This window comes from Lactuca virosa, chromosome 4, assembly GCF_052849685.1.
Source record: "Lactuca virosa cultivar CGN04683 chromosome 4, Lactuca_virosa_CGN04683_v6, whole genome shotgun sequence".
In the NCBI taxonomy this organism is placed as follows: domain Eukaryota; kingdom Viridiplantae; phylum Streptophyta; class Magnoliopsida; order Asterales; family Asteraceae; genus Lactuca; species Lactuca virosa.
Window position 1 is genome coordinate 137,698,902 of NC_136429.1, and position 72,089 is coordinate 137,770,990.

General features: G+C 37.5%; 5 protein-coding genes and 10 non-coding genes across 15 annotated transcripts; 13 read left to right on the forward strand and 2 right to left on the reverse strand.

Annotated features, from left to right (window-relative positions):
• Positions 1-12,671: 12,671 nt before the first annotated feature.
• LOC145110547 (small nucleolar RNA R11/Z151) lies at positions 12,672-12,767 on the forward strand. Its single transcript, XR_013709924.1, has one exon. It is a non-coding gene; the product is annotated as a small nucleolar RNA R11/Z151 (small nucleolar RNA).
• Positions 12,768-12,921: 154 nt separating this feature from the next.
• LOC145110552 (small nucleolar RNA snoR80) lies at positions 12,922-13,045 on the forward strand. The gene has a single exon (XR_013709929.1). It is a non-coding gene; the product is annotated as a small nucleolar RNA snoR80 (small nucleolar RNA).
• A 165-nt stretch (positions 13,046-13,210) lies between these two features.
• LOC145110541 (small nucleolar RNA Z157/R69/R10) lies at positions 13,211-13,311 on the forward strand. Its single transcript, XR_013709918.1, has one exon. It is a non-coding gene; the product is annotated as a small nucleolar RNA Z157/R69/R10 (small nucleolar RNA).
• Positions 13,312-13,405: 94 nt separating this feature from the next.
• On the forward strand, positions 13,406-13,503 carry LOC145110548 (small nucleolar RNA R11/Z151). Its single transcript, XR_013709925.1, has one exon. It is a non-coding gene; the product is annotated as a small nucleolar RNA R11/Z151 (small nucleolar RNA).
• Positions 13,504-13,555: 52 nt separating this feature from the next.
• On the forward strand, positions 13,556-13,671 carry LOC145110549 (small nucleolar RNA Z152/R70/R12). Its single transcript, XR_013709926.1, has one exon. It is a non-coding gene; the product is annotated as a small nucleolar RNA Z152/R70/R12 (small nucleolar RNA).
• A 6,694-nt stretch (positions 13,672-20,365) lies between these two features.
• On the reverse strand, positions 20,366-22,330 carry LOC145168517 (cytochrome P450 736A117-like). The gene is made up of 2 exons (XM_079087310.1): positions 21,364-22,330; positions 20,366-21,263 (listed from the first exon to the last, which is right to left on the reverse strand). Exons 1-2 carry the CDS (start codon positions 22,288-22,290, stop codon positions 20,652-20,654), a joined length of 1,539 nt encoding a protein of 512 aa, XP_078943436.1. The 5' UTR covers positions 22,291-22,330; the 3' UTR covers positions 20,366-20,651.
• Positions 22,331-23,127: 797 nt separating this feature from the next.
• LOC145105106 (uncharacterized) lies at positions 23,128-24,075 on the forward strand. The gene has a single exon (XM_079042240.1). The coding sequence runs from the start codon at positions 23,128-23,130 to the stop codon at positions 24,073-24,075; it is 948 nt and encodes a 315-aa protein (XP_078898366.1).
• Positions 24,076-34,099: 10,024 nt separating this feature from the next.
• LOC145110545 (small nucleolar RNA R11/Z151) lies at positions 34,100-34,195 on the forward strand. The gene has a single exon (XR_013709922.1). It is a non-coding gene; the product is annotated as a small nucleolar RNA R11/Z151 (small nucleolar RNA).
• A 154-nt stretch (positions 34,196-34,349) lies between these two features.
• Positions 34,350-34,473, forward strand: LOC145110553 (small nucleolar RNA snoR80). Its single transcript, XR_013709930.1, has one exon. It is a non-coding gene; the product is annotated as a small nucleolar RNA snoR80 (small nucleolar RNA).
• A 165-nt stretch (positions 34,474-34,638) lies between these two features.
• On the forward strand, positions 34,639-34,739 carry LOC145110542 (small nucleolar RNA Z157/R69/R10). The gene has a single exon (XR_013709919.1). It is a non-coding gene; the product is annotated as a small nucleolar RNA Z157/R69/R10 (small nucleolar RNA).
• A 95-nt stretch (positions 34,740-34,834) lies between these two features.
• On the forward strand, positions 34,835-34,930 carry LOC145110546 (small nucleolar RNA R11/Z151). Its single transcript, XR_013709923.1, has one exon. It is a non-coding gene; the product is annotated as a small nucleolar RNA R11/Z151 (small nucleolar RNA).
• A 52-nt stretch (positions 34,931-34,982) lies between these two features.
• LOC145110550 (small nucleolar RNA Z152/R70/R12) lies at positions 34,983-35,098 on the forward strand. The gene has a single exon (XR_013709927.1). It is a non-coding gene; the product is annotated as a small nucleolar RNA Z152/R70/R12 (small nucleolar RNA).
• Positions 35,099-41,740: 6,642 nt separating this feature from the next.
• On the reverse strand, positions 41,741-43,705 carry LOC145168518 (cytochrome P450 736A117-like). The gene is made up of 2 exons (XM_079087312.1): positions 42,739-43,705; positions 41,741-42,638 (listed from the first exon to the last, which is right to left on the reverse strand). Exons 1-2 carry the CDS (start codon positions 43,663-43,665, stop codon positions 42,027-42,029), a joined length of 1,539 nt encoding a protein of 512 aa, XP_078943438.1. The 5' UTR covers positions 43,666-43,705; the 3' UTR covers positions 41,741-42,026.
• Positions 43,706-44,503: 798 nt separating this feature from the next.
• On the forward strand, positions 44,504-45,451 carry LOC145105107 (uncharacterized). The gene has a single exon (XM_079042241.1). It carries the CDS (start codon positions 44,504-44,506, stop codon positions 45,449-45,451), a length of 948 nt encoding a protein of 315 aa, XP_078898367.1.
• An 18,277-nt stretch (positions 45,452-63,728) lies between these two features.
• Positions 63,729-64,947, forward strand: LOC145105108 (cytochrome P450 71A8-like). The gene is made up of 2 exons (XM_079042243.1): positions 63,729-63,734; positions 64,336-64,947. Exons 1-2 carry the CDS (start codon positions 63,729-63,731, stop codon positions 64,945-64,947), a joined length of 618 nt encoding a protein of 205 aa, XP_078898369.1.
• The last annotated feature ends 7,142 nt before the right edge of the window (positions 64,948-72,089 follow it).

Genomic DNA, 72,089 nt, shown 5'->3' on the forward strand with positions numbered 1-72,089 from the left:
CCTCTTTTTGCCTTGTTTAATCAACCTCCATACCGTAGAAAACTCTAATTCGTTCCTTAGCCTTTATGTGGTGCTTTTGAGCTCTTGTGAAACTTTTGGTGGGTGTTGTGCATCTTGAAGTGGTAGAAGAAGAAAATTGAAGACTCATTCTTTGGTGGAGAGCCTTGAGACTCAACTTTTGCACCTTCTTTTGATGGCTTTTGAGGTATAAAGTTCAAAGCTTGTCATTTCGTTTCATAGATCTACTCTTTAGCTTGTTTATGGTCATTTGGTCCCTTTTTGGTTGGTTTAGTGAGCTAAGGACGTTTTTGGAGTTTATCCTTGTAGATCTGGTCACATTAAGGGTTTGTTGAGCATATAGGTGCCAACTTTATGGTGATTTTGGTCTCATGCATGTGTTAATTCATTTATTAAGCTCTGTTGAGATCTAAAGTCCCATTAAGCCATGCATGCATATAAAGTTGGCTTCTTTACGGGATAATTCGTCCATAGGAATCATATCTGAGAGTTTAGAGAAAGGGCTTAATTGATTAAGTGCTTAATGGGGTAGGATGGTGATCTGGGGAGTACGTTAGGCGTACCCATCTAAATATGCTACGTGTACAGGCTCCGAAGGGAGTACGCTAAGCATACGAGCTAAGTACGCCCCACGTACTCAGCAGTAGGCTTCTCGGTATTGAGCTATGTTGGGCTTTTGATGTCTTGGGCCTTGTTTGGCTATCATGATTCCCTTGTTGGGCTGTTGATATTGATGGGTTTTCAGCATTCTAACACTCCTATGGTGTACATGCAACCCTAGAAACCTTGGATCTATGTTTGACTAAGATACATGCAAATAATTATTTTTCCAAGGTTCTTATCCTAACTAGCATGGCATGGGGTACTTGAATCAAATAAAACTAGTAGAATTACTTACCTTGTAGTAGTAGTTGATTGCTTGGAGTTTGAGAGCCTAGCACCAATAATGTGGATGCCTCAAATGGAAGTCACAAATCACCACAAACTTGGAAACTTGAGAGAATAGTCACAAACTTCTTGAAATCGGCCCTCTTAGTTTACACACATCAACTAGTGCAATTTCAAGAACCAAAGCCTCCTTTATATAGTGTGGTGGATTAGGGTTACATCCATGTAAACCCTAATACCCATGTCTTTTCATTTCCATGAGATCCATGGGTTAAAGCTCCATGGAGTATCCATGGACTTTCCATGCAAGCCTAGCCCATTCCAAATAAGCATTAGCCCACACTATATAAATACAAGAGCCCATATTTAATTAGTCATACTTTTGATCTCTAAATTAATTCTAAATTAATTATAGATCAATACTAATTAAATAATATGATTTTATATTAATATATTAGGACTTATAATATATTAATAAATCATAACTTATACTATTCTCAAACGATTATCCATAAATTGTTCGGGTGAAGTGCAACCCAAATGGACCATGCCGGGTCGGGTCAAGTACATACCAAATATAGTTATGGACTTAGACACTATATCCAACAGTCTCCCACTTGGATAAGTCTAATAACTATAGGTGCAAGTATGACTTCAGGAACCGATCAGCAATCGTAGCTCTTTAAACTCTGTTGAACTATGAAGTGCCATTTTAGATAAGTGATCATATAATCCTCTGTTCTAGATATCAGCCGGACAAATACATGGAACATGGTCTTGCTTATTGTCCAGCATTTGTTTCCCGATTTCCGATTTGTTTGACATAGAACTTAACCGAACACATCAATTTAGTTCTGACCGGGCCCGGTACATAGGTCAAAACAAAATCATCGAGGGGCCCAGATATCGCTTCTAATCCTAGAAGGAACAGATAAACTTCGACTCATATGTTTGCTCTACTACTTGTTGAATTACACACAAAAGCACGGTTTATAACATCGAGTTACCAATGCGTTTTCGTGCAATCAATGCATAACCAACTCATAGGCAACAAATCATATCTCTAGGTTTGAAGACTTATATGATATTACCGTCTCACGATCACTCGAGATAAATTCCATGAAGTGATACAAGTGAGCGTGTGTTGAATCCAATACTCAGAACTTATGAGCACTCATGAGTGCTGTAGCCCCGCTTTGTCTAACATCTTAGACCTCTACAAGCCAACCCATGACAGTCTTGATTCATATCTACTTCCAACATATGACCGACTGTAGAGAGTTTGAATAATATGATATAAACCATAACATAATTATTCTGGAAGTCAAAACATGCAAAAAAAATAATAGTAAACGATTGACAAGAGATAACAACACTTTACTCATAAATAACAGCTTTTATTTATCATCAAATGTCAATTACATTTTACAAATTTCAAGATTATCTAACTACTAAAACTAATATCATCCTTCAGCCCTATGGTCCGAGCATGCTGGAGATGCTTAGCCCGAGTCAGTCCCTTCGTGAGGGGATCTGCTGGGTTCTCATCTGATGATACCCTCTTTGCCACGAGGATTCCTTCTTCTATTCGATGTCTAATGAAGTGATATTTTCTGTCAATGTGTCTGGATCTCCCATGATCTCTTGGTTCCTTGGCTAAGGCAACCGCACTATTGCTGTCACAGAAAATCTCCATTGGCTCCTTTATAGCTGGTACAACTCCAAGGTCTCCGATGAAGTTCTTTAGCCATATAGCCTCCTTTGCTGCCTCGCTTGCTGCTATATACTCTGATTCACAAGTGGAATCAGCCACTGTCTCCTGCTTGGAACTTTTCCAAGTAATTGCCCCTCCGTTTAGAGTAAAGACCCAGCCCGACTGAGAGCGGAAATTATCCCTGTCAGTCTGAAAGCTAGCATCACTGTACCCTGCAACTCTCAAGTCCTCACTGCCACCGAGGGTAAGGACCCAGTCCTTAGTCCTCCGTAGGTACTTGAGGATATTCTTTACCGCAGTCCAGTGTGCCTTGCTAGGGTTCCCCTGATACCTGCTAACCATGCTCAAAGCAAAGGCTACATCAGGTCGAGTACACGTCATAGCATACATGATCGATCATACAGCTGAAGCATAAGGTATTCGACTCATTTCTGCTATCTCAGCCTCAGTACTAGGGCTTTGTGTCTTACTCAATCTAGCGTTACTCTGGATGGGTAACTCTCCTTTCTTGGAGTTATGCATGTTGAACCTTTTCAACACTTTGTCCACATAGGTGCTTTGACTAAGTCCAATTAGTCTTTTACTCCTGTTTCTCAAAATCCTTATCCCTAGGATATAGGCAGCTTCTCCAAGGTCCTTCATAGCGAAACACTTCCCAAGCCAGGACTTTACTTCCTGCAGGGTTGGGATGTCATTTCCTATGAGTAGTATGTCATCCACATACAGTACCAAAAAGCTCACTATACTCCCACTAGCCTTGATATAGACACAAGATTCATCTTCACTCCTTGAAAAGCCAAATTCTTTGATTTTCTCATCAAAGCAAAGATTCCATCTGCGAGGTGCCTGTTTTAATCCATAAATGGATTTCTCGAGCTTACACACTCTACTGGGGTACTCTGTACTGACAAAACCCTCTGGCTGAACCATGTAAACATCTTCAGCCAACTTTCCATTAAGGAAAGCGGTTTTGACATCCATTTGCCATATTTCATAATCATGAAATGCAGCAATGGCTAACAGAACCCTAATAGACTTAATCTTGGCCACTGGTGAAAAGGTCTCATCATAATCAACTCCCGGAGTTTGAGAATAACCCTTTGCAACCAGTCGTGCCTTATAAGTGTGTACATTACCATCCATGTCGGTCTTCTTCTTGAAGATCCATTTGCACCCAACTATCTTACGATCAGGTACATTGTCAACCAAGTTCCAAACTTGATTGTCATACATGGATTGTATCTCGCTATCCATAGCCTCTTTCCATTTAGCAGCCTCAGGGCCTGCCATGGCTTTCGTGTAGCTGTTAGGCTCATCCAGATTTACCAGTGTGTTATCACTGATAAGTGTCTCACCTTCTGCAGTAATATGAAAACCATAATAATGCTCAGGTGCATTCCTAACTCTGGTGGAACGCCTCAGAGGTATAGATTCTTCAGTCGGCTCAACAGGAGTTTCCTCCTCAGGTTGAGGGCTAGGGTTTGAGGTTCCTTCACCACTTGACTCTTGAATTTCCTCAAGGTCAATTTGCCTCCCACTGTCTCCTTGGCTCATGAATTCTCTCTCTCTCGAAAGAATCCTCTTCTTGCTACAAAGACCACATTATCACTGGGTCTGTAGAAGATGTAACCAAAGGATTTATGTGGGTAGCCGATGAAAATACACCTTTCGCTTCAGGGTTCGAGCTTATCGTGAGTCTCGCGTCTCACGAAAGCCTCACAACCCCAAATCTTGATGTGGTCTAGATTGGGAACTTTTCCAGTCCACACATCGTGAGGTGTTTTGGCAACCTTCTTTGTAGGGACTAGATTAAGGATATGGGCGGCAGTCTCTAAGGCATACCCCCAAAATGAGATTGGTAGCGAAGCTCGACTCATCATGGAACGAACCATGTCCAACAAGGTATGATTGCGCCTCTCAGCTACACCATTCAACTGTGGTGTCCTAGGAGGTGTCAATTGTGAGACAATCCCACATTCCTTAAGATAGTCAAGGAACTCAGTACTAAGATACTCACCACCACGATCGGATCGAAGCATCTTAATGTTCCTGCCCAACTGATTCTCCACTTCTTGCTTAAACTCTTTGAATTTCTCAAAGGTTTCTGACTTATGCTTGATTAGGTAGACATATCCATATCTACTAAAATCATCAGTAAAAGTCACATAGAACCGATTAGCATCTCTTGTGGCGGTTGTGAAGGGTCCACACACATCCGTGTGTATGAGGTCCAACAAACATTCACCCCTAGCACAAGTGCCAGTAAAAGGTGACTTTGTTATTTTACCAAGCAAACAAGATTCACAACTATCATCTGACTTTAGGTCAAGACTCCATCCTTTTGGAGTTGGCCTATGCGTTTCTTGCTTACATGTCCAAGACGACAATGCCATAAGGATGCTTTATCTAAGCTAGTGGAAGAGTTAATACACAATACATTATTTCCTAGATTATCTACAACAGATACAGTTTCATACACGCCATCACAAGGTAATGCTTTAAAATAAAGAACATTATTAAAGAAAGCATCAATACTACCATTATTATCATCAAAATAAAAGGTAAAACCTTGTTTATACAATGCATGAAAGGAAATAACATTTCTTGCCATTTCTGGCGAATAATAACATTTATTCAAATCTAATGTAAACCTAATATTTAGCACTAAGGAATAAACTCCTATCTTGGTGACAGGTGAAGCTTTCCTGTTTCCCATGATCAAGTTTATCTTTCCCTGCTCCACATTCTCACTTCTTTTTAGTCCCTGCAAATCACAACATATGTGAATACCACAACCTGTATCAAGGACCCAAGACTTAGAATGAGGTGAGTTATTAGACAATATAGTGTATATACCTGCATGGTTGGGTTTTACTTTCCCATCCTTCAAATCTTGCTGGTACTTTGGGCAGTTTCGCTTCCAGTGCGACTTTTCATGGCAATAGAAGCATTCAGCCTCATTAGGGTTAGCAGAAGGAGTGACAAAACCTTTCTTGGTTTTGCTTGAAGAGGAGCCTTCAAGGATCTTACCCTTGGTACCCTTAGAAGGGTTCTTTCTCTTCTTCCCTTTGCCATGCCCGATTGCCAAGACATTGGCCGCAGTTGGAGTAGGAGTAGGAGTAGTAACAACCGACTTACCCTTTAGACCACTTTCGGCGGTCTTTAAGAGTCCTTGAAGTTTGCTGAGGGTGACTTCTTCCTTGTTCATGTGATATGTCATGCGGAATTGATCATAACACGATGGCAAGGAGTGCAAAATGATGTCTATTGCTAACTCCTCAGGGAAGTTCACATTCAGCTTCAGTAAACGGTCCACATACCTTTGCATTTTCTGCATGTGGCCCGTGATGGGTTCACCATCCTTCATTCGGGTTGTTATCATGGAGGAGATTATTTCATATCGCTCTTGACGAGCACTTTGATGGTAGCGCTCCATCAAGTCCTGGTTCATCTCAAAAGGATAATAGTCCTCATAGGACTTTTGGAGCTCGGCTGTCATGGTGGCCATCATGATGCATGCCACTTTTGTAGCATCTCTTTCATGTACCTCATATTCAGCAAGCTCTTCAGGAGTAGCAGTTGGCTCGGGTACCTTCAGCTCCTTGTCGAGAACGTATTCTTTGTTCTCATACCGAGTGACCATCCTGATGTTTCTGATCCAATCTGTAAAGTTGGACCCATCAAAGATGACTCTCCCACAAAGATTCATGAGAGAGAAGGAGCTAGTAAGGTTTGAGCCAGAAGCATTGTTATTGGAAGACATCTGAAAAGAAGAGGGAATAGATTAGATTAGATATAGAGATAGTCCTTAACAAAACACCCAAATGTAATATTAAGGTTAGGACCCAACACAATATTTTATAACTTAGAAGAGGGATGTCGTAATCTAAGCTATAAGATATTTGAAGGTAGGTGAATGACGATTCACCAATTTCCACCATGAAAAACGAAATATTTAATTAGGTTTTAATTGGTTTAGAAACTCCTAGATTCTTTGAGATTCATTGAACTTTCTTCAATGGCATATTTCAATATCGAGTGTGCCCTTCAAGTTTTGTGACTGGGATGCCGAGGATCACAAAACAAGGTGTGAAGTAACCATGCAAATTACTTGGTACCCTTAATGTATTACCCCTCAATCGATGTGTCGGTTAACCACACACGCTCCATCGATACTATGATAAACATTAAGTCACCCTTTACCTACCTTGTTAAGTTCAAGTTAGTGTGCCAGTTAACCACACACGCTCCACTAACGACTTAAACAAAGTGTAAAGTGTAATTTCATGGATTAGCACCTTATTCACATTTACCTAAAATAACTAAGATTGGGAATTCAATAAATTTTACTTACTTTAGTATTATCATTATACTTTTAATGAGAATTTATAAGTCCTTGTCCTACCCGTTCGGCTAACGACCCTCCACCGATCAAGGAAGCGGTGGGTGAGAGTGGACACCCATTAAGTTGCCATTTTATAGGCAACAACCTTATACCTCCCTTATAGACCGGCTTCGTGAATGAGACGTACTAGCGGTAAGACGACTTGATCTTATACATATATAAATATTATTAAACTTATAATATTATAAAGTATAAGGGTTGAATTTTAACTTTTAAAATTCTAGGGGTTGGAACTAAAGTTTTTAATATGACTTTACATGTTCCAAAACTTGAGGGCAAGTTTTGTAAACTTTCAAAACTTTTCATTTCTCATAACTTATGAGTTAATGGTTATTAAAAATGAAGACTCTTCATTTTTTGTAACCTATGTGTTCTTTTAATGGTTATTTATAAATGTGACTTTTGGTTATCCATAACTTAAGAACTAGTTATGGACTCCATTAAAACACATAAAGATCAAGAATTAATCTAATCAATTATTAGCACATAATTTCTATGATCTTCTAAACTCATATGTTTATGAATGTTCATATCAAAAATTTCAAGAATCGTAAGTACATATGCAAAACTTGAAATTTTAATACGAGCTTTTGAACAAAACTTCGATTTTCAAGTTTTTTTTTTTTTTGCATCAAGTATCAAATAAACAAACCAGGCTCTGATACCACTGATGGGTTTTCAGCATTCTAACACTCCTATGGTGTACATGCAACCCTAGAAACCTTGGATCTATGTTTGACTAAGATACATGCAAATAATTATTTTTCCAAGGTTCTTATCCTAACTAGCATGGCATGGGGTACTTGAATCAAATAAAACTAGTAGAATTACTTACCTTGTAGTAGTAGTTGATTGCTTGGAGTTTGAGAGCCTAGCACCAATAATGTGGATGCCTCAAATGGAAGTCACAAATCACCACAAACTTGGAAACTTGAGAGAATAGTCACAAACTTCTTGAAATCGGCCCTCTTAGTTTACACACATCAACTAGTGCAATTTCAAGAACTAAAGCCTCCTTTATATAGTGTGGTGGATTAGGGTTACATCCATGTAAACCCTAATACCCATGTCTTTTCATTTCCATGAGATCCATGGGTTAAAGCTCCATGGAGTATCCATGGACTTTCCATGCAAGCCTAGCCCATTCCAAATAAGCATTAGCCCACACTATATAAATACAAGAGCCCATATTTAATTAGTCATACTTTTGATCTCTAAATTAATTATAGATCAATACTAATTAAATAATATGATTTTATATTAATTTATTAGGACTTATAATATATTAATAAATCATAACTTATACTATTCTCAAACGATTATCCATAAATTGTTCGGGTGAAGTGCAACCCAAATGGACCATGCCGGGTTGGGTCAAGTACATACCAAATATAGTTATGGACTTAGATACTATATCCAACAGATATTTTATTAGACTCCTTGGTGGAAGGCCCATAAAGGGGGTTTGGACCCAATTTGGAAAATTAGGCCATGATTGGGCTTGGATGATTATTTTGGAATTTGGGCTTTTTGGACATTTGGATTAGGCTTTGGCTTTGGGCCATGTTAGGGAAAGGGTAAAAAGGTCTTTTACCCTAATTTGGACTCTTAGTGTGGGTCGGGATCCAATTATTAATTGGATGTTATTTTGTGATTGATAACGCGAGATTTTTAGCGGGCCAGCAGCCAGAGGTTTATCCGTGAGATTCAGCAGTGTGAGGTGAGTCTCCTCACTGCGCTTAGTGGGTCGAAGGCACCAATGTTCGCCCATGGTTAATTATGTTAGGGTGCTAGATGTCTTCGTGACTCTTGCATGTGTTATGTGTTGGTATGCTTACCGGGTAAGGCCCGATGCCGACCGGGGCCCAATGGTTATTCTGATGCTATTTTCTTGTTATGCTTATGTGATTTGTATGTGGGCGGGGCCCGTTATACACAGTGGGTGGGACCCGTTATGCAAGTTTGAGCGGGCCCTGTTATACTCATTGGACGGGGCCCATTGATTTACAGATCTGTATACCGAGCGGGGCTTGATGTCGGGCGGGGCCCGTTATGTGTTTATTTATGTATGTATGGTATGTGGTATTTTAGGGAACTCACTAAGCTTTGTGCTTACGGTTTTCAGTTTATGTTTCAGGTACTTCTGGTTTCAAAGGGAAGAACTCCGGGTCTTATTTTTTGGATGTTACAATAAGGCATAAAAACCTAGATCTAAGCTTTTAAACTCAAAAAGCAATGAACTTGGAAACTCCGAAAGGTCCAGAAGGTGTGTAGATGAATGATGGTGAGACTTGAATGCATAAATGATGAACTAGATGCTCTTCCTCTTCTTCTTCTTTGTTATAAATAACCACAAAGGAGCTCAAGATCAACTATGGGTGCTAGGGTTTCAAAAGGGGAGTGTAATGAGATGATGGAGGTTGAGGGTTGGCTAACCTTAGCCCTCACTTCCTTTAAATACATAATAAACCCCCAAAATTAGGGTTTTCCTTACAGCCGCATCTCACGTCATGACCCATAAGGGCTCACGTCGTGAGAATCAAAACCATACACGTTTCATCCATCCGGGCTCATGTCTTGACACCTCAGTGGTTACGTCGTGAGCAAGGTTTAAACTTGAGAATTAAAGCTGAAATTATAAAATGGTGCTTACCTGGAACTAGGTGTTACAGTTTACCTTATGAACCCCGTTTGCTTACGGTCCGTCTAATAGGAGCTTGGTTACCAATGTCGGGTATCGGTTCTAAAATATTGAGTCATGGAGTTCGTTGTAAGTATCTCGAGTGTTTTGTCAGGCGAATGTACACCTGAGCTAATGAGGGATTTTGATGCAAAGTGAGATTCTTGGATGGACCATCATTATGCTTATGGGAGCAGTAGGTTGGTGATGACTTGTCAGAAAGTCAAGTATATTTAAGGTTTTTGGGCACAGCTTCTGGATTTGGGATTGGTTGAAATTTACGATCGGTATCTTTTGAGTTTTTATTCTACATGGTTTGGTAGCTTTCCTAGTCAGAGACTAGAGGTAGTTACGTCGAATGGATGGTCATCAGTCTTAAGGTACGGTTCCTAGAGTTTAGACTGATGGGTTACTGGTTCTGGGGAGTTTACTGATGAAAGTAATTGGTAATTCCAATTTTTGAGAAGTTTTCTGCTTTGAGTGGTTTATTGCTGTGATTTGGGTCTTACATTTATAGAGAGAAAGATAGTGGTTGCGGTTGAACATTTTCGAGTTATTGGGTTGTTTGTTGGAAGGTGTGGGTTTTCAAGTGATCTCTCGACTTCTCTGTATAGATGCCTTGATTTCAGAATGGTTAGACAAAGCTTATAGAATATGTTGGTGTTGTTTTCAAAGAATCATTCCTGGACCATTGTGAGTAACAAGCTTCTAACTTGCTCATTGGTTTCATAGATCTAGTCATTTGTCATATTTGCCACTTTTTGGTCATTTTAGTGCATCAAGTTTAGTTCTTGAAATTTTGTGACCTTCTTATGGATAAAGTTGGAAACTTTGTCCATCTAACCTTCATATTGATTCATATCTGAAGGTTGGAGACTTGGATTATATTATAGGATTATAGTTATCTTTGTGACTCTTGCATGTATTTGTATGTATATTTGGATGGGGACCATCATATGTGTTGGGTGGGGCCTACTACGTGTTACGGACATGCCTGTTAACCGGGCGAGGCCCGATCAGTACCAGGCGGGGCCTGATATATGTATGGTATGTGGTATTTTGGAGAGTTCACTAAGCTTTGTGCTTACGGTTTATGTTTAAAATGTTTTCAGGTACTTCTGGTTCCAAAAAGAAGGGCCCAACTTGATTGCACTGCAATCCCTGGAGATTTATTTTGCACTCAATGTTTATGAATTACTCTGGTGTTTTGAGAATACTTTAATTATGATTGTCTTTGAGATAATGAATGAATGGTTTTGAATTATTTAAAAAAGAAATTTTACTCGACATTTTTGGGACATTACATTTATCTCTTGCTACAGGGACAAACTTTAACAAATGAGGTAAAAGGATTACATCATAAGGTACAATACAAATAACGATTGTTTATTTCCTTAGATTATTCATGCAACATGTTCTGACTTTGAACTCATAATATGTACCAATTTACGTGCACTCATGGATGCGGAGCCCGATTTAGATCTTAATTTAAAGGTGTGTTTTTTTTTTCAGTTTTCACCAACTACTGTATAACTAATTTTGATGACACTAGATAAAAATTTAAAAAATTTTAGTTTTTTACAAAAGAGTTCGAGAGAGAAGATAAAAAAGCTAAAAAGGTGTTTCCTTCATCAAATAATATTGGAATTTTTTTTTTAATTTAAACATGGTATTCGATAAGAAAATTACTTCATCTTTAGGATGGAAGAACTTTAAGCCGCACTATTAAGCCACACAAGAAAACTAGTACTTTTTTTTTTTAAAGTCTCATAAATTAATGGTATTGATTTATTTTTCTCGAAATCTTGCATTTTTTAAAGTGGGTTCTAAAAGAAATATGCATAATATATTTTCATGCACCTTTTTTTTGTTATGCATATTTACACTAGAAGAAAATTATTTTACCAAGATATTTGAAAAGCACATAACCGAATCAAACCAAGAAAAAAAATCAACTATTGACAATATTTTTAAAAGAAAATATGCAAGTTTTTCTTAAAATCTCGAAAAGCCACCAACATTGTTTTGGATGCAGATACTCCATGGGTGGTGTTCGTATTACCGAAAATTGGTCCTGAAAAGCTCATCTTGAATTGAATGACTTTGACCTGAATTTAACTTGTTTATATTGTTTTGGTTTCGGCCTCATAGTTTTATTGTTTATGTTCTGCTCCTAATTTGTTGCGTCCGATTTTAATTTTGCCACATGTCGTTTCATACAAGTCGAAACGAACCCAAGTTTGGGTTATTTTTATGAGCACTACCTCACAATTCCCCGACCTAAGATTGTTTGTAACCCGTTACAATTTGATTCAAATTTTTGAAATTAAAAGAAAAAAGTGGATAATCGAGAGTATGATATAGAGTATTTAGTGTATTACAAGGATACCACACAAGAGAATGGCTGTATCTCAAATGAACCGATCGTATAAATCTAACACGAACAGATTTTAGAAAAACCGATTTCCCTAACCGAACACTTTAATTTTTAATAAATCAAGCCCGGTTTATTTTGCCCACCACTACGTGTCACAAAATAACCTAGCAACAATTAACGAAGTTATAGCCCACATATGTTTTTGCAGAAAAGCCCAATAAAACCCTACGTCGTTCATCGCCCTTGTTCAATCCTATATATATTTCAAGCCCTCGCATCTTCATTTCTACAAATACAATTGTTCTACGTTTGTCTATCTCTGCAGGTATATATCAGGTTTTATCTACTTTCACGAATTAATTATGAAAAGTTTCGAATTTATCTGATTAATGATGAAGCAATTTGTGGACTAGAGTTTCTGATCATGGGCTCTTCTTCCCATTATGTTTGACGACAAACCCTTGGCTGTCTGAGTGCAAATCATTCGATTTTATCTAAATCTTTGTCGATATCTTTACCTATTTACCACTGAATCTAGCTTATCGCAATTGTTTTTATCTAGATCTGGATTATTTTTGACAACGATTTGAGGGTTATGATGATATACTTTTAATATCTTAGCGAATTTCCGTGAGATTAAAATGTATTTTGATCTATGATCTTATTGTTATACACACTGAATCCTCAACATTTGTCAACTCTGTTCTAGATTTTTGGAATTTCTGCTGTCAATATAACTGCATCTTTCAATGAGCTTCATCTGTCAGACTATCAAAATACAACTATTTCTGCGTGAAGTTATTTGATTTTGAATGAAATTTGATGATATGCATCCATTTACCAATTATGGGGGATAAAACAGTTCCTCTCGGTGTAATGGCTCAGATGCAAAATTAAAATTTGTGGCTATCCTGATAAATGTGTTGTTCAATGTCATTTCATCGTGAAACACCTCATACAGAACGTGTTTGAAATGCCTTTTTCAAAAACCTCGATCAAAAGGATCATATGTTCAAGGACGATCTTCCCTAACACTAATTTTCTTTAGAAGCTGTTGTTTTTCACACAATCAGTAGCTGTTTTACAGGTTCATGTTATAATTGTCTAACTTATTTAGTTTTTAGTATGATATGTGCGATGATGAAGCAATTTGTGGACTAGAGTTTCTGATCATGGGCTCTTCTTCCCATTAAGTTTGACGACAAACCCTTGGCTGTCTGAGTACAAATCACTGTATTTCTTTTTCTATAACCTTAGTCAAAACCTTCAATTCCTATTATTGAATTGGATTGTGTTTTTTTTAATTGTTTGTGACTTGATTTGAGGCTTATGAGGATAAATTAACTATCTTAACGGATTTCAGCGAGATTGAAGTAACTTTTGATCAATGATCTGATTGTTACACACACACACTGAGGCTTCTAATTTTCAAATCGTTTCATATTCTTTCTTTAAATCTCGGAAGAACGTAGAATTTCAATGATGAGTCTAAGCATCTTTGTATGTTATTAGGGCAGTGGACAAGGTTTGATTAATTCAGTCTTGCCGTGATCCCAATTTTAACGACTTCTCCTTCCGCTGAGCTAAATCTCGTTCTTCACACTTATATTTAATACTTCACTTGAAACTTTTTCATGATAAGTTTAAATCATATTTTACATTTTATATTTCAATGTTAGGAGAGTGGATTTTTGATTGTATGAAAAAGTTTTTCTTATGATTTTTTATAGATTTAACTCTCAAAAAGGGCTAATGTGTGGTTATTTATTTGTCTGCGTATGAACTTACGGTGGGATTTTTAGTGGTACAAATTATTCATACAAAATTTTTCATTTACAAAGTTGCAATTTAGCAAAGCTGCAATTGTATCAAGAACTACTCCTGCTGACGCTTGTGTAGCGAAATAGTAGGTATCGTGTATACAACATCCAATGTAACACTTATGTAATGATTTATGGCAACATGTATATACCAAACTGTTGGAATAGATCGAAGTTAAACATTTTGGCCCTGTTTTTTTTTTTTTTTTTTTTTTTTTTTTTTTTTTAAGTTCTGAATTTATGAAGTGTATATTTATAAAATGTATTGACGTTATAATGTTATCTGATAAATTATTGCTGATAAAATGTTGTTTTTTACTGAATGCATTGTTTGAATCTGAATAACATTATTTACCCTCTTTCTAAAAATGATAATTGATCGTTTTTAATAATTGTTATACTCCAATATAAATATAAAATTTATCATTTATTTAAGAGAAATTAAATATCTTATTATCTTTCTTATACATATCAAATGATGATAAGTGTTATATTTTGATAAAGTTAATTATATTTTTATATTTTTAGAATCATTTCAAGATAATGTGAAAGAAAAGTATGAAGATATTTAATTTCTTTTTATTTAATGATCATAATAATTTAAAAACATACATCATCATGTTAAACAATTAATTAAATTTAAACAAATTAAATATAAGATCAAGATTATATATATATATATATATATATATATATATATATATATATATATATATATATATATATATATATATATATCAACACATTGTAACTCATTACTTATAAATTTTAGACAAATTAAAAATAAGATTATATATATATATATATATATATATATATATATATATATATATATATATATATATATATATATATATAGGGGATAAGGAATATACATTACAGCTCCACCTAAACTTAGGTACTAAACCTCTAAAATATGTCGTTTTAACATGCTAAATATGTCCGGTTTGGTTTCACTTGGTAAATATATCAACTTCCATAACATTTCTTTCTTTCATTATCGTTTTATCATCTCTGTTTTCTTTCTTCAATTATCGTTTATTACTTCACCCAAGTGAACATTACTAAACCCTAAACCCTAAATTTAAACCTAAACCCTAAACCTAAACCCTAAACCCTAAATCTAAACCCTAAACCCTAAAACTTAAACTCTAAACCCTAACCCTAAACCCTAAACCCTAAATTTAAACCCTAAACCGTAAATCTAAACCCTAAACCCTAACCTAAACCCTAAACCCTAAACCCTATTGTGTCGATCTTAAATTTACATCTTGAAGTATTAATCGTGAATCCATTAACCGTAATCTTTATATAGTAAAACAATGTATTTTCAAGAGGTTTAGTACCTAAGCTTAGGTGGGGCTGTAATGTATATTCCCTTTTCCCATATATATATGGGGATAGGGAATATACATTACAGCCCCACCTAAGCTTAGGTACTAAACCTCTAAAATATGTCGTTTTAACATGCTAAAGATACCCGGTTTGGTTTCACTTGGCAAATATATCAACTTCCATAACATTTCTTTCTTTCCTTATCGTTTTATCATCTCTGTTTTCTTTCTTCAATTATCGTTTATTACTTCACCCAAGTGAACATTACTAAACCCTAAACCAAAACCCTAAACCCTAAATTTAAACCCTAAACCCTAAACCTAAACCCTAAACCCTAAATCTAAACCCTAAACCCTAAACCTTAAACCCTAAACCCTAACCCTAAACCCTAAACCCTAAATTTAAACCCTAAACCCTATTGTGTCGATCTTGAATTTACATCTTGAAGTATTAATCGTGAATCCATTAACCGTAATCTTTATATAGTAAAACAACGTATTTTCAAGAGGTTTAGTACCTAAGCTTATGTGGGGCTGTAATGTATATTCCTTTTTCCCATATATATATGGGGATAGGGAATATACATTACAGCCCCATTTAAGCTTAGGTTATGGATATCATTTTCTGGAAAATGAATATGAACTACCATTTAGTGTTAAGGATATCATTTTCTTAAAATTAAATTAAAAAATAATAAAATAACCTCATAATCTATTTGATCAATGAATTGAAAATGCTCCTGACAATCTTCATATGCGGCTATATGAACATTATTCGTATATAAAAAACACGCACTATAAGTTATAACCTATAAAAAATAAAAGAATAACAGCACATATATAAAATACCCATAATTTATTTGATAGTTAAATTGAAAATCCTCTTCATAACCTTCATATGTGTTTTGTGTATATTATTTGTCTGCACGTAACACACGCTAATAAAAACCTTGTTTATAAAAATATAAGTTTCTTTGTGAACCCTTCTATTTATAATACATATTTGTAAGATGTGGAAATAGAAAGTAAGAAAATATTATTATAGAAAAACATTGAAAGTACCATCTATTTAAATGTTTAACTAAAAACTAATAAAAAATTTATCTTCATGACAAACCGTAATAATATGTCAAATTCAAATTTACCAACATTCATCTTTTCTTATATATTTAAATTTGAAGGAAAAAAATATATTCTGTCAAATCCAAAGACATTAATTTCTCTTGAATAGGAAAAAGATGGATCAAGTACATCAATTAAAGATTGGAAACCAGTGGTAGTTAGTTTTCTCTAACTAACGATGTAAGTTATAACTCTCTCACTAGATTACGATTATATGTATTATAATCTTATATATATATATATATATATATATATATATATATATATATATATATATGATTAGATGTAAATGGTATTAAGTTAAATACCTACAAGATATGAAGATAAAGTACGATTATATGAACTATAATCATATGGATGATTGTGTATGCAAGAAAAGATGTTAATGGTATTATGTTAGATACCTACATGTTATTAGATGGAGATTTATATTAAGTACTTAACGAATTAAGTACTATATTAATAGTAGAAGATTTCTTAATGAAATGATGTGATAGAATGTTATGTGACAAGTGATATGTAAGATTATGGGAAGAACATAACATTTATATGAATGGTTTTAAAAATGTAGAAAGATGTTTCCCTCGGGAATCTAGAAAGATGATTCCTTTGGGAATGAGATTATGTTTCGTTAGAAAAGATCGAGAAAGGTTTCTATGAATGGAACAATGTAAGAGGTTTCTTCTAAAGAGCCTTGATAAATAATACGTAAGGGATTACGGGTAGAAGAAAGGATCATTGTAAACCGCCAGGGATTCAAGAAAAGAAAAGTAGCCAAAGGATCCATGAGGGATCAAAGGGAGGGGACTAAGTCCGGATGATTGTATACCGGTACGTCAGAACTATTTTGTCCCCCTAGTTGATAGGTGAAGCTATCATATGCGATTAGACCATTTGGGTCTAAATGGGAATAGAATGGCAAAGCCTGATAAGATGAGAGTAGAGAGGAAGAATGTGAGAAGAGATGAGAGTAGAGTATAAGAAGAGGTAAGGATGTAAGATGAGGATAAAGTAGGAGTATGAGAATAGGTGAAGATAGAGTGTGAGAAGAGTATGAGATGATATGAGATGCATATAGAGTAAGAGAGGAGTATGAGATGAGAGGAAGATAAAGTAAGAGTATGAGAATATGTAAACATAGAGTAACCGTGTAACGTCCCAAAAATACCAGATAAAATTTTTATTTTCAAATCAACCACAACATTCATTCATTACTTTTAGGATAATGATAGTATCAAAAGTATTTCCAATTAACATCAAAGTAATAACAAAATCATAAGTATGAAATCTCCTGTGGATGCGATGCAACCATGCCAGACTCTTTCCCTTGGAATAAGAAGTACCTGAAACATTTTAAACCATAAAACCATAAGTACAAAGCTTACTGAGTTCCCCAAAACACCATATACCAAACATAACAAATTGGGTCTATTTCAACCCCAAGTGAAAGCTATGGGCCAAATCATAGTATTACAGTCACTTCCTGCCATTGGCTACCCTCTTGGTCTTTCCTTGCAGTGCTAATGGCCAAATCCTGGTCTTACAAGCAAGTGTCATCGGCTACCCCATGGTCTTTCATATAACTGCCATGGACTACTCATATGGTCTTTCATACAGATGTCAAGGGCCTGATCTTGTTCTTCCATGCAACTATCACAAAGACAACTAGCATCCTACATAGTATAATTAGAAGACTCATCTCGCAATGTATTGGACTAGATATAGCTTTTTATTTGATACTTCCATGTTGCTTTAAATTATGGTTATGATATGTTGTAAACCTGATAATATCCTGGAATGTAAAATATTTTTGAAATTTAGAATTCCACATTTGTATAGAAAAACTCTGATAAATCTCCATAATATCGGTTGAGAAAAATCGAGTCGTTACTTATTATGTGCATATGAAGAGCATGCAAAATGGAGAGTTTAGTAAGAGAGTAAGATGGTTGTCCCACTAGTTGATAGGTGAAGCTATCATATGTGATTAGACCGGTTGGTTCTAAATAGGAATAGAATGGAAAAGCGTGAGAAGATGAGAGTAGAGAGGCAGATTGTGAGAAGAGATGCAAGTAAAGTATGAGAAGAGGTGAGGAGATGCGATGCGGATAGAGTAGGAGTATAGGAAGAGGTGAAGATAGAGTATGGGAAAAGTATAAGATAAGATGAGAAGATGTACATATAGAGCAAGAGAAGAGTATGAGATGAAATGAAGATAAAGTAAGAGTTTGAGAAGAGGTAAAGATAGAGTAAGAGTATAAGATGAGATGAGAAAGGGTGCAAATAAAGTAAGAGAAGAGTATGAGATGAGATAAATATAGAGTAAGAGTATAAGAAGAGGTAAAGAGTAAGAGTATGAGATGAGATGAGAAGAGACGCATAAAGAGTATGAGATGAGATGAAGATAGAGTAAGAGTATGAGAAGAGGTAAAGATGGAGTAAGAGTATGAGATTAATATGAGAAGAGGTGAGAATAAAGTAGAGTATGAAAAGATGAGAATATAAGAGAAGAATGCGAGAATATGAGACTAGAGTGAAAGAGTATGAGAAAAAGATGTTAGAATGACAGAGTGTGAGTAGAACAGAACAAAATTGTAGAGTATGAAAAGAAAGAAAGTAGAGAAGAAGAGTATGATGACATAAAAACAGAGTATTTTATAACTCACAAGACTTGTTGTCTGATGTTGTAGATTTTCATGTGTTGCAGGTTCAGGTAGTAGTTGTTGTATGGGAGGAGATAGAAGCACTAAGGACTTGTACTAGATATAGTTTTTTATTTGGTACTTCCTTGTTGCTTTAAATTATGGTTATGATATGTTATAAACCCAATAATATCCTATAATGTAAAATATTTTTGAAATTTAGAATTCCACATTTGTATAGAAAAACTTTTGATAAATCTTCATAATATTAGTTGAGAAAAATTGAGTTCTCTACATATTATGTACATATTAAGAGGATGCATAATGGAGAGTTTAGTAGGAGAGTTGAGTAAGGTGGCAAACTTACTCGTCATTTAATGGATTCAACTCTACCATTATGAGATGTCATATTAATATTCAATAAGTTTGGAGTTCAATAGTCATTGAATCTTTCAATGGAAAAAAGGAAAGTTTTCTATTACATAAATAAATATTTAAACATGTTCCATTGAATTTTATAGAGTTCAATACATTATAGAAAAAAAATTGATGGAATTATATAAAATATACAAAGATGACGTGACAATCCATTAAACTTTATTTATATATTAACTATTAGGCTAAAGGGAGTGGGGGCGCCAAGCCCACTCGCCAAAAGCTTGGCATGAACAAAACATCACCCCCTTCACCATGTTAAGCAATGTGCTAAGAAGAGCTCGCCGGTTCACTAGCGAGAAGAGAGAGAAGAAAAGATTATTTGCAATTGGCTGTCATTGGCCCTTTTGTATTTGCTTTCTTTTTTTTATTTTATTTTTTTCTAAAATCAGAAGGCTGTGATTGGTCATCTTTTATTTGGATTTTTGTTTTAATTTTTTTCTTAAAATTCAAGTGTATATATTTTCTATGACAAAAGATTAGGTGGAAAAAAAAATATGATGTGGCATGTCTTAGCATCTCTTTAGCATGTCTTAGCATCTCTTTAGCATGCGTCACCATTCCCTTTAGTCTTACTCATTTAACAATAGAATATCTTGGTAAGTACCATATATTATCATGTATTTTTATAGGATATTGACAATGATCATTAAATGGTTAAGATTTCCTTATAAGAATATTAGACGTGTTTATCCTACTAGTTGATATCCTTAGAATGATGGAAGCAGTTGATGCATTTTTTTTGGATAGATTAATGAATATAACCTCATTTAGAAATATGTACAATAACCATGCTTTTAAACATATTGATGTAAAAGCTAAAATCATACATGAATATTAATTACACTGATGCGTAAATTTATAAAGGGCAACAGATGAAAAACTATATGAATGGTTATATAAAGATAACATTATGTTTGCCCACTATATATTAATTTAATTAACATTACATAATCCATAATCCATATGAGGTTGGGTTTGTCATGTAAATGAGCTAGAACTGTCCAGGTGTTCATTGAAATATTGCAAGTAGATTTCCATTTAATTTTCCGTTTCAAAAAAATATATATTTATTTAACAAAAGAATATGCATGTCATGTAACTTGGGCTACAACGTACATGTAATTTTTTCCAAAATAAACGAAAAATTAATGGCAAATATCCATCCATCCATTCAGCTAGTAATGTTTTAGATAATGCCGGTATTGCTGCTTAATTATGGGAAGAATGGTGTCCCAAGAGCTAGCAATGGAACCTTCCGGTGATTAGCGAGACCAAAAGTTTCATTCATATCTACGTCCTGTGGCCTAACTCCTTGTGGCAGAGCCCAATCGAACCTGTACAAAACATTAGCCAGAACCTTCTCATTGATGGCCATGGCAAATATCCTTCCAGGGCAACTCCTCCTTCCAGCACCAAATGTAAGCAACTCAAAATTGTGCCTCACGAAATCAATAGATGACTCCAAGAACCTCTCCGGCATAAACGTTTCAGGTTTATCCCACACTTTAGGATCCCTCATAATTGCATAAACATTGACGTATACCCTAGTTCCTTCTGCAATATCATACCCCATTACTTTGGCATCGTGTCTTGCAACTCGTGGTGGTAGAACTGGAAGGGGAGGATGGAGTCGTGTGGCTTCCATGATGACGCATTTTAGATACTTCATCTTCTCCACATCGTTGTCAGTTATGTCTTTCTTTCCGTTAAGGACTGCCCTTATCTCGGCCTGGACTTTCTCAAGGCAATCACGATGTAACAGAAGTTCAGTCATCGCCCATTCCAGTATGGATGATGATGTATCCGTACCAGCAACATACGCATCCTACATACAAAATAGGTCAAAACAAGTTTAGTGGCTGAGATTCATTCAATTGTCAATTTGTCATGTATATAAGATGAAAAGAGATTTGTATATATTATACCAAGAGCAGTGCTTTGATGACGTCTGGGTCGATGGTGATGCCAAGAATATCTTCCTTCTGAATCTTGAGTAGTGCATCAATGAAGGTCTCCACACCATGTTCATCACCACTAACTGGATTAGGGTTATTTCTTTTCTTGGATAAAGTCTCATCAACCACATTTTGAAGGAACTCATCAAAATCCACTGCCACCCTATCGACTTTAGCACTAAGACCTGTAATCCGATCCACGAATGCAAGCTGAGGAATAGAATCCTCAAAATAAAAGCTACCCAGCACCTCGGAGAAGTCTTGCATGATCTTTTTAAATTTCTTACCAATCTCTCCTTCGTTATACGTCCTCCCAAACGTCGCCATGCATGTGACATCGTTTGTAAGTGAGCTAAACAAGTCGCTCAAGTCCGCAGGCTTGTTTGACAAGAAACATTGGGTGATTTTAGTGAGGCAATCGCCAATTATCTTTTCCCTAAGCCCATCAAAAGATTGGACCTTTTTGTTACTCAGAAGCTGGAGAGTTAGAATACTCTTTGCTTGCCTCCAGTATTCACCATAAGGAGCGACTGTTATTTCCTTGAGATCGTAGGAGATGGTCCTGAACATCCTGGTGGTGGGCCTGCTGGCAAATGCTAAATCATGTGTCTTCATGATCTCACGAGCCGCTTCAGTTGACGAGACGACCAGGCTTGGGACTGAGCCGATGTGGAGGAGCATGAGGGAGTCACCATAGCGTCTGGCCAGAGAAAAGAATGACTGGTGGACGAGTGCCCCGAGCTGGTGGAGGTTGCCAATAACCGGCAACGTTGGTGGTGAAGGTGGTAGTTTCTTGATGATAGTTGGTGGTGTAGAATTGTACCATCTGATTAAGAACGCAGCACTTAGAAACAACGGCAATATGTAAATAAAAATATGATCCAAGAAAGCCAACATCTTGATTACTAATGAGTGATGACTAGAGATGGAATTCAATGGTATGTGGAATTGTGTTGAAATGACGTGCTTTCTTCACTTATTTATACGTACTTCAGATCTTGTGTACAGGCGGCCGCACGCCAGAAAGGAACCTCCATTCACGAAACAATAACTCACTGCCCCATTTCCATGTAAAAACAAAAAGAAAACAATCTACGTCCGCCATAAAAGAAGATTTAGTACTATAGATATAAAACGGATTACAAAATTATCGACTAATATATTATACTCATATTTAGTCAATTATATAATCCGCCCTTTAAGCTTGTTTAATATAATATGCATTTCATGTGGATAAAGTATGTACTATAATTGACTAAAACTACCACAATTATAAAAATCAAGGAGTTAATTAAAAATCTTCAAAAAATTAATACACAGAAACTGGAACAAACTTAAATACATAGTTTAAAGTATATATAGCACTAAATATATATTACCGACAAGTTAATTATAGAGATTTAGAAAAACAGTATATGACTAAAATTTGAAATTTGTTTAACTTTCATTTTGAGATTCAACAAAATTTTTGTCTTTTAGGCTGCCTGGAGTGGAGACCTCTCAACGCGTGAACATCGACCCCATTAATGGTGGGTTGGTTGTGACGTGAAGCCAAGGACGGACGAACACGAAAGACGGGATTGGCTGGGGCTTTTTGACCGTTGAAAAGCATTAAATAAAAAAAATGTTTTTTATTTTTACTTTATTCTCTCTGTATATACATCCATTTTTACACAAAATTTTCAAAACAAACATACAAACTCTTTCAAATCAAACACACACATTTAACAAAAAATGGATAGCAGTTCTGATGACGAGTTGGTTTTGCACAAACTATTGTCTGCAGCACAAGACATGATTCATGCGAGAGGCGAAAGTTCACACCGCGATAAGAAACATAGAAAATGGATCAACCGGGATCGAGAGCCGGCAAATGAACTTTTGGTACGTGATTATTTTGCCCCTGATAGTTTATATGACCTATCGAGATTTGAAGAACGTTTTCGTATTAGTAGAAATTTATTCTTACGTATAGTTAGAGATTTGGAACGTAATTATGAGTTTTTCCAATTACGATGGGATGCTAGAGGTAAACGTGGTTTTACTACAATACAAAAATGTACGGTCGCACTTAGACAATTGGCATATGGCATAACCGCAAACGCTTCAGATGAGTATTTGAAAATGTCTGAGAGGACGGGTCGAGAATGTACATATCTTTTCTGTGAGTATGTTATAGAGCTTTACCGTGACATATACTTGCGTCATCCGAATAAAAGTGATGTCGAACAGTTGTATGTCGCGCATCAAGCTACACATGGTTTTCCAGGGATGCTTGGTAGTATTGATTGTACACATTGGGAGTGGGCAAATTGTCCCAATGCGTGGCGTGGTCAATTCACGCGAGGTGATCATGGGGTACCGACTGTTATATTAGAGGCGGTTGTATCACAAGACTTATGGTTTTGGCATGCATTCTTTGGTATGGCGGGATCCAACAATGACATGAATGTGCTTCAAGCGTCTCCGTTATTTAACAATATTTTGCAGGGTAAAGCACCAGACATGTCATACGTTTTGAATGGAAATGAATATAAGTATGGGTATTACCTAGCTGATGGGATATATCCAGAGTATGCTACTTTTGTTCATTTGAGTCACTGTTCGGTCATTTTCAATGAGAATGACGTATTTCTTTCTGATAACGATGTAGTCGATCGATTTCAACAAATAAAAATTTAAAGGATTCAACATTAATTTTGTTTTATTGTGTTTTTAAAATATATGACTTTAAATATTAAACAATTTTATGTATATGTATATAAATACATAACAGTTTTGCATTCATGTTATTGATCTTCGTGCTTATAATCACATTCAATAACGGGGCATAAAATGAAACCGTAACCCCAAAATACGTTGCTATTTCTCGAAGACCGGTTCCGAAATCAAAAAACCGACAAAAACCGGACCCGAAACTGGTAGAACCGTCGGGCCGGTTCGGTTCTTGATTTTGGCCGATGCTGGTTCCCGGGTCGGGTTCGGTTCGAGCCGGTTCCGGCCGGTTCGGTCCTTTTGCTCATCCCTAATTCCGATTCAATATTGTACGATTTGAGAAGAAAATCTTGCAAACAATGTGAATGAACGATAAAGCAGATGCCGAGAAAATTTAGAAGAACTAATGAACGATTTGGGATTTCAATCGGATCAGGTGAATTGTAAACAATAATATGGGCTTTTAAATCATATGAACAGTAACAAGTATATTTGGATCAATTTATCATAGATTGGGCTAGATCCACAAAAACATATTGGATCAACAGGATTAGGCTAAAAAATATATGAATCAATGAAAGAAAATGAATTGTATCAACAAATTTGGCATGAAACGAAATAGATCCAATTGGAAAATCTTAATAAACAAGAAATTTATATAAAGATATATACGATTTAGAAAATTTGGAGAGACTCACCAAAAGATATCGAATCTTGAATCGATTACGTAAAATGTAGTCAAATCATGAACCGTTCCATGAACTAATCATTTGAATCTTCATGGTTTGGCTCTAATACCACTTGTTAGGACATGAAGCTTTGATTGACATTGCGGAAATATAGAAATGCATAATCGAAAAGAACGAGTTAACATTTAAGCATAATTGGATAGATAAAATGGAGCAGAACAAAATTTGTAGTAGCATGTGCTTGCTCCAACAATACTCTCTCTCAAACTAATCTACTCATCTATACAAAATGGGAAATCTCTCAACCTACAAAAAAATATTGAACTACTACTATATATAGGAAAGCTCAAACCATAAGTCACAAGGCTATTCCCATAAGTCATAAGGCACAAGGCTTTTTAAAAAGGGTGAAGCTTTCAAGTCATCACCAAATGGAGAGCTTTGTACCCCAACAACTAGGATCTTGCGTCTCTACCGACTCCCTATGTTATGAATATATGTCCTATCGAGCATGTATTAAACTTCCTAGGCTATCCTTCTAGGGTTCCTTTTCTCTTTTCTCTACTGTTAGCCGAGGAAGAACTTCTACTAATATTAACTAATTATCGGACGAATATGATTACATGCCTCTAAAATCAAATAGTCTGTCGACTGAAAGATCCAACACTACGATGGTTAGACTCAAACGAGAGTTACGCAATAGCGCCAAATCAGGCAATCTAAAACTATTTAATCTTGGAAACATGCAACCTAACCTACATGTCGAATAACTAACTAATATTAATATAGGTTCTAAGCAACAAATAATAGGCAAAACCCTAGGCTATAAGGCATCTTATGGATCAGACAATTCTAACCGACAATTCGTGAAAAGATCCCTAGCGTACATACTAGCATGCATTCTTAACATTTCATATTCAACAACATAACAAATATGTATATTTTGCGAATCACTTTCCTTTATGAGCTTTGGCTGACTGTACGCATCATATTATTTTATTATTCCTTTTATAAAAAGATTTATTAATTACTCAGATCCTTACTTTGAGTTTGGAATCAAAAGAGTGTTCATCCAGTTCACTCAAACCAAGGCTCTTATACAAACTTGTAACCTCCCGATTTTCAACTCAAAATTTTCATTTTTATTTATTAAAACATATCAGAGTAAAATTTCATTATGCGGAAACATGTTGTGAATGTGTGTGTGTACAGTCAAACCTTGTCATTCTCACGAATAACTAAAGTACCTGAAAAACATTTTTATTCAACTGGGCTTTAATGAAATATATCTAGCAAAGGAATGCGGTAACAATCTTCAAACAATATCAAAAACCTAAAAGCTCTCGTACTAATTATTGAAGATACGACCATAATCATCTGCTGGTGTAACGACCCAAAAATCAAGGGTAAAAATTCTATTTAATTGTAACGTCCGGTGTCTGGTACGCATTTATTTACAAATTATTCATTTTTATAGAGCTACTCGACGAGTTGGAAGCCCCAGACTCGTCGAGTAGAATTGAGTCTTGGACGTGGGATTTCAGCCACCTACTCATTGAGTCAAGAGCCATCGACTCGACGAGTAGGTATGTCAGAGTGAAACCCTAATTTTGGGGTTTTGCACCCTATTTAAGCATCGTAATCCCCACCTTTTGGCCTCATTTCCAGCCTCCAAGTCCTAAACCCTAATCCACGAAACCCTAGAGTATCTTGTGAGTTTGTGAGCCATTCTTGAGTCTTTTGGTGTGTTCTTGAAGCTAGAAGAAGAAGAAGGAGCTAGAAGGTTCAAGGAGAAGATAGTAGATCTAGGGATTTCCTTCCATCCTCATCACTTTCTGGTAATCAAGTCTCTAACTTGATCATTCATTCCTTAGATCTATTTACTTCCATTTTATGAGGGTTTTGGTACAAGAACCTTGGTCTTTGGGCTTTGGACGTCCCAAGTGACTTATATTTCAGATCTGGGATCTAGGAGGGGTTCCATGGCATAAATGTGCAAACTTTATGACCATGGAAGCCCCATTCAAGCTTATAAGCATTAATATGGCCTTTTTATCCCTAAGGGGCCATGCTTGGAAGGAAAGCTGGGAAGTTTACGTGTCCAAGTAGTGTTAGGGTTTTAGATCTGAGGTTGTAAGCGTTAGTTTGGTGTATGGGTGGTTTAAGGATCAAGTTCTAGGTCCCAAGGAATTAGGGTTTGAGCTAAACTCTTTAAGAAGAGGTATTAATGAGTAAAGTCAAAAACTTTACCCTTAAAAGGACATTTTCAGGGTTTATGTGAAGTATGAAGCTTGGATCTGAAGTGTAGGGGCTTAATCCATTAAGATAGCCCAAATAGACAGGGGAACTCGGCGAGTCCGATAAGGGACTCGACGAGTTAAAGTCGGGTTGTCCTAATTGTATGCCAGGTAGAACTCGACGAGTCAGCGAAAGGACTCGACGAGTTGACTCGGCTAACCACGAGTCTGAGTAGTACAGGAACTCGCCGAGTTAGGAGCTAACTCGACGAGTTGGGTTGACTGGGAGTTGACCTTGACTTTGACTTTGACTAGGACGTTGACTTTGACCAGGGGTAAAATGGCCATTTTACCCTAAGAAGAATTATCAGATTTTGATTAAGTGTTATTGTGAAATTGATAGCCAGGGAGTCGTTAGAGCAGCCGCCAGAGATTCCTCACACGAGAATTCACATCTAGCATTCGAGAACGTATTCTTTGTTCTCATACCGAGTGACCATCCTGATGTTTCTGATCCAATCTGTAAAGTTGGACCCATCAAAGATGACTCTCCCACAAAGATTCATGAGAGAGAAGGAGCTAGTAGGGTTTGAGCCAGAAGCATTGTTATTGGAAGACATCTGAAAAGAAAAGGGAATATATTAGATTAGATATAGAGAAAGTCCTTAACAAAACACCCAAATGTAATATTAAGGCTAGGACCCAACACAATATTTTATAACTTAGAAGAGGGATGCCGTAATCTAAGCTATAAGATATTTGAAGGTAGGTGAATGACGATTCACCAATTTCCACCATGAAAAATGAAATATTTAATTAGGTTTTAATTGGTTTAGAAACTCCTAGATTCTTTGAGATTCATTGAACTTTCTTCAATGGCATGTTTCAATCTCGAGTGTGCCCTTCACGTTTTGTGACTGGGATGCCGAGGATCACAAAACAAGGTGTGAAGTAACCATGCAAATTACTTGGTACCCTTAATGTATTACCCCTCAATCGATGTGTCGGTTAACCACACACGCTCCATCGATACTATGATAAACATTAAGTCACCCTTTACCTACCTTGTTAAGTTCAAGTTAGTGTGCCGGTTAACCACACACGCTCCACTAACGACTTAAACAAAGTGTAAAGTGTAATTTCATGGATTAGCACCTTATTCACATTTTCCTAAAATAACTAAGATTGGGAATTCAATAAATTTTACTTACTTTAGTATTATCATTATACTTTTAATGAGAATTTTTAAGTCCTTGTCCTACCCGTTCGGCTAACGACCCTCCACCGATCAAGGAAGCGGTGGGTGAGAGTGGACACCCATTAAGTTGCCATTTTATAGGCAACAACCTTATACCTCCCTTATAGATCGGCTTCGTGAATGAGGCGTACTAGCGGTAAGACGACTTGATCTTATACATATATAAATATTATTAAACTTATAATATTATAAAGTATAAGGGTTGAATTTTAACTTTTAAAATTCTAGGGGTTGGAACTAAAGTTTTTAATATGACTTTACATGTTCCAAAACTTGAGGGCAAGTTTTGTAAACTTTCAAAACTTTTCATTTCTCATAACTTATGAGTTAATGGTTATTAAAAATGAAGACTCTTCATTTTTTGTAACCTATGTGTTCTTTTAATGGTTTTATAAATGTGACTTTTGGTTATCCATAACTTAAGAACTAGTTATGGACTCCATTAAAACACATAAAGATCAGGAATTAATCTAATCAATTATTAGCACATAATTTCTATGATCTTCTAAACTCATATGTTTATGAATGTTCATATCAAAAATTTCAAGAATCGTAAGTACATATGCAAAACTTGAAATTTTGATACGAGCTTTTGAACAAAACTTCGATTTTCAAGTTTTTTTTTTTTTTTTTTTGCATCAAGTATCAAATAAACAAACCAGGCTCTGATACCACTGATGGGTTTTCAGCATTCTAACACTCATATGGTGTACATGCAACCCTAGAAACCTTGGATCTATGTTTGACTAAGATACATGCAAATAATTATTTTTCCAATGTTCTTATCCTAACTAGCATGACATGGGGTACTTGAATCAAATAAAACTAGTAGAATTACTTACCTTGTAGTAGTAGTTGATTGCTTGGAGTTTGAGAGCCTAGCACCAATAATGTGGATGCCTCAAATGGAAGTCACAAATCACCACAAACTTGGAAACTTGAGAGAATAGTCACAAACTTCTTGAAATCGGCCCTCTTAGTTTACACACATCAACTAGTGCAATTTCAAGAACCAAAGCCTCCTTTATATAGTGTGGTGGATTAGGGTTACATCCATGTAAACCCTAATACCCATGTCTTTTCATTTCCATGAGATCCATGGGTTAAAGCTCCATGGAGTATCCATGGACTTTCCATGCAAGCCTAGCCCATTCCAAATAAGCATTAGCCCACACTATATAAATACAAGAGACCATATTTAATTAGTCATACTTTTGATCTCTAAATTAATTCTAAATTAATTATATATCAATACTAATTAAATAATATGATTTTATATTAATATATTAGGACTTATAATATATTAATAAATCATAACTTATACTATTCTCAAACGATTATCCATAAATTGTTCGGGTGAAGTGCAACCCAAATGGACCATGCCGGGTTGGGTCAAGTACATACCAAATATAGTTATGGACTTAGATACTATATCCAACAGATATTTTATTAGACTCCTTGGTGGAAGGCCCATAAAGGGGGTTTGGACCCAATTTGGAAAATTAGGCCATGATTGGGCTTGGATGATTATTTTGGAATTTGGGCTTTTTGGACATTTGGATTAGGCTTTGGCTTTGGGCCATGTTAGGGAAAGGGTAAAAAGGTCTTTTACCCTAATTTAGACTCTTAGTGTGGGTCGCGATCCAATTATTAATTGGATGTTATTTTGTGATTGATAGCGCCAGATTTTTAGCGGGCCAGCAGCCAGAGATTTATCCGTGAGATTCAGCAGTGTGAGGTGAGTCTCCTCACTGCGCTTAGTGGGTCGAAGGCACCAATGTTCGCCCATGGTTAATTATGTTAGGGTGCTAGATGTCTTCGTGACTCTTGCATGTGTTATGTGTTGGTATGCTTACCGGGTAAGGCCCGATGCCGACCGGGGCCCAATGGTTATTCTGATGCTATTTTCTTGTTATGCTTATGTGATTTGTATGTGGGCGGGGCCCGTTATACACAGTGGGTGGGACCCGTTATGCAAGTTTGAGCGGGGCCCGTTATACTCATTGGACGGGGCCCATTGATTTACAGATCTGTATACCGAGTGGGGCTTGATGTCGGGCGGGGCCCGTTATGTGTTTATTTATGTATGTATGGTATGTGGTATTTTAGGGAACTCACTAAGCTTTGTGCTTACGGTTTTCAGTTTATGTTTCAGGTACTTCTGGTTTCAAAGGGAAGAGCTCGGGATGATTGTACATCACACACCATTCGATTCAACATTTTGTGATTTACTCTGACAACGATGATGTATTGATAAAATTTGATTACTTTGGTTTTATGACAATGATATGGTTTACTGTTTTATTAATTTAAAAATGAAAAATTTCCGGGTCTTATTTTTTGGATGTTACAATAAGGCATAAAAACCTAGATCTAAGCTTTTAAACTCAAAAAGCAATGAACTTGGAAACTCCGAAAGGTCCAGAAGGTGTGTAGATGAATGATGGTGAGACTTGAATGCATAAATGATGAACTAGATGCTCTTCCTCTTCTTCTTCTTTGTTATAAATAACCACAAAGGAGCTCAAGATCAACTATGGGTGCTAGGGTTTCAAAAGGGGAGTGTAATGAGATGATGGAGGTTGAGGGTTGGCTAACCTTAGCCCTCACTTCCTTTAAATACATAATAAACCCCCAAAATTAGGGTTTTCCTTACAGCCGCATCTCACGTCATGACCCATAAGGGCTCACGTCGTGAGAATCAAAACCATACACGTTTCATCCATCCGGGCTCATGTCTTGACACCTCAGTGGTTACGTCGTGAGCAAGGTTTAAACTTGAGAATTAAAGCTGAAATTATAAAATGGTGCTTACCTGGAACTAGGTGTTACAGTTTACCTTATGAACCCCGTTTGCTTACGGTCCGTCTAATAGGAGCTTGGTTACCAATGTCGGGTATCGGTTCTAAAATATTGAGTCATGGAGTTCGTTGTAAGTATCTCGAGTGTTTTGTCAGGCGAATGTACACCTGAGCTAATGAGGGATTTTGATGCAAAGTGAGATTCTTGGATGGACCATCATTATGCTTATGGGAGCAGTAGGTTGGTGATGACTTGTCAGGAAGTCAAGTATATTTAAGGTTTTTGGGCACAGCTTCTGGATTTGGGATTGGTTGAAATTTACGATCGGTATCTTTTGAGTTTTTATTCTACATGGTTTGGTAGCTTTCCTAGTCAGAGACTAGAGGTAGTTACGTCGAATGGATGGTCATCAGTCTTAAGGTACGGTTCCTAGAGTTTAGACTGATAGGTTACTGGTTCTGGGGAGTTTACTGATGAAAGTAATTGGTAATTCCAATTTTTGAGAAGTTTTCTGCTTTGAGTGGTTTATTGCTGTGATTTGGGTCTTACATTTATAGAGAGAAAGATAGTGGTTGCGGTTGAACATTTTCGAGTTATTGGGTTGTTTGTTGGAAGGTGTGGGTTTTCAAGTGATCTCTCGACTTCTCTGTATAGATGCCTTGATTTCAGAATGGTTAGACAAAGCTTATAGAATATGTTGGTGTTGTTTTCAAAGAATCATTCCTGGACCATTGTGAGTAACAAGCTTCTAACTTGCTCATTGGTTTCATAGATCTAGTCATTTGTCATATTTGCCACTTTTTGGTCATTTTAGTGCATCAAGTTTAGTTCTTGAAATTTTGTGACCTTCTTATGGATAAAGTTGGAAACTTTGTCCATCTAACCTTCATATTGATTCATATCTGAAGGTTGGAGACTTGGATTATATTATAGGATTATAGTTATCTTTGTGACTCTTGCATGTATTTGTATGTATATTTGGATGGGGACCATCATATGTGTTGGGTGGGGCCTACTACGTGTTACGGACATGCCTGTTAACCGGGCGAGGCCCGATCAGTACCAGGCGGGGCCTGATATATGTATGGTATGTGGTATTTTGGAGAGTTCACTAAGCTTTGTGCTTACGGTTTATGTTTAAAATGTTTTCAGGTACTTCTGGTTCCAAAAAGAAGGGCCCAACTTGATTGCACTGCAATCCCTGGAGATTTATTTTGCACTCAATGTTTATGAATTACTCTGGTGTTTTGAGAATACTTTAATTATGATTGTCTTTGAGATAATGAATGAATGGTTTTGAATTATTTAAAAAAGAAATTTTACTCGATATTTTTGGGACATTACATTTATCTCTTGCTACAGGGACAAACTTTAACAAATGAGGTAAAAGGATTACATCATAAGGTACAATACAAATAACGATTGTTTATTTCCTTAAATTATTCATGCAACATGTTCTGACTTTGAACTCATAATATGTACCAATTTACGTGCACTCATGGATGCGGAGCCCGATTTAGATCTTAATTTAAAGGTGTGTTTTTTTTTCAGTTTTCACCAACTACTGTATAACTAATTTTGATGACACTAGATAAAAATTTAAAAAATTTTAGTTTTTTACAAGAGAGTTCGAGAGAGAAGATAAAAAAGCTAAAAAAGTGTTTCCTTCATCAAATAATATTGGAATTTTTTTTTAATTTAAACATGGTATTCGATAAGAAAATTACTTCATCTTTAGGATGGAAGAACTTTAAGCCGCACTATTAAGCCACACAAGAAAACTAGTACTTTTTTTTTCTTTAAAGTCTCATAAATTAATGGTATTGATTTATTTTTCTTGAAATCTTGCATTTTTTAAAGTGGGTTCTAAAAGAAATATGCATAATATATTTTCATGCACCTTTTTTTTGTTATGCATATTTACACTAGAAGAAAATTATTTTACCAAGATATTTGAAAAGCACATAACCGAATCAAACCAAGAAAAAAAATCAACTATTGACAATATTTTTAAAAGAAAATATGCAAGTTTTTCTTAAAATCTCGAAAAGCCACCAACATTGTTTTGGATGCAAATACTCCATGGGTGGTGTTCGTATTACCGAAAATTGGTCCTGAAAAGCTCATCTTGAATTGAATGACTTTGACCTGAATTTAACTTGTTTATATTGTTTTGGTTTCGGCCTCATAGTTTTATTGTTTATGTTCTGCTCCTAATTTGTTGCGTCCGATTTTAATTTTGCCACATGTCGTTTCATACAAGTCGAAACGAACCCAAGTTTGGGTTATTTTTATGAGCACTACCTCACAGTTCCCCGACCTAAGATTGTTTGTAACCCGTTACAATTTGATTCAAATTTTTGAAATTAAAAGAAAAAGTGGATAATCGAGAGTATGATATAGAGTATTTAGTGTATTACAAGGATACCACACAAGAGAATGGCTGTATCTCAAATGAACCGATCGTATAAATCTAACACGAACAGATTTTAGAAAAACCGATTTCCCTAACCGAACACTTTAATTTTTAATAAATCAAGCCCGGTTTATTTTGCCCACCACTGCGTGTCACAAAATAACCTAGCAACAATTAACGAAGTTATAGCCCACATATGTTTTTGCAGAAAAGCCCAATAAAACCCTACGACGTTCATCACCCTTGTTCAATCCTATATATATTTCAAGCCCTCGCATCTTCATTTCTACAAATACAATCGTTCTACGTTTGTCTATCTCTGCAGGTATATATCAGGTTTTATCTACTTTCACGAATTAATTATGAAAAGTTTCGAATTTATCTGATTAATGATGAAGCAATTTGTGGACTAGAGTTTCTGATCATGGGCTCTTCTTCCCATTATGTTTGACGACAAACCCTTGGCTGTCTGAGTGCAAATCATTCGATTTTATCTAAATCTTTGTCGATATCTTTACCTATTTACCACTGAATCTAGCTTATCGCAATTGTTTTTATCTAGATCTGGATTATTTTTGACAACGATTTGAGGGTTATGATGATATACTTTTAATATCTTAGCGGATTTCCGTGAGATTAAAATGTATTTTGATCTATGATCTTATTGTTACACACACTGAATCCTCAACATTTGTCAACTCTGTTCTAGATTTTTGGAATTTCTGCTGTCAATATAACTGCATCTTTCAATGAGCTTCATCTGTCAGACTATCAAAATACAACTATTTCTGCGTGAAGTTATTTGATTTTGAATGAAATTTGATGATATGCATCCATTTACCAATTATGGGGGATAAAACAGTTCCTCTCGGTGTAATGGCTCAGATGCAAAATTAAAATTTGTGGATATCCTGATAAATGTGTTGTTCAATGTCATTTCATCGTGAAACACCTCATACAGAACGTGTTTGAAATGCCTTTTTCAAAAACCTCGATCAAAAGGATCATATGTTCAAGGACGATCTTCCCTAACACTAATTTTCTTTAGAAGCTGTTGTTTTTCACACAATCAGTAGCTGTTTTACAGGTTCATGTTATAATTGTCTAACTTATTTAGTTTTTAGTATGATATGTGCGATGATGAAGCAATTTGTGGACTAGAGTTTCTGATCATGGGCTCTTCTTCCCATTAAGTTTGACGACAAACCCTTGGCTGTCTGAGTACAAATCATTGTATTTCTTTTTCTATAACCTTAGTCAAAACCTTCAATTCCTATTATTGAATTGGATTGTGTTTTTTTTAATTGTTTTGTGACTTGATTTGAGGCTTATGAGGATAAATTAACTATCTTAGCGGATTTCAGCGAGATTGAAGTAACTTTTGATCAATGATCTGATTGTTACACACACACTGAGGCTTCTAATTTTCAAATCGTTTCATATTCTTTCTTTAAATCTCGGAAGAACGTAGAATTTCAATGATGAGTCTAAGCATCTTTGTATGTTATTAGGGCAGTGGACAAGGTTTGATTAATTCAGTCTTGCCGTGATCCCAATTTTAACGACTTCTCCTTCCGCTGAGCTAAATCTCGTTCTTCACACTTATATTTAATACTTCACTTGAAACTTTTTCATGATAAGTTTAAATCATATTTTACATGTTATATTTCAATGTTAGGAGAGTGGATTTTTGATTGTATGAAAAAGTTTTTCTTATGATTTTTTATAGATTTAACTCTCAAAAAGAGCTAATGTATGGTTATTTATTTGTCTGCGTCTGAACTTACGGTGGGATTTTTAGTGGTACAAATTATTCATACATATTTTTTCATTTACAAAGTTGCAATTTAGCAAAGCTGCAATTGTATCAAGAACTACTCCTGCTGACGCTTGTGTAGCGAAATAGTAGGTATCGTGTATACAACATCCAATGTAACACTTATGTAATGATTTATGGCAACATGTATATACCAAACTGTTTGAATAGATGGAAGTTAAACATTTTGGCCCTGTTTTTTTTTTTTTTTTTTTTTTTACTTTTTCTTTGTAAGTTCTGAATTTATGAAGTGTATATTTATAAAATGTATTGACGTTATAATGTTATCTGATAAATTATTGTTGATAAAATGTTGTTTTTTACTGAATGCATTGTTTGAATCTGAATAACATTATTTACCCTCTTTCTAAAAATGATAATTGATCGTTTTTAATAATTGTTATACTCCAATATAAATATAAAATTTATCATTTATTTAAGAGAAATTAAATATCTTATTATCTTTCTTATACATATCAAATGATGATAAGTGTTATATTTTGATAAAGTTAATTATATTTTTATATTTTTAGAATCATTTCAAGATAATGTGAAAGAAAAGTATGAAGATATTTAATTTCTTTTTATTTAATGATCATAATAATTTAAAAACATACATCATCATGTTAAACAATTAATTAAATTTAAACAAATTAAATATAAGATCAAGATTATATATATATATATATATATATATATATATATATATATATATATATATATCACCACATTGTAACTCATTACTTTTAAATTTTAGACAAATTAAAAATAAGATTATATATATATATATATATATATATATATATATATATATATATATATATATAGGGGATAGGGAATATACATTACAGCTCCACCTAAACTTAGGTACTAAACCTCTAAAATATGTCGTTTTAACATGCTAAATATGCCCGGTTTGGTTTCACTTGGTAAATATATCAACTTCCATAACATTTCTTTCATTCATTATCGTTTTATCATCTCTGTTTTCTTTCTTCAATTATCGTTTATTACTTCACCCAAGTGAACATTACTAAACCCTTAACCTAAACCCTAAACCCTAAATTTAAACCCTAAACCCTAAATCTAAACCCTAAACCCTAAACCTTAAACTCTAAACCCTAACCCTAAACCCTAAACCCTAAATTTAAACCCTAAACCGTAAATCTAAACCCTAAACCCTAAACCCTATTGTGTCGATCTTGAATTTACATCTTGAAGTATTAATCGTGAATCCATTAACCGTAATCTTTATATAGTAAAACAATGTATTTTCAAGAGGTTTAGTACCTAAGCTTAGGTGGGGCTGTAATGTATATTCCCTTTTCCCATATATATATGGGGATAGGGAATATACATTACAGCCCCACCTAAGCTTAGGTACTAAACCTCTAAAATATGTCGTTTTAACATGCTAAATATACCCGGTTTGGTTTCACTTGGTAAATATATCAACTTCCATAACATTTCTTTCTTTCATTATCGTTTTATCATCTCTGTTTTCTTTCTTCAATTATCGTTTATTACTTCACCCAAGTGAACATTACTAAACCCTAAACCTAAACCCTAAACCCTAAATTTAAACCCTAAACCCTAAACCTAAACCCTAAACCCTAAATCTAAACCCTAAACCCTAAACCTTAAACCCTAACCCTAAACCCTAAACCCTAAATTTAAACCCTAAACCCTATTGTGTCGATCTTGAATTTACATCTTGAAGTATTAATCGTGAATCCATTAACCGTAATCTTTATATAGTAAAACAATGTATTTTCAAGAGGTTTAGTACCTAAGCTTAGGTGGGGCTGTAATGTATATTCCCTTTTCCCATATATATATATGGGGATAGGGAATATACATTACAGCCCCACTTAAGCTTAGGTTAAGGATATCATTTTCTGGAAAATGAATATGAACTACCATTTAATGTTAAGGATATCATTTTCTTAAAATTAAATTAAAAAATAATAAAATAACCTCATAATCTATTTAATCAATGAATTGAAAATGCTCCTGACAATCTTCATATGCGGCTATATGAACATTATTCGTATATAAAAAACACGCACTATAAGTTATAACCTATAAAAAATAAAAGAATAAAAGCACATATATAAAATACCCATAATTTATTTGATAGTTAAATTGAAAATCCTCTTCATAACCTTCATAGGTGTTTTGTGTATATTATTTGTCTGCACGTAACACATGCCAATAAAAACCTTGTTTATAAAAATATAAGTTTCTTTGTGAACCCTTCTATTTATAGTACATATTTGTAAGATGTGGAAATAGAAAGTAAGAAAATATTATTATAGAAAAACATTGAAAGTACCATCTATTTAAATGTTTAACTAAAAACTAATAAAAAATTTATCTTCATGACAAACCGTAATAATATGTCAAATTCAAATTTACCAACATTCATCTTTTCTTATATATTTAAATTTTAAGGAAAAAATATATTCTGTCAAATCCAAAGACATTAATTTCTCTTGAATAGGAAAAAGATGGATCAAGTACATCAATTAAAGATTGGAAACCAGTGGTAGTTAGTTTTCTCTAACTAACGATGTAAGTTATAACTCTCTCACTAGATTATGATTATATGTATTATAATCTTATGAATATATATATATATATATATATATATATATATATATATATATATATATATATATATATGATTAGATGTAAATGGTATTAAGTTAAATACCTACAAGATATGAAGATAAAGTACGATTATATGAACTATAATCATATGGATGATTGTGTATGCAAGAAAAGATGTTAATGGTATTATGTTAGATACCTACATGTTATTAGATGGAGATTTATATTAAGTACTTAACGAATTAAGTACTATATTAATAGTAGAAGATTTCTTAATGAAATGATGTGATAGAATGTTATGTGACAAGTGATATGTAAGATTATGGGAAGAACATAACATTTATATGAATGGTTTTAAAAATGTAGAAAGATGTTTCCCTCGGGAATGTAGAAAGATGATTCCTTTGGGAATGAGATTATGTTTCGTTAGAAAAGATCGAGAAAGGTTTCTATGAATGGAACAATGTAAGAGGTTTCTTCTAAAGAGCCTTGATAAATAATACGTAAGGGATTACGGGTAGAAGAAAGGATCATTGTAAACCGCCAGGGATTCAAGAAAAGAAAAGTAGCCAAAGGATCCATGAGGGATCAAAGGGAGGGGACTAAGTCCGGATGATTGTATACCGGTACGTCAGAACTATTTTGTCCCCCTAGTTGATAGGTGAAGCTATCATATGCGATTAGACCGTTTGGGTCTAAATGGGAATAGAATGGCAAAGCCTGATAAGATGAGAGTAGAGAGGAAGAATGTGAGAAGAGATGAGAGTAGAGTATAAGAAGAGGTAAGGATGTAAGATGAGGATAAAGTAGGAGTATGAGAATAGGTGAAGATAGAGTGTGAGAAGAGTATGAGATGATATGAGATGCATATAGAGTAAGAGAGGAGTATGAGATGAGAGGAAGATAAAGTAAGAGTATGAGAATATGTAAACATAGAGTAACCGTGTAACGTCCCAAAAATACCAGATAAAATTTTTATTTTCAAATCAACCACAACATTCATTCATTACTTTTAGGATAATTATAGTATCAAAAGTATTTCCAATTAACATCAAAGTAATAACAAAATCATAAGTATGAAATCTTCTGTGGATGCGATGCAACCATGCCAGACTCTTTCCCTTGGAATAAGAAGTACCTAAAACATTTTAAACCATAAAACCATAAGCACAAAGCTTACTGAGTTCCCCAAAACACCATATACCAAACATAACAAATTGGGTCTATTTCAACCCCAAGTGAAAGCTATGGGCCAAATCATAGTATTACAGTCACTTCCTGCCATTGGCTACCCTCTTGGTCTTTCCTTGCAGTGCTAATGGCCAAATCCTGGTCTTACAAGCAAGTGTCATCGGCTACCCCATGGTCTTTCATATAACTGCCATGGACTACTCATATGGTCTTTCATACAGATGTCAAGGGCCTGATCTTGTTCTTCCATGCAACTATCACAAAGACAACTAGCATCCTACATAGTATAATTAGAAGACTCATCTCGCAATGTATTGGACTAGATATAGCTTTTTATTTGATACTTCCCTGTTGCTTTAAATTATGGTTATGATATGTTGTAAACCTGATAATATCCTGGAATGTAAAATATTTTTGAAATTTAGAATTCCACATTTGTATAGAAAAACTCTGATAAATCTCCATAATATCAGTTGAGAAAAATCGAGTCGTTACTTATTATGTGCATATGAAGAGCATGCAAAATGGAGAGTTTAGTAAGAGAGTAAGAGAGTTGTCCCACTAGTTGATAGGTGAAGCTATCATATGTGATTAGACCGGTTGGTTCTAAATAGGAATAGAATGGAAAAGTGTGAGAAGATGAGAGTAGAGAGGCAGATTATGAGAAGAGATGCAAGTAAAGTATGAGAAGATGTGAGGAGATGCGATGCGGATAGAGTAGGAGTATAGGAAGAGGTGAAGATAGAGTATGGGAAAAGTATGAGATAAGATGAGAAGAGGTACATATAGAGCAAGAGAAGAGTATGAGATGAAATGAAGATAAAGTAAGAGTTTGAGAAGAGGTAAAGATAGAGTAAGAGTATAAGATGAGATGAGAAAGGGTGCAAATAAAGTAAGAGAAGAGTATGAGATGAGATAAATATAGAGTAAGAGTATAAGAAGAGGTAAAGAGTAAGAGTATGAGATGAGATGAGAAGAGACGCATAAAGAGTATGAGATGAGATGAAGATAGAGTAAGAGTATGAGAAGAGGTAAAGATGGAGTAAGAGTATGAGATTAATATGAGAAGATGTGAGAATAAAGTAGAGTATGAAAAGATGAGAATATAAGAGAAGAATGCGAGAATATGAGACTAGAGTGAAAGAGTATGAGAAAAAGATGTTAGAATGACAGAGTGTGAGTAGAACAGAACAAAATTGTAGAATATGAAAAGAAAGAAAGTAGAGAAGAAGAGTATGATGACATAAAAACAGAGTATTTTATAACTCACAAGACTTGTTGTCTGATGTTGTAGATTTTCATGTGTTGCAGGTTCAGGTAGTAGTTGTTGTATGGGAGGAGATAGAAGCACTAAGGACTTGTACTAGATATAGTTTTTTATTTGGTACTTCCTTGTTGCTTTAAATTATGGTTATGATATGTTATAAACCCAATAATATCCTATAATGTAAAATATTTTTGAAATTTAGAATTCCACATTTGTATAGAAAAACTTTTGATAAATCTTCATAATATTAGTTGAGAAAAATTGAGTTCTCTACATATTATGTACATATTAAGAGGATGCATAATGGAGAGTTTAGTAGGAGAGTTGAGTAAGGTGGCAAACTTACTCGTCATTTAATGGATTCAACTCTACCATTATGAGATGTCATATTAATATTCAATAAGTTTGGAGTTCAATAGTCATTGAATCTTTCAATGGAAAAAAGGAAAGTTTTCTATTACATAAATAAATATTTAAACATGTTCCATTGAATTTTATAGAGTTCAATACATTATAGAAAAAAAATTGATGGAATTATATAAAATATACAAAGATGACGTGACAATCCATTAAACTTTATTTATATATTAACTATTAGGCTAAAGGGAGTGGGGGCGCCAAGCCCACTCGCCAAAAGCTTGGCATGAACAAAACATCACCCCCTTCACCATGTTAAGCAATGTGCTAAGAAGAGCTCGCCGGTTCACTAGCGAGAAGAGAGAGAAGAAAAGATTATTTGCAATTGGCTGTCATTGGCCCTTTTGTATTTGCTTTCTTTTTTTTATTTTATTTTTTTCTAAAATCAGAAGGCTGTGATTGGTCATCTTTTATTTGGATTTTTGTTTTAATTTTTTTCTTAAAATTCAAGTGTATATATTTTCTATGACAAAAGATTAGGTGGAAAAAAAATATGATGTGGCATGTCTTAGCATCTCTTTAGCATGTCTTAGCATCTCTTTAGCATGCGTCACCACTCCCTTTAGTCTTACTCATTTAACAATAGAATATCTTGGTAAGTACCATATATTATCATGTATTTTTATAGGATATTGACAATGATCATTAAATGGTTAAGATTTCCTTATAAGAATATTAGACGTGTTTATCCTACTAGTTGATATCCTTAGAATGATGGAAGCAGTTGATGCATTTTTTTTGGATAGATTAATGAATATAACCTCATTTAGAAATATGTACAATAACCATGCTTTTAAACATATTGATGTAAAAGCTAAAATCATACATGAATATTAATTACACTGATGTGTAAATTTATAAAGGGCAACAGATGAAAAACTATATGAATGGTTATATAAAGATAACATTATGTTTGCCCACTATATATTAATTTAATTAACATTACATAATCCATAATCCATATGAGGTTGGGTTTGTCATGTAAATGAGCTAGAACTGTCCAGGTGTTCATTGAAATATTGCAAGTAGATTTCCATTTAATTTTCCGTTTCAAAAAAATATATATTTATTTAACAAAAGAATATGCATGTCATGTAACTTGGGCTACAACGTACATGTAATTTTTTCCAAAATAAACGAAAAATTAATGGCAAATATCCATCCATCCATTCAGCTAGTAATGTTTTAGATAATGCCGGTATTGCTGCTTAATTATGGGAAGAATGGTGTCCCAAGAGCTAGCAATGGAACCTTCCGGTGATTAGCGAGACCAAAAGTTTCATTCATATCTACGTCCTGTGGCCTAACTCCTTGTGGCAGAGCCCAATCGAACCTGTACAAAACATTAGCCAGAACCTTCTCATTGATGGCCATGGCAAATATCCTTCCAGGGCAACTCCTCCTTCCAGCACCAAATGTAAGCAACTCAAAATTGTGCCTCACGAAATCAATAGATGACTCCAAGAACCTCTCCGGCATAAACGTTTCAGGTTTATCCCACACTTTAGGATCCCTCATAATTGCATAAACATTGACGTATACCCTAGTTCCTTCTGCAATATCATACCCCATTACTTTGGCATCGTGTCTTGCAACTCGTGGTGGTAGAACTGGAAGGGGAGGATGGAGTCGTGTGGCTTCCATGATGACGCATTTTAGATACTTCATCTTCTCCACATCGTTGTCAGTTATGTCTTTCTTTCCGTTAAGGACTGCCCTTATCTCGGCCTGGACTTTCTCAAGGCAATCACGATGTAACAGAAGTTCAGTCATCGCCCATTCCAGTACGGATGATGATGTATCCGTACCAGCAACATACGCATCCTACATACAAAATAGGTCAAAACAAGTTTAGTGGCTGAGATTCATTCAATTGTCAATTTGTCATGTATATAAGATGAAAAGAGATTTGTATATATTATACCAAGAGCAGTGCTTTGATGACGTCTGCGTCGATGGTGATGCCAAGAATATCTTCCTTCTGAATCTTGAGTAGTGCATCAATGAAGGTCTCCACACCATGTTCATCACCACTAACTGGATTAGGGTTATTTCTTTTCTTGGATAAAGTCTCATCAACCACATTTTGAAGGAACTCATCAAAATCCACTGCCACCCTATCGACTTTAGCACTAAGACCTGTAATCCGATCCACGAATGCAAGCTGAGGAATAGAATCCTCAAAATAAAAGCTACCCAGCACCTCGGAGAAGTCTTGCATTATCTTTTTAAATTTCTTACCAATCTCTCCTTCGTTATACGTCCTCCCAAACGTCGCCATGCATGTGACATCGTTTGTAAGTGAGCTAAACAAGTCGCTCAAGTCCGCAGGCTTGTTTGACAAGAAACATTGGGTGATTTTAGTGAGGCAATCGCCAATTATCTTTTCCCTAAGCCCATCAAAAGATTGGACCTTTTTGTTACTCAGAAGCTGGAGAGTTAGAATACTCTTTGCTTGCCTCCAGTATTCACCATAAGGAGCGACTGTTATTTCCTTGAGATCGTAGGAGATGGTCCTGAACATCCTGGTGGTGGGCCTGCTGGCAAATGCTAAATCATGTGTCTTCATGATCTCACGAGCCGCTTCAGTTGACGAGACGACCAGGCTTGGGACTGAGCCGATGTGGAGGAGCATGAGGGAGTCACCATAGCGTCTGGCCAGAGAAAAGAATGACTGGTGGACGAGTGCCCCGAGCTGGTGGAGGTTGCCAATAACCGGCAACGTTGGTGGTGAAGGTGGTAGTTTCTTGATGATAGTTGGTGGTGTAGAATTGTACCATCTGATTAAGAACGCAGCACTTAGAAACAACGGCAATATGTAAATAAAAATATGATCCAAGAAAGCCAACATCTTGATTACTAATGAGTGATGACTAGAGATGGAATTCAATGGTATGTGGAATTGTGTTGAAATGACGTGCTTTCTTCACTTATTTATACGTACTTCAGATCTTGTGTACAGGCGGCCGCACGCCAGAAAGGAACCTCCATTCACGAAACAATAACTCACTGCCCCATTTCCATGTAAAAACAAAAAGAAAACAATCTACGTCCGCCATAAAAGAAGATTTAGTACTATAGATATAAAACGGATTATAAAATTATCGACTAATATATTATACTCATATTTAGTCAATTATATAATCCGCCCTTTAAGCTTGTTTAATATAATATGCATTTCATGTGGATAAAGTATGTACTATAATTGACTAAAACTACCACAATTATAAAAATCAAGGAGTTAATTAAAAATCTTCAAAAAATTAATACACAGAAACTGGAACAAACTTAAATACATAGTTTAAAGTATATATAGCACTAAATATATATTACCGACAAGTTAATTATAGAGATTTAGAAAAACAGTATATGACTAAAATTTGAAATTTGTTTAACTTTCATTTTGAGATTCTAACAAAATTTTTGTCTTTTAGGCTGCCTGGAGTGGAGACCTCTCAACGCGTGAACATCGACCCCATTAATGGTGGGTTGGTTGTGACGTGAAGCCAAGGACGGACGAACACGAAAGACGGGATTGGCTGGGGCTTTTTGACCGTTGAAAAGCATTAAATAAAAAAAATGTTTTTTATTTTTACTTTATTCTCTCTGTATATACATCCATTTTTACACAAAATTTTCAAAACAAACATACAAACTCTTTCAAATCAAACACACACATTTAACAAAAAATGGATAGCAGTTCTGATGACGACTTGGTTTTGCACAAACTATTGTCTGCAGCACAAGACATGATTCATGCGAGAGGCGAAAGTTCACACCGCGATAAGAAACATAGAAAATGGATCAACCGGGATCGAGAGCCGGCAAATGAACTTTTGGTACGTGATTATTTTGCCCCTGATAGTTTATATGACCTATCGAGATTTGAAGAACGTTTTCGTATTAGTAGAAATTTATTCTTACGTATAGTTAGAGATTTGGAACGTAATTATGAGTTTTTCCAATTACGATGGGATGCTAGAGGTAAACGTGGTTTTACTACAATACAAAAATGTACGGTCGCACTTAGACAATTGGCATATGGCATAACCGCAAACGCTTCAGATGAGTATTTGAAAATGTCTGAGAGGACGGGTCGAGAATGTACATATCTTTTCTGTGAGTATGTTATAGAGCTTTACCGTGACATATACTTGCGTCATCCGAATAAAAGTGATGTCGAACAGTTGTATGTCGCGCATCAAGCTACACATGGTTTTCCAGGGATGCTTGGTAGTATTGATTGTACACATTGGGAGTGGGCAAATTGTCCCAATGCGTGGCGTGGTCAATTCACGCGAGGTGATCATGGGGTACCGACTGTTATATTAGAGGCGGTTGTATCACAAGACTTATGGTTTTGGCATGCATTCTTTGGTATGGCGGGATCCAACAATGACATGAATGTGCTTCAAGCGTCTCCGTTATTTAACAATATTTTGCAGGGTAAAGCACCAGACATGTCATACGTTTTGAATGGAAATGAATATAAGTATGGGTATTACCTAGCTGATGGGATATATCCAGAGTATGCTACTTTTGTTCATTTGAGTCACTGTTCGGTCATTTTCAATGAGAATGACGTATTTCTTTCTGATAACGATGTAGTCGATCGATTTCAACAAATAAAAATTTAAAGGATTCAACATTAATTTTGTTTTATTGTGTTTTTAAAATATACGACTTTAAATATTAAACAATTTTATGTATATGTATATAAATACATAACAGTTTTGCATTCATGTTATTGATCTTCGTGCTTATAATCATATTCAATAACGGGGCATAAACCGAAACCGTAACCCCAAAATACGTTGCTATTTCTCGAAGACCGGTTCCGAAATCAAAAAACCGGCAAAAACCGGACCCGAAACTGGTAGAACCGTCGGGCCGGTTCGGTTCTTGATTTTGGCCGATGCTGGTTCCCGGGTCGGGTTCGGTTCGGGCCGGTTCCGGTCGGTTCGGTCCTTTTGCTCATCCCTAATTCCGATTCAATATTGTACGATTTGAGAAGAAAATCTTGCAAACAATGTGAATGAACGATAAAGCAGATGCCAAGAAAATTTAGAAGAACTAATGAACGATTTGGGATTTCAATCGGATCAGGTGAATTGTAAACAATAATATGGGCTTTTAAATCATATGAACAGTAACAAGTATATTTGGATCAATTTATCATAGATCGGGCTAGATCTACAAAAACATATTGGATCAATAGGATTAGGCTAACAAATATATGAATAAATGAAAGAAAATGAATTGTATCAACAAATTTGGCATGAAACGAAATAGATCCAATTGGAAAATCTTAATAAACAAGAAATTTATATAAAGATATATACGATTTAGAAAATTTGGAGAGACTCACCAAAAGATATCGAATCTTGAATCGATTACGTAAAATGTAGTCAAATCATGAACCGTTCCATGAACTAATCATTTGAATCTTCATGGTTTGGCTCTAATACCACTTGTTAGGACATGAAGCTTTGATTGACATTGCGGAAATGTAGAAATGCATAATCGAAAAGAACGAGTTAACATTTAAGCATAATTGGATAGATAAAATGGAGCAGAACAAAATTTGTAGTAGCATGTGCTTGCTCCAACAATACTCTCTCTCAAACTAATCTACTCATCTATACAAAATGGGAAATCTCTCAACCTACAAAAAAATATTTAACTACTACTATATATAGGAAAGCTCAAACCATAAGTCACAAGGCTATTCCCATAAGTCATAAGGCACAAGGCTTTTTAAAAAGGGTGAAGCTTTCAAGTCATCACCAAATGGAGAGCTTTGTACCCCAACAACTAGGATCTTGCGTCTCTACCGACTCCCTATGTTATGAATATATGTCCTATCGAGCATGTATTAAACTTCCTAGGCTATCCTTCTAGGGTTCCTTTTCTCTTTTCTCTATTGTTAGCCGAGGAAGAACTTCTACTAATATTAACTAATTATCGGACGAATGTGATTACATGCCTCTAAAATCAAATAGTCTGTCGACTGAAAGATCCAACACTACGATGGTTAGACTCAAACGAGAGTTACGCAATAGCGCCAAATCAGGCAATCTAAAACTATTTAATCTTGGAAACATGCAACCTAACCTACATGTCGAATAACTAACTAATATTAATATAGGTTCTAAGCAACAAATAATAGGCAAAACCCTAGGCTATAAGGCATCTTATGGATCAGACAATTCTAACCGACAATTCGTGAAAAGATCCCTAGCGTACATACTAGCATGCATTCTTAACATTTCATATTCAACAACATAACAAATATGTATATTTTGCGAATCACTTTCCTTTATGAGCTTTGGCTGACTGTACGCATCATATTATTTTATTATTCCTTTTATAAAAAGATTTATTAATTACTCAAATCCTTACTTTGAGTTTGGAATCAAAAGAGTGTTCATCCAGTTCACTCAAACCAAGGCTCTTATACAAACTTGTAACCTCCCGATTTTCAACTCAAAATTTTCATTTTTATTTATTAAAACATATCAGAGTAAAATTTCATTATGCGGAAACATGTTGTGAATGTGTGTGTGTACAGTCAAACCTTGTCATTCTCACGAATAACTAAAGTACCTGAAAAACATTTTTATTCAACTGGGCTTTAATGAAATATATCTAGCAAAGGAATGCGGTAACAATCTTCAAACAATATCAAAAACCTAAAAGCTCTCGTACTAATTATTGAAGATACGACCATAATCATCTGCTGGTGTAACGACCCAAAAATCAAGGGTAAAAATTCTATTTAATTGTAACGTCCGGTGTCTGGTACGCATTTATTTACAAATTATTCATTTTTATAGAGCTACTCGACGAGTTGGAAGCCCCAGACTCGTCGAGTAGAATTGAGTCTTGGACGTGGGATTTCAGCCACCTACTCATTGAGTCAAGAGCCATCGACTCGACGAGTAGGTATCTCAGAGTGAAACCCTAATTTTGGGGTTTTGCACCCTATTTAAGCATCTTAATCCCCACCTTTTGGCCTCATTTCCAGCCTCCAAGTCCTAAACCCTAATCCACGAAACCCTAGAGTATCTTGTGAGTTTGTGAGCCATTCTTGAGTCTTTTGGTGTGTTCTTGAAGCTAGAAGAAGAAGAAGGAGCTAGAAGGTTCAAGGAGAAGATAGTAGATCTAGGGATTTCCTTCCATCCTCATCACTTTCTGGTAATCAAGTCTCTAACTTGATCATTCATTCCTTAGATCTATTTACTTCCATTTTATGAGGGTTTTGGTACAAGAACCTTGGTCTTTGGGCTTTGGACGTCCCAAGTGACTTATATTTCAGATCTGGGATCTAGGAGGGGTTCCATGGCATAAATGTGCAAACTTTATGACCATGGAAGCCCCATTCAAGCTTATAAGCATTAATATGGCCTTTTTATCCCTAAGGGGCCATGCTTGGAAGGAAAGCTGGGAAGTTTACGTGTCCAAGTAGTGTTAGGGTTTTAGATCTGAGGTTGTAAGCGTTAGTTTGGTGTATGGGTGGTTTAAGGATCAAGTTCTAGGTCCCAAGGAATTAAGGTTTGAGCTAAACTCTTTAAGAAGAGGTATTAATGAGTAAAGTCAAAAACTTTACCCTTAAAAGGACATTTTCAGGGTTTATGTGAAGTATGAAGCTTGGATCTGAAGTGTAGGGGCTTAATCCATTAAGATAGCCCAAATAGACAGGGGAACTCGGCGAGTCCGATAAGGGACTCGACGAGTTAAAGTCGGGTTGTCCTGATTGTATGCCAGGTAGAACTCGACGAGTCAGCGAAAGGACTCGACGAGTTGACTCGGCTAACCACGCGTCTGAGTAGTACAGGAACTCGCCGGGTTAGGAGCTAACTCGACGAGTTGGGTTGACTGGGAGTTGACCTTGACTTTGACTTTGACTAGGACGTTGACTTTGACCAGGGGTAAAATGGCCATTTTACCCTAAGAAGAATTATCAGATTTTGATTAAGTGTTATTGTGAAATTGATAGCCAGGGAGTCATTCGAGGTGAGTTTCCTCCAGTAGGAACGGGTCTAAGGCACCAAGGCCGGCCCATTTAGCTAGTAGTAGTACTGGACTATGGTCCGATGCCGGGCGGGGCCCGATGTAGATTTATATGCTTTTCCAGATTTTGATCCGATGTCGGGGAGGTCCCGAGGAATGCTTGTATGCTTGATGTCTTTATGATTCTCGCATGTGTTTGTATTGTATGTTTCTGGACTTCGGTTCGATGCCGAGGCGGTCCCGAGGAATGTTAGTATGTTACCGGATTACGGTCCGATGTCGGGCGGGACCCGAGGAATGGTAAGTGTTAAGTTTATGTGCTTAGGTTTACGTGTATTACCGATTATGCCCTTATGTATTCCGAGATTTGCTCGATGTCGGGCGAGGATCGATGTCGGGTGGGGCCCGATGCCGAATAGGGTTCTATGCCGGGCGGGGCCCGATGCCGAATAGGATTCTATGCCGGGCGGGGCCCGATGCCGATCTTGACTCGATGTAGCAGGGGTGGGGCCCAAGATATGTTTATGTGTTATGTGTATGGTATGTGGTAGTTGGGGAGACTCACTAAGCTTAATGCTTACAGTTTTCAGTTTTGGTTTCAGGTACTTCCGCTAGTAAGGGGAAGAGCTCGGGATGACTGCATGGCACACACCACTGTTTTTAGCCTGGGAGGATTCACTCTGATTTATGATATATGATTTTGATACATTGACAAATTTTATGATGTTTTTTGAGATACAATACTATGATGTTTATGTGATTGATGATATTGATGGTTTTTATTACCGATTTAAAACGAAATTTTTGGTCTATATTTTTGGGATGTTTCAAGTTGGTATCAGAGCCTTGGTTTGAGGGATCCGGGCACACTCTCGGGTGTTTCTGAACTCAAACTAAGGACATGGTATGAAAATTTTCAAAAGAAAATCATTTTTTTACAAAAAGAATTTTGAAAAGAGAAAAGAACTTTGAAAAGAGAAAAAGGGTTTGGTGCATGCAATCAGCCGAGCTCAAGTAAGTACTCCCAAATTACCCATACAAGTTTATGTTATGATATGATTATGAAAATTGCATGCTAGATTAGGACTAAGGATCTAGGAAGGATGCCTTATGTGCCTATTATATATGTATCAACTTTATGAGAATTGCATGCTAGTTTAGGACTAAGGGTCTAGGAAGGATGTCTTATGTTCCTGTTATATGTATTTCGGCTTTATGAACCGCATGCTAGTACATATTAGTTAGTGATGTCCTAAATGAGATATGCTTGATTATGTTTACTCGATGCTCGAATGCTGCTTGCTTTGTGCTTTTAGGAGTTCTAGTTACCTTTTACTAACTAGTAAATGAATATGTTAAGTTACATATTGCGAGGACTAAATAATTTCAGAAGGTTAAGTCTAGCTCTATTACGCGGCTCTTTTTTGAGTCCAACCGTTGTAGGGTAGGATCTCTCATTTGAAGAATTATCTAGTCTTAGTGATATGTAATAGTATTCACGAGCTAGTTAGGGGGAGATAACAGGGGCTTCTTATGCAGCTGATAGCGGAGAGTGGGTTGGTGATTTCCCTAGGGCAAGCCTAGGATGGGTTTAGCATGAGATCAGCAGTAGTAGTAGAAGGGACTTGGTGGAGTTGAGGCAGTTCTTGAGGAAAGTATGGATAGATGTGGAAGGTAGTATAGGCCCGTACTACTGAAAGCAGAGGATCCGTACTTGAATCAAGGAATGTTGAGATGAACCCACGAAACTTGTAGAATGTGAGATCCCTCGAGTTATGATGAGTATACTGATGTTTGTTATGGTGTATTTTCAGTATGGTGACGCTACGCACTAGGCCAGTTGGCACTTCAGGCACTGGTGAGGGATCGGGCTCAGGCTCTGGAGCCGGGCAGATGGATGAGCAGACGAGGGAGTTTATTTCGTATGAGATCACGCACAACATATTAGATCAGACTCCTGTGATCTTTGGTTCGGTCAAGGAGGGTATTTTGGAGCTTCTGGATGAGAAGCTGAGCGCTTTCCGCACTGAGGTGGCGGCCATGATGGGGTCGTGCACACTGACTTTCAGGGAGTTCAAGGCTTGTGGAGCTCCCGAATATCATGGGGCTCGGGACCCCATTGCTAGCAGCATATGGTTAGCTGATGTCGCCAACACATTCCGTACGAGCAGATGTCCTGAGGGGGACAAGGTCTGACTTGCATCCTGTCTTCTGAAGGACATGGCACGAGATTGGTGGGAGGAGTTCGGACGAGCCATTGGGGATGATACTATTCTAAATGCTATGACCTGGAGTGATTTTTTAGCCAGGTTTAGGGTCGAGTTTGCACCCGTGATTGAGGTGCAACAGCTAGCGAGGGAGTTCCAGGATCTTGAGTAGACGACAGAGACAGTGGCGGAGATCACCGCCAAGTTTAGGGAGAGGGCCCTTCTTGTTCCGCAGTATGTGGCGGACGAGGAGATGAAGAAGGCTCGGTATCATGAGATGTTGCGGAGTGATATCCGCCAGTTTGTGAGCCGCTCCAGCTGCAAGACGCTGGAGGACATGATTGCTAGGGCTCGAGAGAGGGAGTTGGATTTGGAGATGGAGAGGAAGAGGAAACCAGATGGGGTTCAGACAGGCAGTGCTGGAAAGAATCCCAAGTTATCATATCACAGATCGAGGAGTCAGCAGGGCCGCAGCCGGTGTGGCAAGTGCGGCAAGATGCACGAGGGGGCGTGCAAGGCGGTGAGTTCGGGCTGCTTCAAGTGCGGCCGAACTGGGCACATGAGCAGGGATTGTACAGTTACTACCACAACCACAGCAGTTTCAGATCTGATTTTCTTTCAGTGCAATCAGAGGGGCCACAAGAAGGCCCAGTGTCCGAGTCTGGCAGCAGCAGGACAGGTGGCGGCACCCGCTCCTGCCACGTTGAGGATTACAGATGGCCGTCAGGGCCGGACAGAGGCGCCTACGGTGAGGAGCAGGGCTTTCCAGCTTACTGCAGGGGAGGCACGTGCGGCTTCCGATGTTGTAACGGGTATGTATTCTCTCATTATCTATTTATTTGTTATGATTATTGCTTATGTTTATGTGTTTATTATAGGATCGTTCTTAGTGAACGGTATATCAGCCTTGGTACTGTTCGATTCGGGTGCAACCCGATCTTTTGTGTCGCTCGCGCTCAGCAACCGATTCGTAGGAGCTCCGGGGAAGCTAGATTACCCACTCGATGTGGAGATAGCAGATGAAAGGACAATTAGGGTTGTGAGGGTTCACAAAGGTTGTACACTACAGTTATTCGATGAGTAGTTTTCAATGGATCTGGTTCCTATTTCCCTGCGAGGGAATAAGGTTATAGTGGGTATAGATTGGTTGAGCCCCAATGGGGTAGTGATCGACTGCGAGCAGCAGCTAGTGAGGGTTCGGACACCTAGTGAGGCAGGGTTAGTGATCCAGGGCGACAGGCCACATCGCGAACCGGTTTTATGTTCAGCATCGATGGCGAGGCGTTACCTTCACCAGGGTTACGCAGGTTATGACGCTTATGTGATGGATACTCGGGATAAGGGTAAGGCGACAGTGGATGATGTACCAGTCGTGCGAGAGTACTCGGATGTATTCCCAGAGGATTTCCCTGGGATACCTCCAGAGAGACAGGTTGAGTTCAGGATCGATTTAGTCCCTGGTGCGACTCCGATAGCCAAGGCACCGTATCGGTTGGCTCCTCCCGATATGCAGGAGTTGTCTACGCAGCTGCAAGAGTTGTTAGACAAGGGATTTATCAGGCCGAGTAGTTCACCATGGGGAGCCTCGATCCTATTTGTGAAGAAGAAGGATGGGTCGCATCGGAGGTGCATAGACTACCGGGAGCTGAATAAGGTAACGGTGAAGAACCGTTATCCCCTCCTGATGATCGATGATTTGTTTGACCAGCTACATGGTGCATCTTGGTTCTCCAAGATTGATCTGCGATCGGGTTATCACCAGATGCGGGTCAGAGAGGAGGATGTGCAGAAGACGGCTTTTAGGACTCGCTATGGTCATTATGAGTTTGTGGTAATGTCGTTTGGGCTCACCATTGCTCCAGCCGCGTTCATGGATCTCATGAACCGAGTGTGCAGACCGATGTTGGATCGGTTTTTGATCGTTTTCATTGATGACATGTTGGTGTATTCCAAGACTCAGGAGCAGCATGAGGAGCACCTGAGGGGGGTGCTGGAGACTCTGAGGAAGGAGAGACTTTTTGCAAAGTTCTCCAAGTGTGAGTTCTGGTTGCGCGAGGTGCAGTTTCTTGGGCATCTCGTCAACCAGAAGGGTACTCTGGACGATCTGGCCAAGATAGAGGTCGTGATGCAGTGGGAGGTTCCGAGGTCTCCGACTGAGATTCGGAGTTTTCTTGGTCTAGCGGTTTATTACCGTAGATTCATCCAGGATTTCTCCAAGATCGTTGTTCCTTTAACCCGACTGACCAAGAAGTCGGTGACATTTCGTTGGGGGCCTGAGCAGCAGGCAGCCTTCGAGACTCTTAGACAGCGGTTACGCAAGGCACCGATTTTGACTCTGCACGAGGGAGTTGATGACTTCGTAGTTTACTGTGACGCGTCGATTACGGGCATGGGTGCAGTTTTGATTCAGCGGGGTCATGTGATAGCTTACGCGTCGAGGAAACTGAAGTCTCACGAGGCTAACTATCTGACGCATGATTTAGAGCTAGGGGTTGTGGTTTTTGCCCTCAAGATTTGGCGTCATTACCTCTATGGAGTTCGTGGTACCATTTACACATACCACAAGAGTTTGAGGTACCTAATGGCTCAGCCAAATTTGAACATGAGGCAGCGTCGGTGGTTAGATGCGGTGAAGGATTATGACTGAGAGATCCTTTACCACCCGGGCAAGGCCAATGTGGTGGCCGATGCCCTGAGCCGCAAGGCGGTGACGGATACGATTAGAGATATATGTTTGAGGTTGACATTGATTACTCCACTACTGGAGCAGATTAGAGAGGCGCAGGTTGAGGGCCTGAAGGAAGAGCGCCAGAAGTGCGAGCGGATTGTAGGCCGGGTGGCCTCATTTGATTATGACAGCCGAGGGTTGTTGACCCTGCATGGGGGGGGTCTGGGTTCCGTACTGGGGTGGAGTGCGGCAAGTTCTGATGGATGAGGCCCATAATTCGAGGTTCTCCATCAATCCTGGGGCGACGAAGATGTACCGAGATCTTCGCCCTGATTACTGGTGGCCATGCATGAAGCGGCACGTTGCTTGGTACGTGGAGTAGTGCTTGACCTGCAGGAAGGTCAAGGCTGAGCACCAAAGACCACACGGCAAGATGCAGCGTTGGATATTCCCATGTGGAAATGGGAAGATATCACAATGGATTTCATTACCAAGCTTCCCAGGACCGCATGTGGGGTAGATTCGATATGGGTCATCGTGGATCGGTTGACTAAGAGCGCTCATTTTATCCCGATCTAGGAGAGCATATCGGCCGAGAAGCTGGATGAGATATACATACGTGAGATAGTGGCACGACATGGGGTGCCTGTCTCAATGGTGTCAGACCGAGATGTCCGCTTCACTTCCAGATTTTGGAAGCTATTTCACGGGGAGATGGGTACTCGTCTCCACTTCAGCACCGCTTTCCAACCCCAGACAAATGGACAAAGCGAGACGATGATACAGACTCTCGACGACATGCTACGCACATGTGTTTTGGATTTCGGTGGCAGTTGGGATACGTATCTTCCGTTAGCGGAATTTTCGCATAACAAAAGTTACCACGCCAGCATAAACCGACCTCCCTTCGAGATGCTCTACGGGAGGAAGTGTAGGACCCCAATCTGTTGGGATGAGGTCGGTCAGAGAGTCATGGGGAGTACTGAGGTAGTACTTAAGACTACAGAGCGGATATAGCAGGTCCGGAGCAGGCTTTAGGCTACTCAGAGTCGGCAGAAAAGCTACGCCGACAAGCGGCATTCAGACTTAGAGTTTCAGGTGGGCACTTCCATGTTTCCCAGTTGCGGAAGTGCTTAGTGGATGATTCAGCGATTGTGCCTTTGGAGGATATTCAGGTGGATGACAGCCTGAACTACATTGAGATACCGGTGGCGATTCTGGATCGCAAGACGAAAACCTTGAGGAACAAGGTTCTTCAGTTAGTGAAGATGCAGTGGCAGCACCGCAAGGGTTCAGAGTGGACGTGGGAGCCCGAGGAGGAGATGAGGGAGCACTACCCGGAGTTGGAACGTTCGGTTTCTGGTACGCATTTATTTACAAATTATTCATTTTTATAGAGCTACTCGGCGAGTTGGAAGCCCCAGACTCGTCGAGTAAAATTGAGTCTCGGACGCGAGATTTCAGCCACCTACTCGACGAGTCAAGAGCCCTCGACTCGGCGAGTAGGTCTGTCAGAGTGAAACCCTAATTTTGGGGTTTTGCACCCTATTTAAGCATCTTAATCCCCACATTTTGGCCTCATTTCCAGCCTCCAAGTCCTAAACGCTAATCCACGAAACCCTAGAGTATCTTGTGAGTTTGTGAGCCATTCTTGTGTGTTTTGGTGTGTTCTTGAAGCTAGAAGAAGAAGAAGAAGAAGAAGAAGAAGAAGAAGAAGAAGGAGCTAGAAGGTTCAAGGAGAAGATAGTAGATCTAGGGATTCCCTTCCATCTTCATCACTTTCTGGTAATCAAGTCTCTAACTTGATCATTCATTCCTTATATCTATTTACTTCCATTTTATGAGGGTTTTGGTACAAGAACCTTGGTCTTTGGGCTTTGGACGTCCCAAGTGACTTATATTTCAGATCTGGGATCTAGGAGGGGTTCTATGGCATAAATGTGCAAACTTTATGACCATGGAAGCCCCATTCAAGCTTATAAGCATTAATATGGCCTTTTTATCCCTAAGGGGCCATGCTTGGAAGGAAAGCTGGGAAGTTTACGTGTCCAAGTAGTGTTAGGGTTTTAGATCTGAGGTTGTAAGCGTTAGTTTGGTGTATGGGTGGTTTAAGGATCAAGTTCTAGGTCCCAAGGAATTAGGGTTTGAGCTAAACTCTTTAAGAAGAGGTATTAATGAGTAAAGTCAAAAACTTTACCCTTAAAAGGACATTTTCAGGGTTTATGTGAAGTATGAAGCTTGGATCTGAAGTGTAGGGGCTTAATCCATTAAGATAGTCCAAACAGACAGGGGAACTCAGCGAGTCCAGTAAGGGACTCGACGAGTTGAAGTCGGGTTGTCCCGATTGTATGCCAGGTAGAACTCCATGAGTCAGCAAAGGGACTCGACGAGTTGACTCGGCTGACCACGAGTCTGAGTAGTACAGGAACTCGCCGAGTTAGGAGGTAACTCGACGAGTTGGGTTGACTGGGAGTTGACCTTGACTTTGACTTTGACCAGGACATTGACTTTGACCAGGGGTAAAATGGTCATTTTACCTTAAGAAGAATTATCAGATTTTGATTAAGTGTTATTGTGAAATTGATAGTCGGGGAGTCGTTGGAGCAGTCGTCAGAGATTCCCCACATGAGATTTCACAACTAGCATTCGAGGTGAGTTTCCTCCAGTTGGAACGGGTCTAAGGCACCAAGGCCGGCCCGTTTAGCTAGTAGTAGTACCGGACTATGGTCCGATGTCGGGCGGGGCCCGATGTAGGTTTATATGCTTTTCCAGATTTCGATCCGATGTCGGGGAGGTCCTGAGGAATGCTTGTGTTCTTGATGTCTTTGTGATTCTCGCATGTGTTTGTATTGTATGTTTCCAGACTTCGGTTCGATGTCGGGGCGGTCCCGAGGAATGTTAGTATGTTACCAGATTATTGTCTGATGTCGGGCAGGGCCCGAGGAATGTGAAGTGTTAATGTTATGTGCTTAGGTTTATGTGTATTACTGATTATGCCCTTATGTATTCCGAGATTTGCTCGATGTCGGGCGGGGCCCGATGCCGAATAGGGTTCGATGTTGGGCGGGGCCCGATGCCGAGCTTGACTCGATGTAGCAGGGGCGGGGCCCAAGATATGTTTATGTGTTGTGTATATGGTATGTGGTAGTTGGGGAGAATCACTAAGATTCGTGCTTACAGTTTTCAGTTTTGGTTTCAGGTACTTCCGCTAGTAAGGGGAAGAGCTCGGGATGTGTAACATCCCAAAATTTAGAAGTATGGTTGAAGGACTTAAGTGTAAAATGAAGAAGGTACTCGACGAGTAGGTATGCTTACTCGTCGAGTCGGAGCGGGTTCTGGTCGCAAGTTAAGTGACCAACTCGCCGAGTCGGAAGCTGTACTCGACGAGTTGGTGCTGAAAAGAGAAAACCCTAATCTTAAGGGTTGCACCCTATTTAAAGGACCATATGTCCTCCCTTCAGCCTCCTTATTGCCCTTGAGAGTCAGTAACCCTAAAATCATGTGAGCTTCCATTGTTAAAGAGATTTGAGCTTTGGAGGAGGAATATTGAGAAGGAAGCTTGAAGATCAAGAGGCTAGCATCAAGGGATTGGTGTAGATCCAGAATCTACTTCAGCTTGGGCACATTTTGGAGGTAACAAGCTGTTACCTTGACTCTATTGCATTTATATCTATTCAAGAATGAGATTTGGGGCCATTTTGGCATGTTAAGGATCTATTTCGGGTTAGGGGTCTAGATCTGAGGTTGCTACTTCAGATCTAGACTTGTCTTGGTCCAGAAACTCACAAAGTATCAGCCATTGGCTTGTTGGTGAAGCATCCTTGTCTTAAACCTTAGCCCTAGATTGATTTGGGCCTATAGCTCTTTGTTTTCACGTAAAGTTTGCAACTTTACGTGAGAGTCATGCTCTAGAAGAGTGGATCTACAGTTTGGAGCCCCTGCATGACTCGAAAAGCCTCTGTATGAATAAAGGACTGAAGAGACTCGGCGAGTCTGTTCTTGGACCCGACGAGGCTGTTGAAGATAGGCATGGCCTCGACGAGTTGGAGGAACAACTCAGCGAGTCTGTTGAAGATTGTCGTGGACTCGGTGAGTCTGTTCTTGGACTCGGCGAGTCAGAACACAAAACCCCAACCTCTTCTGGTTAAGACTTAGATCAGTGAGTTGAGTGGTGACTCAGTGAGTTGGACATGATAGGACTCACAGATTGTTGAACTCGACGAGTCATGGGGTGACTCGGCGAGTCGAGTCGTGATATAAGAGTTTTCTGAAGTTTGGGAACTCGGCGAGTCAGCGGGTTGACTCGGCGAGTCGAGTCGTGATATAAGAGTTTTCTGAAGTTTGGGAACTCGGCGAGTCAGCGGGTTGACTCGGCGAGTAGGGTCAATCAGGAAGATTGACTTTGGCCAGGACTTTGACTTTGACCAGTTTGACCTTCAAGGGTATTATGGTAATTTGGATATTCATGTCAATGGATCATTGATGGCTATAGGTGTTGGAGTTTGGGGCAGTGCTTCGGGATTGTGCTTTCGTGGTTCGGTTCGGCAGTTGCAAGGTGAGTTATCCTCACTATACCCAAGGGTCTAAGGCACCAAGGCCGGCCCTTTGATTTGTTATTTGAGATAGTTACTACTGTGATATGTTAGTTGGCATCCTGGTAGATAGGATGGCTATATGATGGTATGCTCTGTTAGATCGGTATTCTGGTAGATTGGATGTGGCTATGCTTAGTGACTTGTAGTTGGTCTGACTGTCTGTATGCTGGTAGGAGATTACCTGTTATATGTGCACGTGTTGAGCAGTAGTAGAGGGTATTACATCCCGGTAGGATGATAGGGCCCTAGTATGTTGTCTTGTAGACTGTTATATGGTTATTTGATAGGTGCACATGTTTGCTAGTATGTGGGCATTCCAACCCGATGGTTGAGGGCCAGGAGTATTCCATCCCGGTAGGATGATTGGACTCATAGTAGGTGGGCATTCCAACCTGATGGTTGAGGGCCTGGGGTATTCCATCCCGAGGGATGATTGGACCCATAGTAGTTATTGTATGTATAGGTGTGTGGGCATTCCAACCCAATGGTTGTGGGCCGAGAGTATTCCATCCCGAGGATGATTGGACTCGTAGTATGTTGGCATTCCAACCCGACGGTTGAGGGCCTGGGGTATTCCAACCTGTCGGTTGATTGGACCCGTAGTATGATGTTCATTGCTGTATGTGTATGGTTATGTGTGTACGGGTATTTTGGGGGAACTCACTAAGCTTTCGAGCTTACGGTTTTCGGTTTATTGTTTCAGGTACATCAGGTGATCGTGGCAAGGCAAAGGCGTGATCGTACCGCTCCTCATATTTCATGATTTTGTGATTTGGTTCTGGGGATACTCTGATGTTTAAACTATTTTGAAAACAAGTTGTAATAACTTAATGGTTTTTGAATGGGTTAAAATGTTTTGCATTGGCTTGAATTTTATGGGTGTTACAGGATGACTGCATGGCACACACCACTGTTTTTAGCCTGGGAGGATTCACTTTGATTTATGATATATGATTTTGATACATTGACAGATTTGATGATGTTTTTTTGAGATACAAGAGTATGATGTTTATGTGATTGATGATATTGATGGTTTTTATTACCGATTTAAAACGAAATTTTTGGTCTATATTTTTGGGATGTTTCATTATTATAGTCAAAGCACAGATACCATTTTATCCAATCATTCCAAAAATGTTACTAATTAAAAAAAACATTTATCAGAATTCATCCCAAAATCACATATTGCGGAAAACACGGGTGTGTGCGTTGCGATCAAGCCGGGCCCTTCCTTTCCAAACCGATGATACCTGAAATCATAAACAAAAACTGTAAGCACGAAGCTTAGTGAGTTCCCCAGAGCATACCCCACATAATCCACATAACCACATAAACTATATCAATCACATAAGCCATACATATACACATATAAGGATGCCGTGGAAACCCTCCAAGGTCTTACTCCAGGATGTTGTGAGCTCCCCCAAGGTCTTATACCTATGTGTCATGGGCTCCCCCCATGGTCTTTACCTGGAATGCCATGGTCTCCCCTACATGGTTTGATATCCAAGGCCACGGGCTCCCACGGGGTCTTCCACGCAAGTATCACAGAGACAACTACCATACCACATAACACATAATCAACTAGCATACCACATATCACATAACAACTAGCATACCACATAACACATAATCAACTAGAATACCACATGTCACATAACGGCTAGCATACCACATAACACATAATGGGCCAGCCTTGGTGCCTTCGACCCATTGGTATGGTGAGGAGACTCACCTCGAATGCAGAAGCTTCCTGAAAGAAATCCTTAGCTGCTGCCCTATCCACTTCTCGGAGCTACCAATATCAAATGTCACCCAATTAGGAATTGGGTTCTAATCCATAACTATAACTTCATACCCGGGGTAAAAGACCATTTTACCCCTACCTGTCCATGTCTATTACTTTGGCCCAAACTATAATCTGAAAGGCCCAAAGGCCAATTAATCAACCAATGGAAAATTGGGCCCAAACCTCTACATGGGTCTTGCCATGAGGCCCAAACATTCATTCTAGTCCAAACACTTGACATTCCGATGGTCCAATATCCCATAATCATCAAAGCCTAATAATGGCCCACTTATGGCCCAATCTTCCAAATTGGGCCCAGACCTTTTCAATGGGCCTTATCCTAAAGCCCAATAATTTCCATAGTCTATAACCCCGTTTCCAATTGGCCCACGAAGCCCATGTACTACAAGCCCATAAGATAGCCTGAAACCGAAATGGCTCACAAGGCCCAATAAGGCCCAAATCCCTCATGGACCTAACCTGCGAAGACCTAATACCAAAAAGGCCTAAATACTGAATGGTCAACCCTAGTCAACTTCTGGTCAAAGTCAAAGTCAAAGTCAACGCTCCGAGTTGACTTAACTCGTCGAGTCCACCCCAAAGTCATAATCGCGATATTGCGATCCAACTCGTCGAGTTTTCCTACAACTCGTCGAGTTCCTCCGTTTTCCAACAGAATCGGGGTAACCCCAGACCACCTCGTCGAGTTCTTCAGTCTGCCAACCCACTTAATGCATTAAGCCATTTTTCTTGAATCCAAGGGTTCCAAAACACAAATCTGAGGTCCTAAGGTGGTTTAATCACGTAAGGTTTCCAACTTTACGTCCATACATGCTTATAACACTCTCTAAGGTCCATTTTTGGCTTCATAATGGACATATTTCATGAATGGGACATGGAGGCTATTAAAGTTTGCAACTTTAATCCTCTAGGGGTCATGTAGGGGCCAGATCTACATCCTCAACCCCTGGAAACCTCTTTTCTTTGGATACTCAAGTCAAAGTCCCAAAACCAAGCCAAAACTACAAGAGATGAGATCTACTAAGCTACATGTCAAGGTTATGACTTTATACCTCAAAGATGTAGCCTTTGATGTAGAGTTTCTGGATCCAAGATCACTCCTCCAAGCTTGATACTTCTCTCTTCAAGATTTCCTTCAAGAATCACTCTCAAGCTCTCAAAACTCCATGAACAAGTGGGGAAAACGATCTAGGGTTTCTTCTGGGCAAGGAGGCTGGTAAGGAGGCCATCCCTAGAACTTAAGTCCTTTAAATAGGGTACAATGCCCAAAAATTAGGGTTTCCATTTCCAGCCCCAACTCGTCGAGTAGGTCCTCCAATCCACGCGGTTGGAAAGCTTTCTACTCGACGAGTTGGAGTCTCCCAACTCGTCGAGTTCCTTGCAATACTTCAAAATAAATTCATACCCTTTGATCCAAAAACTCCAACTCAATACCCGAGCAACCAAGATACATTATCTAACTCCAACTGGGTCCAAAACCCAACTCCTCGAGGTTCTGAAGCCTGATAATACCCAACCCTTTGATCACCAATTCAAAATGGGAACAATTCGAAACAGAATGTTATAGCTGGTTATGATGTAATAAATTTACATTGATTTAAAATGAAATTGTGAAATGACTATGATGTAATAAATTTACATTGATTAAACGGAAAATTGTGAAATGACAATGTAGCAAATTTACATTCATTAAAGGCCTAAGGTGTTAAAATCTTAGAGAATCACTTAAATCTCTCATTTAAAGGCTGTGGGGAGTGGTCACCACCAACCCACCGAAAAAGTGGTGCCACCTCTGCGCCACATCATCTTCACCACCACCCACTAAAGACAGGAAATGGTTACCACTAACAATATTCTTTTTTTTATTCTTTTTATTTTTCTAACATTATATTAAATAAAAAACATCATTTATAACATAAATAAATATTTTCATTTTTTATTTTTTGTAACATTATATTAAATAAAAAACATAATTTATAACGTAAATAAATATTTTTATTTTTTTATTTGTTGTTACATTATATTAAATAAAAACATAATTTATAACATAAATAAATTTTTTGAAAAAAAAAAAAAAAAAAAAAAAAAAAAACCAAATTTCATTAATTAAAAACATAGAAATTTAAAACCTAAATTACTAATATAAACATAAAACATTACACTACTTAATTAAAAAACATAAAAACTTAAAACACAAAAACCATAGACAAATACTACTTGTCGTCGTCACCATCCTCATCGACCTCGTCCGCCTCGTCGTCATCGTCTGCATTCGCATCGCCATCATCGCCCTCATCCTCTTCGTCTTCATCGCCATTTCACCCTTGGAGTTGTCTTCCTTATATGTGCTCGGTCAAATCATGGCGTAGATTGTGATGTGTTTCACGATTTTGTATTTCCAAAACTCTAGAGAAGTATGCCGGGTTGCCAACTTGTATTACTGCAGGTGGATTAAGTATATCATTCCCGGTATATGAACAAATAGTCCTGCTCTCTTCTTCTATTATCATGCTATGTAAAATAACACAAGCAGTCAACACCGTGGTCAGTTTGGCCCTATCCCATGTTCGTGTTGGATGTTTGATTATGTGCCACTTTTATTTTAGGACTCCAAACGCTCGTTCCACATCCTTCCGTGCAGACTCCTGTGTTAACTTGAACAATTTTCTTTTTTCATCGGTTGTAAATGAATATGATTTGACAAAAGTAGCATACTCTGGATATATCCCATCAGCTAGGTAATACTCATACTTATATTCATTTCCATTCAAAACGTATGACATGTCTGGTGCTTTACCCTGCAAAATATTGTTAAATAACGGAGACGCTTGAAGCACATTCAGGTCATTGTTGGATCCCGCCATACCAAAGAATGCATGCCAAAACCATAAGTCTTGTGAAACAACCGCCTCTAATATAACAGTCGGTACCCCATGATCACCTCGCGTGAATTGACCACGCCACACATTGGGACAATTTGCCCACTCCCAATGTGTACAATCAATACTACCAAACATCCCTGGAAAACCATGTGTAGCTTGATGTGCGACATACAACTGTTCGACATCACTTTTAGTCGGATGTCGCAAGTATATGTCACGGTAAAGCTCTATAACATACTCACAGAAAAGATATATACATTCTCGACCCGTCCTCTCAGACATTTTCAAATACTCATATGAAGCGTTTGCGGTTATGCCATATGCCAATTGTCTAAGTGCGGCTGTACATTTTTGTATTGTAGTAAAACCACGTTTACCTCTAGCATCCCATCGTAATTGGAAAAACTCATAATTACGTTCCAAATCTCTAGCTATACGTAAGAATAAATTTCTACTAATACGAAAACGTTCTTCAAATCTCGATAGGTCATATAAACTATCAGAGGCAAAATAATCACGTACCAAAAGTTCATTTGCCGTCTCTCGATCCCGGTTGATCCATTTTCTATGTTTCTTATCGCGGTGTGAACTTTCGTCTCTCGCATGAATCATGTCTTGTGCCGCAGACAATAGTTTGTGCAAAACCAACTCGTCATCAGAACTGCTATCCATTTTTTGTTAAATGTGTGTGTTTGATTTGAAAGAGTTTGTATGTTTGTTTTGAAAATTTTGTGTAAAAATGGATGTATATACAGAGAGAATAAAGTAAAAATAAAAAACATTTTTTTTATTTAATGCTTTTCAACGGTCAAAAAGCCCCGGCCAAACCCATCTTTCGTCTTCGTCCGTCCTTGGCTTCACGTCACAACCAACCCACCACTAATGGGGTCGATGTTCACGCGTTGAGAGGTCTCCACTCCAGCCTAAAAGACAAAAATTTTGTTGAATCTCAAAATGAAAGTTAAACAAATTTCAAATTTTAGTCATATACTGTTTTTCTAAATCTCTATAATTAACTTGTCGGTAATATATATTTAGTGCTATATATACTTTAAACTATGTATTTAAGTTTGTTCCGGTTTCTGTGTATTAATTTTTTGAAGATTTTTAATTAACTCCTTGATTTTTATAATTGTGGTAGTTTTAGTCAATTATAGTACATACTTTATCCACATGAAATGCATATTATATTAAACAAGCTTAAAGGGCGGATTATATAATTGACTAAATATGAGTATAATATATTAGTCGATAATTTTATAATCCGTTTTATCTTATATACATGACAAATTGACAATTGAATGAATCTCAGCCACTAAACTTGTTTTGACCTATTTTGTATGTAGGATGCGTATGTTGCTGGTACGGATACATCATCATCCGTACTGGAATGGGCGATGACTGAACTTCTGTTACATCGTGATTGCCTTGAGAAAGTCCAGGCCGAGATAAGGGCAGTCCTTAACGGAAAGAAAGACATAACTGACAACGATGTGGAGAAGATGAAGTATCTAAAATGCGTCATCATGGAAGCCACACGACTCCATCCTCCCCTTCCAGTTCTACCACCACGAGTTGCAAGACACGATGCCAAAGTAATGGGGTATGATATTGCAGAAGGAACTAGGGTATACGTCAATGTTTATGCAATTATGAGGGATCCTAAAGTGTGGGATAAACCTGAAACGTTTATGCCGGAGAGGTTCTTGGAGTCATCTATTGATTTCGTGAGGCACAATTTTGAGTTGCTTACATTTGGTGCTGGAAGGAGGAGTTGCCCTGGAAGGATATTTGCCATGGCCATCAATGAGAAGGTTCTGGCTAATGTTTTGTACAGGTTCGATTGGGCTCTGCCACAAGGAGTTAGGCCACAGGACGTAGATATGAATGAAACTTTTGGTCTCGCTAATCACCGGAAGGTTCCATTGCTAGCTCTTGGGACACCATTCTTCCCATAATTAAGCAGCAATACCGGCATTATCTAAAACATTACTAGCTGAATGGATGGATGGATATTTGCCATTAATTTTTCGTTTATTTTGGAAAAAATTACATGTACGTTGTAGCCCAAGTTACATGACATGCATATTCTTTTATTAAATAAATATATATTTTTTTGAAACGGAAAATTAAATGGAAGTCTACTTGCAATATTTCAATGAACACCTGGACAGTTCTAGCTCATTTACATGACAAACCCAACCTCATAGGGATTATGTAATGTTAATTAAATTAATATATAGTGGGCAAACATAATGTTATCTTTATATAACCATTCATATAGTTTTTCATCTGTTGCCCTTTATAAATTTACACATCAGTGTAATTAATATTCATGTATGATTTTAGCTTTTACATCAATATGTTTAAAAGCATGGTTATTGTACATATTTCTAAATGAGGTTATATTCATTAATCTATCCAAAAAAATGCATCAACTGCTTCCATCATTCTAAGGATATCAACTAGTAGGATAAACACGTCTAATATTCTTATAAGGAAATCTTAACCATTTAATGATCATTGTCAATATCCTATAAAAATACATGATAATATATGGTTCTTACCAAGATATTCTATTGTTAAATGAGTAAGACTAAAGGGAGTGGTGGCGCATGCTAAAGAGATGCTAAGACATGCTAAAGAGATGCTAAGACATGCCACATCATATTTTTTTCCACCTAATCTTTTGTCATAGAAAATATATACACTTGAATTTTAAGAAAAAAATTAAAACAAAAATCCAAATAAAAGATGACCAATCACAGCCTTCTGATTTTAGAAAAAAATAAAATAAAAAAAGAAAGCAAATACAAAAGGGCCAATGACAGCCAATTGCAAATAATCTTTTCTTCTCTCTCTTCTCGCTAGTGAACTGGCGAGCTCTTCTTAGCACATTGCTTAACATGGTGAAGGGGGTGATGTTTTGTTCATGCCAAGCTTTTGGCGAGTGGGCTTGGCGCCCCCACTCCCTTTAGCCTAATAGTTAATATATAAATAAAGTTTAATGGATTGGCACGTCATCTTTGTATATTTTATATAATTCCATCAATTTGTTTTTCTATAATGTATTGAACTCTATAAAATTCAATGGAACATGTTTAAATATTTATTTATGTAATAGAAAACTTTCCTTTTCTCCATTGAAAGATTCAATGACTATTGAACTCCAAACTTATTGAATATCAATATGACATCTCATAATGGTAGAGTTGAATCCATTAAATGACGAGTAAGTTTGCCACCTTACTCAACTCTCCTACTAAACTCTCCATTATGCATCCTCTTAATATGTACATAATATGTAAAGAACTCAATTTTTCTCAACTAATATTATGAAGATTTATCAAAAGTTTTTCTATACAAATGTGGAATTCTAAATTTCAAAAATATTTTACATTATAGGATATTATTGGGTTTATAACATATCATAACCATAATTTAAAGCAACAAGGAAGTACCAAATAAAAAACTATATCTAGTACAAGTCCTTAGTGCTTCTATCTCCTCCCATACAACAACTACTACCTGAACCTGCAACACATGAAAATCTACAACATCAGACAACAAGTCTTGTGAGTTATAAAATACTCTGTTTTTATGTCATCATACTCTTCTTCTCTACTTTCTTTCTTTTCATACTCTACAATTTTGTTCTGTTCTACTCACACTCTGTCATTCTAACATCTTTTTCTCATACTCTTTCACTCTAGTCTCATATTCTCGCATTCTTCTCTTATATTCTCATCTTTTCATACTCTACTTTATTCTTACCTCTTCTCATATTAATCTCATACTCTTACTCCATCTTTACCTCTTCTCATACTCTTACTCTATCTTCATCTCATCTCATACTCTTTATGCGTCTCTTCTCATCTCATCTCATACTCTTACTCTTTACCTCTTCTTATACTCTTACTCTATATTTATCTCATCTCATACTCTTCTCTTACTTTATTTGCACCCTTTCTCATCTCATCTTATACTCTTACTCTATCTTTACCTCTTCTCAAACTCTTACTTTATCTTCATTTCATCTCATACTCTTCTCTTGCTCTATATGTACCTCTTCTCATCTTATCTCATACTTTTCCCATACTCTATCTTCACCTCTTCCCATACTCCTACTCTATCCGCATCGCATCTCCTCACCTCTTCTCATACTTTACTTGCATCTCTTTTCACAATCTGCCTCTCTACTCTCATCTTCTCACGCTTTTCCATTCTATTCTTATTTAGAACCAACCGGTCTAATCACATATGATAGCTTCACCTATCAACTAGTGGGACAACATAGTTCTGACCTATCGGTTTACAATCATCCGGACTTAGTCTTCTCACCTCGATCCCTTGCAGATCCTTTGACAACTTTTCTTTCTTGAATTGCCCGTGGATTACAATGATCCCTTACAAATTCTTTACCCATAATCCCTCACGTATTACTTATCAAGGCTCTTTAGAAGAAACCTCTTACCTTGTTCCATTCATGGAAACCTTTCTCAATCTTCTTCAAACACACATAATCTCATTCTCGAAGGAATCATCTTTTTACATTCCCAATATTCCCGAATGAACCATCTTTCTACATTCTTGAAGGAACCATCTTTCTACATTCCCGGAGGAATCATCTTTTTACATTCTCATAATCTTTCATGTGAATGTTATGGTCTTGCCATAGTCTTACATATCACTTGTCACATAACTTTCTCTCACATCATTTGATTAATAAATCTTCTACTATTAACCCAGTACTTAATTCATTAAGTACTTAAGCTAAATCTTCATCTAATAACATGTAGGTATTTAACATAATACCATTAAGATCTACTCTTACATACATAATCATCCATATGATTATAATTCATATAATCATACTCTATCTTCATCTAGTATTTTGTAGGTATTTAACTGTAACGCCCCGTTCCTGGTACACATTTAATTTATTAAAATATTATTTTTGTAAGAGCTACTCGACGAGTTGGTAGCCCTGACTCGTCGAGTAGGTGCCAGCTTGGTCGCGGGATTTAAATGGTCTAATCGACGAGTCCGAGTCTGGACTCGGCGAGTAGGTCCATCAGGAGGAAACCCTAATTTTCAGGGTTTGCACCCTATTTAAACATCATATCTGGCCTCCACCCCAACCTCCATCACCTCCAAACCCTATTATCGAAACCCTAATCCGCCATAAGTGATCTTGAGCTAGTTCTTGCCATTTTTGAGTGTTTTTGTGCATTGTGAAGCTTGTAGAAGAAGTAGAAGATTGAAGACTCAAGAGGGAAGGAGTAGATCCAGGAACTACACTTCATTTACTACATTTTCTGGTAATCAAGCTTCCAAGTTGATCATTCTTCTCTTAGATCTAGTTAACCCCATATTATGAAAGTTTTGGGTCAAGAACCTTAGTCCTTGGGGTTGGGACGTCCTAAGTGACTTATATCTCAGATCTAGGATCTAGAAAGGGTTTTATGGCATAAAGGTGCAAACTTTATGACCATGGAAGCCCCATGCAAGCATATGAGCAAGTTTATGGTCTTTTTAGCCCTAAAAGATCATGCATGGAAGGAAAATTCGAAGCTTTATGTGTCCAACTGATGCTAAGACCTTAGATCTGGGTTTGTATGTGTGGATTTGAGATTATATGGCCTTTTGGACAAGATTCATGTTTTATAGAAATTAGGGTTTTGTCTAAACCCTTTTAGAAGAGCTATGAATGGGTAAAGTTGGAAACTTTACCCTTAGGAGGGCCTTTCCAGTGGACAATCGAGCTAAGAACCTTAAATCTAGGAATTAGGGGCTTAATCTGTTAAGATGGCCAAACAGACCGAAGGACTCGTCGAGTCCATAGCGGAACTCGACGAGTCGTATCGTGTTGTCCCGATTTTATGACAACAAGAACTCGACGATTCTGTTAAGGGACTCGACGAGTTGACTCAGTTGACCACGGGTTTAAGCGTTCAGGAACTCGCCGAGTTAGGAGATAACTCGACGAGTTGGGTTGACTGGGAGTTGATCTTGACTTTGACTTTGACTTTGACCAGGGGTAAAATGGTCATTTTACCCTAAGAGAGGATTAGCAGATTTTGATTAAGTGTTATTATGGAATTAATAGCCGGAGAGTCGCCGGAGCAGCAAACAGGGATTTCTCGCTCGAGTTTTCAGCAGTCAGTCTTGCGAGGTGAGTTTTCTCCCATAGGAACGGGTCTAAGGCACCCAGGCCGGCCCGTTTATGTGTGATTGTATGTGTCGGGGTTAGCCCGATGTAGGTTTTATGTTCCAGACCTCGGTCTGATGTCGGGCGGGGCCCGATGCAGTTAGTATGCTTGATGTCTTCGTGATTCTTGCATGAGTGTGATTAGGTGTTCCGGACATGGTCCGATGTCAGGGCAAGCCCGAGGAATGTTAGCTTTCTTGTTACACTTATGTTTATATATACGATTATGTTATGCTCATGATATGTATACCGGACTTCGGTCTGATGCCCGGCGGGGCCCGATGCAGGGGCTAGGCCCAAGTATGTCGGACCTCTGTCCGATGCCGAGCGGGGCCCGATGCAGTGGGCTAGGCCCAATATGTGATTATATGTATACTATGTGGTAGATTGGGGAGACTCACTAAGCTTTGTGCTTACAGTTTCAGTTTTGGTTTCAGGTACTTCCACTAGCAAAGGGAAGGGCTTGGGATGATCGCATGGCACACACCACAGTTCCAGCCTGGGATTTGATTTGTTTTAGACTCTGATGATTACCTATATGATTTGATACAGTATTTGACATGATGTTTTTGAGATACATGGTTCTTGTTTTATTATGACGATGGATGATTTGTGGTTTAAATATTGATTTTAAAACGGAATTTGTGGACCGTATTTTTGGGATGTTACATTAACTTAATACCATTTACATCTAATCATATATACATATACATTCATAAGATTATAAAACATATAATCATAATTTAGTGAGAGAGTTATAACTCACCTTGTTAGTTAGTGAAAACTAACTACCATTTGCTTCTAATCTTCAATTAATCTTCTTTGCCCAATGCATATTCATACAATATATCAGGCTCCCTAGAACTTGTCTTAGCCCATTAAGAGCTTAATCACTCTTCATACCAAAATGATCACTTAATTGATCATAATTCTAACATCTCATTTTCTATCTCAAAATCTATTATACCCCATGAATTAAGCATCTCATACTACCTACTTCATTACACTCTAAACTCTATTGCATCAGTTCATCTCTCTCACTAGTTAGCGTTTGAAACCCTAACTATTCATATATGGATTTTACCATGGAAATCACATGCAAAGCTTGTTCAAAGCTTCTAAGCACTCTTAATAACATACTAATTGAGTTATAGTCTTCTTAACTCAAGTAATCTAACCAAACTAACAATTTTACCATCAAAGCACAAAGCTCCATTAAAGAAGGAAACCATTACCTCAAGAAAGAAAGGATATTAATACTTGTAATCCTCTATTTCTAGCTCATGTTGGCATGCTCTTGGGTTCAAAATCGTCATCTATCAACTCTCCATTGAATTGGGGAGAAATTAGTTTAGAAATGAACCCTTAAGATCTTTTAATCTGTTTCCAGATTGCGTAACCGTGTCGTGGAAATATGTCTACCGTAACGTGGTGCACCTAATTAGGTTGTGGTCTCCCTCTAACCGATTCGCGATGCCTTTCTCTTATAGCATCCTACTTTCGCCACCATATCGCGGTAACCCATATTTCCACGTCGCAGTGCAAAGTATGTTGTTCTTTACTTACGAAAAGACTTTCGTCTATTTTACTACTTCGTGAAATGTGTTGTGGTAAAGTCCTTACCGCATCGCGGTGCCTGTACTTCAGCAGATCCTTAGTTGATTCCATTACAGTATTGGGACCATTTTTCTTCTAACTTCAAACACTCATAACTTCTTCATTTTAAACCTATTTTCAATGATCTTTATATCCATGCAAAGGTGGGAATGAGTTCTACAACTCCATTAAGTCACTTCACACTAACTTATTATGGGTCTTAATCTATTAAGTCACAAACTTGGAACAAAAGGCAAATAATTCTCATTTCACCCTTCATGGCCTAAATGCATAATCTCTTGCATTTCTTCTCTTGAACCCACTTACCTCATCTCATAAAAATGACTTAGATTTATCTCGAATCATTTCATGAAGATACATCTTCTCAATTCATGAAATTCCTCTAAATAACCAAATTGCCCTTTTTGTCAAAAACTCTAAAAGTCAAATCTTGCTAAATTTCAGGTTCTTACATAATATGTTTAGAAATTAGTAAAACATGAGAAAAAAGAGATTCATGAGACTGATATTGTATATTCATCCCTCCCACTTTTATAGGTGGATGTAGGTCGTCCTTCCCACCATTCCCAACTTATTTGCCACTTTATTGCCACAACAGTTTTTCTCTATTCTCTCATTTCCACTCATCTCATCCAACAACACATGAAAATTCATTTTTCCAATCTCTTCCAACTTTTAATTTAAAATAAATATAGGACTAGTTACAAAAACATACAAAACTAATTCAAAAAATATACAAAACTAACTAAAAACATACAAAACTATATATATAGTACAAGTATACAAGCATAAGTTACAAGTAGCCAATGCACAGTCTTTAAAGTGTGAAACATATTAGGGAACCCGTTGAAGCGTAGATTTAGCGAAGAAACCAAAATTGGCGAAAACTTGGATTTTGTCTACCCAAGACCCTATCAAAGGCACCAATCGTACGAAGCAAGATTTTTGGGAAATGGTTCGAACTATCTTTAATGGAATGATCGGAGAAAGTCTTTATCGAAACGGTGACCAAGTTACTTCGAAGTGACATGACATGCGGTTAAAAATAACCGAATTTAATGGCATTTTCAACAACCTCACCAACTTGGACAAAAGTGAGTCAAACGATTTTGATGTCTTCACCATGGCCCAAAGACATACCAAGAACTCCAACCAACCCGGAAAGCATTTCCCTGTATTGATGCTTGATTGGAGTTAAAGTCTTGTCGAAAATGGTATCTTATTGATGAATCAAGTTCTTCCTGTTTGAAGCGTAAGCTTCAGAGAAATGTC

Excerpts from the sequence above, each read along its gene's own strand:
- LOC145168517 (XM_079087310.1), bottom strand. The coding sequence starts at position 22,290 with ATGTTGGCTTTCTTGGATCATATTTTTATTTACATATTGCCGTTGTTT. Across the intron at positions 21,264-21,363 it reads TCATCAAAGCACTGCTCTTG|GATGCGTATGTTGCTGGTAC; the intron begins GTATAATATATA and ends TTTTGTATGTAG.
- LOC145105106 (XM_079042240.1), top strand. The coding sequence starts at position 23,128 with ATGGATAGCAGTTCTGATGACGAGTTGGTTTTGCACAAACTATTGTCT.
- LOC145168518 (XM_079087312.1), bottom strand. The coding sequence starts at position 43,665 with ATGTTGGCTTTCTTGGATCATATTTTTATTTACATATTGCCGTTGTTT. Across the intron at positions 42,639-42,738 it reads TCATCAAAGCACTGCTCTTG|GATGCGTATGTTGCTGGTAC; the intron begins GTATAATATATA and ends TTTTGTATGTAG.
- LOC145105107 (XM_079042241.1), top strand. The coding sequence starts at position 44,504 with ATGGATAGCAGTTCTGATGACGACTTGGTTTTGCACAAACTATTGTCT.